The 72089-nt window shown below is 34.8% G+C and overlaps 3 protein-coding genes across 4 annotated transcripts; 2 read left to right on the top strand and 1 right to left on the bottom strand.

Moving 5' to 3' along the window:
• The first annotated feature begins 3157 nt into the window (after window positions 1–3157).
• LOC117322077 (protein DDB_G0287365-like) lies at window positions 3158–23191 on the top strand. The gene is made up of 28 exons (XM_033876819.1): window positions 3158–3400; window positions 3597–3761; window positions 4862–5081; window positions 5579–5751; window positions 6257–6401; window positions 6993–7172; window positions 7534–7758; window positions 8176–8280; window positions 8977–9149; window positions 9357–9429; window positions 9670–9806; window positions 10263–10393; window positions 10719–10788; window positions 11527–11658; window positions 11910–12042; window positions 12764–12824; window positions 13021–13056; window positions 13961–14095; window positions 14478–14661; window positions 16147–16362; window positions 16859–17070; window positions 17560–17730; window positions 18522–18708; window positions 19040–19090; window positions 19334–19436; window positions 21224–21334; window positions 21698–21722; window positions 23001–23191. The coding sequence occupies exons 2-28, from the start codon at window positions 3636–3638 to the stop codon at window positions 23023–23025; spliced, it is 3540 nt and encodes a 1179-aa protein (XP_033732710.1). The 5' UTR covers window positions 3158–3400; window positions 3597–3635; the 3' UTR covers window positions 23026–23191.
• An 8766-nt stretch (window positions 23192–31957) lies between these two features.
• Window positions 31958–52466, bottom strand: LOC117322076 (cell surface hyaluronidase-like). Of its 2 annotated transcripts, XM_033876818.1 has the most exons (28): window positions 52348–52466; window positions 51225–51358; window positions 50708–50927; window positions 50382–50554; window positions 49133–49277; window positions 47579–47758; window positions 46994–47218; window positions 46696–46800; window positions 45862–46034; window positions 45594–45666; window positions 45275–45411; window positions 44521–44651; window positions 44185–44254; window positions 43683–43814; window positions 43267–43399; window positions 41686–41746; window positions 41430–41465; window positions 41003–41134; window positions 39997–40180; window positions 39128–39343; window positions 38543–38748; window positions 37381–37551; window positions 35820–35979; window positions 34771–34836; window positions 34385–34487; window positions 34066–34176; window positions 33870–33913; window positions 31966–32207 (listed from the first exon to the last, which is right to left on the bottom strand). In XM_033876818.1, exons 2-27 carry the CDS (start codon window positions 51354–51356, stop codon window positions 33882–33884), a joined length of 3507 nt encoding a protein of 1168 aa, XP_033732709.1. In that variant the 5' UTR covers window positions 51357–51358; window positions 52348–52466; the 3' UTR covers window positions 31966–32207; window positions 33870–33881. The 2 variants fall into 2 exon arrangements, with proteins under 2 accessions (XP_033732708.1, XP_033732709.1); XM_033876817.1 differs by lacking the exon at window positions 33870–33913 and having other exon boundaries at window positions 31958–32207; window positions 52348–52462.
• Window positions 52467–56723: 4257 nt separating this feature from the next.
• Window positions 56724–67233, top strand: LOC117322075 (perlucin-like protein). The gene is made up of 5 exons (XM_033876816.1): window positions 56724–57098; window positions 58044–58134; window positions 64108–64184; window positions 66324–66411; window positions 66821–67233. Exons 1-5 carry the CDS (start codon window positions 56826–56828, stop codon window positions 67030–67032), a joined length of 741 nt encoding a protein of 246 aa, XP_033732707.1. The 5' UTR covers window positions 56724–56825; the 3' UTR covers window positions 67033–67233.
• Window positions 67234–72089: the final 4856 nt, after the last annotated feature.

The raw sequence follows: 72089 nt of genomic DNA, 5'->3' as shown, positions 1-72089 counted from the left end.
TAAAACATCGAGATAAAGTTAGCAATACAATGTGGTAACATTATAGATGGTGAAATTGTGAAAAAACGAAAAAAAAAAAAAAAAAAAAATGGATGTGATCACGATGCCGCGCAGACACAAATTGATGACATCACCATTCCATCATCAACATTGCCATTTACGAATGCTGAAAACGAATCTTCAACGGAAAGAATGATTAATCAAATAACATTTTTATGCCATAATTGGTCCACTCCTCGCTTCATCATGTATTTGACACAAAATCACTTTGCTTATTGGTGAATGGTAATTCGAAATCGATTATGATCGTATTGAATTTGTAATTAAATTGAATTTAAATTCCGTCCAAATGAGGGAAAGGTTACTACCGAGTGCGGAAGAGTTTGTCCTCCCGAGTAGGAAATAGACAAACCGCGAACAATGGGACCGGCAGTGTCTCCGAGAGACGAGGTTATGTATATAATAAGATTTGACGCTGAATTCAGTGTAAATAGCGCCACGTGTTCCTCCTCGAAATGCTCTAAAACCTCTTCCTCGTCCAGTAAAGGCGATTCCTGGGTAGTTTTAAAGTCATCTCCATGGGGAATTATACCGGTTAAACAGGGTTGGAATAAGTTCACGTTTTCTTTATATATATCCTTCGGCCAAAAAGGCGGTCATTGGACATTTCACAGCCATAGATAAACATACAAGCGAGGTCATTCAGACAGTGTACGTTGTACATTGACCCTTTTGTATCAAATATGAGACGCTTTAAACGGATGATCTTATTGTCTAGGCCCTTTATACTTACAACAAATAAACAAATTATATTTGTTCACATCTAAAACTGAGAACGTCTACACAGAAACGGAATCTCGATTTCAACCCAAATTCGACAATATTTAAACATATACACTGACATTGCGAATCTTGAAAAAAGTATTAGAGCAATACCCGGTGTTTTAAAATCATTTTGCAGTGGACAGTAAACCGTAAGTGACACTTATATTATAATTTTCCAACATTACGCAAAGCACACAGCCTTGATTGTCCATCCGGATTTCTTTTGGCCAGTTTCGCCTTTTAGTCGCCTCCCTATAAGCATCCTTGCCGTGTTCTAGAAGGACAAAACAGCAGCAAGTCACAGTTTAATTCATTTTAGCTCTGCTGTACCTAACTCTAATTAATTTAGAAAGGTACTGATATTTTGTATGTCCTTTGTAAAATCCTCTCAATAACCGCACAAAAACATCGAAACCTTAAAATCGGAAGATATATAGACACTGAAAAAATAAGATTTCTATGTTGCGGGATAAAAAAATCTTTTGTAGGGAAAATGTGCAGAGATAATACATAACTACGATGGAATCTTATGCGGTAAGAACAACCCTCTCTGTATTGTAAGACTGATTTTGATTTCACCCTTTTCTATCCAGCATCACCGGAAAAGGACGAGGAGGTTGTATTATGAGCTCCATATTCATTATCCGCTATGTGTTTTGTAAACCCGTATTGAAAGGTTCTGTTCGTCTGATTTTAAGACAATCTCTATGCACATTAAGACGATTCAACAATTGACGCAATTTAATGATCGCGATCGATGATATTCGTCAGTTTCAGTTTGGTTTACTGATTTAAAGCAGGATCAGCACTTTTTGTCAGTAGGAATAAAAACCGGCACTCTATAACCCATGGACCTGTTGGCCATATACCAACACCCACCATATACCCACCATACACCAACCATATACCAACCATATACCAACCATATACCCACCATATACACACCATATACCAACCATATGCCAACCATATACCCACCATACACCAACCATATACCCACCATATACAAACCATATACAAACCATATACCAACCATATACCAACCATATACCAACCATACAACAAACATATACCAACCATATACCCACCATATACCCACCATACAACAACCATATACACACCATATACCAACCATACAACAAACATATACCAACCATATACCAACCATATACCAACCATACAACAACCATACAACAACCATATACCAACAATATACAAACCATATACCAACCATATACCAACCATACACCAACCATATACCAACCATATACCAACCATATACAAACCATATACCAACCATATACCAACCATACAACAACCATATACACACCATATACCAACCATATGCCAACCATATACCAACCATATACCAACCATATACCAACCATATACCAACCATATACCAACCATATACCAACCATATACCAACCATACAACAACCATACAACAACCATATACCAACAATATACCCACCATATACCCACCATACACCAACCATATACCAACCATATACCAACCATATACCAACCATATACCAACCATATACCAACCATATACCCACCATATACCAACCATATACCAACCATATACCAACCATATACCCACCATATACCCACCATATACCAACCATATACAAACCATATACCAGCCATATACCAACCATATACCCATCATATACCAACCATATAGCTTCTGCAATGTTCCCTGTTTGTTGGACATTAAAGGGACCAAGAGTAAGGTATCTGTATGTTGATAGTGGACGACGAATAAAACTAGGTCCCCTGTAGAAGTTTCAGTGTATTCTGCTAGGTCTGTTGCCCCCTCTCTCCACCCCCTCTTTCCAACCCTCCACCCCCTCTCGCCACCCCCTTTCTCCTCCCCTCTAGGAAACCAACAATCATAACGCAACAATTATATGTAGACAATTCCTTTCTTTTTTCTGATTGCTCTTTGTTTTCTGCTGTTTGAGCCTCTAATGCCGTCGAAAGTCGTTTAACCCGGTACAGACAAAGGTAGTAACACACACTTAAAACAACAAAAAGTGTATTGATATAATTTATGTCTTGTGGAACCAAATGTAAATTATAAAACATGTTTTATGGGCATCGTATAATTTGCAACGTTCAAAAGGTTTATATACAAAACCCCAGCATGTATTCAAAATATATACGAAATGTAAAAATCCATAGGGAAAGGGCTGAAATAGACATTAGCTATTGCCGAATACCCAATCAATTCATTCAATAAAATATTTTGAGATAAAAACAAGATAGAAAATTGTTTACTAGTCTGACACCACGAACTTTTCATATTATCCACCACATCTTTCGCCGCGACAAATTACACGGTCAAATGGCTGTCATTTCGGACACAATACACGGTACTCGTGTCCACAAGAGTAAATTCTGTCTGGTCACTGGTGCGTCTTAATGATTAGAACTAACAGGGAATACAAAGGCAACAATAGATTTTAGCCATGATAGTTAAATCAAGCAAATCGATAACATTTGTACAATATACCTCTTATTTCTAGACATCATTTCGGTTCAGTTTAACACCAGCAGTTGATGGACAGGTAAGTGTAGTATAGATAGCATATAATTGTATTCTTGACTGCATAGAAGGTCCATGAAAAAGGTGCAGATTTGCTGCAATAGTTCGTAACTTCATGAACGTCAAAAGCGTCACCCAATCCTTAAACATCTACCAATATCTCTATTTAATCATAAAAAAGTACTACAATTATGCTAACATAGTGTTTTTTCTTTTAGGATTCAGAGCTTGTTTTATGTACAATTCCCGTAGAAGTTATGACGTCACGTCAGTTGTACCGGGCACTTGTCATTCTATACTTCGTGACGTCAGTGAGCACGTGTCCCCACAATGACGCCACTTTATCCCGATGGAGTGACGTCACTACATGGCCAGATAACAAGGTAATGGACGTTTTTAATATCAAAGATGCTTTGCACTAAACTGCTCAGAATCATTTTTTTAAACGAACAATTTTGGGAGACAATTTACTGCAAAGAAGTTTTCTTTTGCTCAAACGTTCACGGTTTTGCCTTTTACCAAATGTTGGAATCAAACTGATGTATTTCCACTGAAGTCATTAAACGGACTGTGATTCTTCTTCAATGTTGATATTTTTCGAGATTTTATTTTCCTGATTTAACAAAGCATAGGTTTAAACCTCGTGGACATATCAATATTTAAAGTAAGTGTGTCCGTTTGATTAAACCGCCAAAATAAGTGACTGCCTTTATAAACAAATATCATTTATAAACAACATAAACTTAAATATCATTTATAAACAACAGAAACTTAAAGATCATTTATAAACAACAGAAACTCAAATATCATTAAAAACAACAGAAACTTAAATATCATTTAAAAACAACATAAACTTAAATATCATTTATAAACAACATAAACTTAAAGATCATTTATAAACAACAGAAACTCAAATATCATTTAAAAACAACATAAACTTAAATATCATTTATAAACAACATAAACTTAAATATCATTTATAAACAACAGAAATTAAATATCAATATAAACAATAGAAACTCAAATATCATTTAAAAACAACAGAAACTTAAATATCATTTATAAACAACAGAAACTTAAATATCATTAATAAACAACAGAAACTTCAATTTCATTTATAAACAACATAAACTTAAATATATTTTCGTAGGGAATTGCATAAGGGCCATAACTGTATAACCATCTTTCAAAGTATTTAAGTTAAGATAGTCACAAAGTCAAGATTCAAGAAGAATGTTTGATCCCTACCAGGGACGGTTTGAGTTTCTCACGGAAGCATGAGATCACACACCATCTTGTGATGTCGTTTTTTTCTCCTAAGGCAAGACATTGTACACCATTTGCTTAGTAATGCAACGAGTCTCTCATATATTGTTCAGTGATTCAGCCAAGCTACTTCAAGGAAACCCCCACCGTCCTCAAAATGACCGTGGCTGTTCACCGGGCTCTACATCTTACAATAGATATTCATGTTACATTGTAGCTTCCAGAAGCCGGAGCTAACGTCAGCATCGCCGGCAATGTACTCTTGGACATGTCACCTCCGTCATTGTTTGGAGTAACGGTGGAGACAAATAGCAAACTCGTGTGGAGTCCAGAGGGAGATTTTACGTTGATTACAAACTTCATTCATTTGAAAGGAGAGCTCCACATTGGTTCCGAGACCTGTCCATTTGAGGCAAACGCTCGGATTTCTTTGACGGGTATGTATGTTAATATACATTTTTTAGATTAATATCAGTACGGTCAAACGTATTTTACATTGGTGAGATAAGCGGTATGTATTTATTCAGGGAATGACCAAGACATTGTTCTACAAGTTATGTAATATATATGTGCATCTTGCACACAAATATATATAACTATACCTTTGTCAAACTAACATTGTACACTATTGTGTAACCCTTCAAATTATGTAAATTTTGTTATTATGATGGCGAGACATTTATCAGATGTGTTGAGATATTGTGTTTTACCACATTACATGTACTGAACTAACAACAGGACGGGATTATTATTTCGATAGCAATGCATACAGACTTTGAATAACAAAACATCGCTAAAGAAATAGCACAGGCCATTTACATTGATGATATGTTACTATAACACTTATGTGGTTTAAGACAAGCAATGAATGTGATATAATGATAAATTTTAATGATTTATATAAAATTATGATAATAGCATAAGCTATCTTTAGGTGATCGACAAGGATACTCGGTACCAAATTTTGGTCAGAAGTTTGTGGGAGTTGACGATGGAGGAACACTAGAAATCCACGGTAAAAAGAAACAAGCATGGACCAAGCTAACACACACCGTTCCCAGACTACAGAAAACCAATGGCTTGGTCTTTTTCTCTACAGATGATCGTGTAAGTAAATACAGTAAACATTGTATTTGCAGGTGATGCTTTTTGTTTGTCAATACTAGTAATACGTGGAAAGTGAATTGATCTCCGCCCCATCTGTAAACTCTACTGCGAGAATAGTAAGGATATACCTTTGCTTTGAAAAATCTTGTTCAAATCATCTGGGATGCCAGAATGTCTTGTATGTACAGATCTTATAATACCTTTAAGGTTATGGATCGCCATATATTTAAATTGTGCCAGCTTACAGATTTATAGTATGTTCTAAATTAGGATAATGAATTTACCCCAGGTTTGGGACTATGGGCTGTTAAAGTGCTCATTTTGTTTTCCTTGTTTCACAAATAGTTTCAATTATTTATTTCTTGTAACTTTGTGATATACTTTAAATAATAATAAGCAAATAATTGCATGTTTTCATAGTTATTTCAACATGTTGTACCTAAATTGATAACACCATTGTTTTACGCCTTTAGCATGTACCTGTTGACATATGTTTTCGTTAAAGCCACCTCGACAGCAACAAGAGGGACTGGCCATTTACACGTTTAACCCTGATGGCGGACTCTTCAGTAATAAAATGTACTCTACCAGCGGAGTGACGTCTGCTGAGGCGACGGCGACTGTAACCGAGATCGTCTCTCACCTGTCGGGTAAGCCCTGCTACAAAATCATCAAACCATTACAGATTTTAATGGAAACTCGAAGAAATATTTTGTTTAGAACACGTCAGAGGTAATGATACAGAACTTATGTGCTTACTGTGAAAGATAATGCTATGTAACCAATATATTTGATATAACTTAAAGCTATGGAGTATATAAGGTTTAAAGTAATGACAACTCGAGCTATGCGCCTTATACGTATAATACCTTGGTACAATATGATTGGTTAAAATGATAAAAAAATCAGGCCTCGTTGGGACTGCTCTTTCATTTGTACTTATTTATGATAAATACCAGGTATGTTAAATCAAATTAAATATAACACGGCCGATCAAATATATCAAAAGCTTTCGAAATGTAATTTGCCCTTGGCTTAAGTGATCAACATAGCCGTGGACTGTGGTGAAGCTAAACTATGTGTTAGAAGAAACGATCTGTATTGTGATTATGAATATCACGGCCAAATCCGTAAATTTGACATATATATATTGCATGATTTGATTTATTATCAATCACGGAAATATATTTCATAATTCATTTAACACCAAATCATATCACTTGCTATTTTACATATTGCAGGTATTCCCGTTGGCAAAGTTGTCATGATTGGGGTTCAGTACACAATGGTTTCGGACCAAATACAGACTGATTTCTCTCCTGTCTATGATGCCATTGAGACAATAGCTGGTATTCAGCAAGGTCAAGGTCAGATAAGACGTATTGGGAGATTCGACGCTTATGCTCTAGCTACTGTAAAAGGTAAAATGATAATAATAAATAAATGAATGAAAAGTAAAAAAAAAAAAAAAAAAGTTTTTTTGAAATTTAAATTAATCTCGATAATTTACTATAACAACGAGAATAATTGTTTCCCTGGCGATGTTAATTATATTCTTGAATTTAGCATGGATCGTCAGCGTCCAGTTAGCTCAACTGGCTTGATTGACTGTCTGAAGTTTACAGGTCAATGTACAATAACTGTCTGGTTTTGTCATTATCTTATTGATAGTTGAAGTATATTTAATATACATGCATAAACCATCTAAATGAATCTGGTGTTTAACAGCTGAATAACTTTTACTTACAAATTAACAACAATCAATTTATTTTAAAAATTAAGGTGACCCAACGAAAACAATGGAGACACTGACCCCTGTCAATCACTACTATCAAACAGCAGAGGCCAGTGTGGAAATCAATGACCTTAAGATGGTAGCAATAAGTAAAACTACGTCGAAAGACATAACGGTATGGCAAAATCACAGGGTCGAGTTTAAGGTGGTGACTAAGACAGCTAGCATTCTTCTTCTGGATCTTGTTGATGACGTTAGTTCATGGCAAGAAGGTAAGGGTTTTAAACATTATAAATCACTTGGAGTTTTTGAAATAACCGTTCTTTGTTTATTAAGTTCTTTAAAATCGAAGACTCTGTCCCACTTTTTAAAATTTGGTATGTGTTTATATTTTTATCATGTATTCAAGAGGATTTGGCCTGTTTCTAATACTATACATATTTTCTAATCCCCTATATTCAATACTTCGAAGAAAAAATGCTGTAGCAGTTTTTGAAACTGAATAAAATAAATTACACTAAACAAAGCGCGTTTATTCATCGTTGAACACATACAAAGTTATATCACGATCAAATTGATAACAGTGCACATAGTTTCAGTTTGCAATTAGTTTTCGTACCGAGTGGGGTAAGTAAATGTTTCCCCAATGATACTAGAGCAGTACTTTGATAAATATAGCATATTTACAGGTGATCGCCTGTTACTGACCTCGACTGACTACAACATGGAAAAAGCGGAAGTAGCCACAGTTGCTAGCTGTAATGACTGCACCAGTAAACAAGTCAAGGTTGAATGTAAGTTGTTACTATCGATGTAGCCGTACGTCACTGTTATATATTGTATAGGTCATTAAGGGACAGAGCAGGTTTCATCCTTTTTCATTGAACGTGTTTTTATGACAATTACGATTATTAATAAATACGTCAATACAAATAATAGGTTACTGAGTTTCCAATGAAATGTTTTGAATACTGTTTATCATATTAATTGTGTAAAATGCAGTGAGTGCATATCCATTGTATTTATGTGTATCATTTTGATGTCTGTATTAAGGAAACGAAAATGATGTCTGGACAAAAATAAAACGAAAAATAACTGCAAAACACAACTGTTTCGTCCTTCTAGCATTCTTCATTACAGGGGAAAATTAACTTCATAAAAATATGGAGAAAAGGATTGATTTCCATTTGGTTAGTTTTGAAAAAATATAATGTGTGTATATCATAGTGGCTGATAGAAAAACCTGTTCAACCCACCTAAATACATCATAATGGACCATTTCTGAATCGAGGAAATATGTTCAACGAACACTGTCAGGTATAATAAGGTACATATCGACCCCGTTTCGATTGTTTTTCGGACATCATTGATATTTACACCTAATTGTACATTATGTCTTAATCAAATTTTCGTTTTTAGAAAGCTATTTGTTATTTCGTACAATATTTGCAATATGAAACTTCAAATTAAACTTTATTGAAATCCTGCAGTCCTTCCGAAATATATGCACTACGGCGGGGTGGAAAATAACGTCGATATGAGAGGCGAGGTGGCGCTACTGTCGCGAAATATCGTTATAGAGGGCATCATGAATTCATTTTGTCCTACTGTTAACGGTAACTGTGACGACTACGCATACGACACATTCGGTGGGCACGTGAAGGTAGGCTTATTTAACTTTCTGAAAGCGAATCATTGGTATAATTTCCTGCTTAATTGCAAGTTATTTGATGTCTACAAAATGGACCAGTCACATTTCGTTTGATCAACTTTCGTATATACATGGTATTACCGATACCAATATATTGCCATTTAGCGTTATCCGTGACAATTGTAGACTATTTACACAGAATATTACCATAATTTACAGGTTCTTAAAGGATTTACCAACGTACATATCGAGGGAGCCGAATTCTACCATTTAGGCAAACAGACGGACCTAGGTACGTAACGTTAATGTATATTTAGTGTGGCATATTGTACGAATATAAATTAAATATTTCGGATTTGTTCGCACAAAAAATAAAATCCCATAGAACCCCAATATCGAATTAACGGAACTGTCCCTTTTGCAAATATTATTTAAATTTGCATTTACACTACATTAATTTGTATATAACTTGTAAAATATTTGCTTTGAATGAAAAATGTCTCGATGGTTTAAAATGATACGTCCGATTCAGGTCACTACCCGATCCATTTCCACATGTGTGAGGATGTGGATAGTCCGGAGTATCCCAAGCCAACCTATATCCGGGATAACTCTATCCACCACACCTTCGGTAGGTGTGTCACGGTCCATGGCACACACGGTCTTGTGGTAAGATTATATTTTGCTTACGCTCTACTGTAGTAAAATAGGGTATTTAATGTTTCCTTAATCTATTATCATGTGTTTTTCAAAGATAGCGATTACTACAGATGGTATCCTGGACAATATCCTTATTGAATAGAATGTATGACACAAGTAATGACATTTTGTTGTCCTCATGTGACACTGGCCGTTACGAGGACGTGACACTCTCTACATTATGTAATAGTTACGTATGCAAGTACATGCCTCATTGTATCAAATTCGAAGAATTTGAATGTACAATCACACTTTGATATGCATTAATGAAACAAGGTTCATATCTACTAAATATCTTTTTTTTCTTCAAAATATTAAAATCTGCTGTCATATATTACTGATACTTGGCTTTCTTAGATATAGAATTCAACTAACCAACGAGCAAGACTCTGCTTATGAAACAAATTATTACCATTACACCATCAGTTAATGGACAATGTGGGGTACGAGTCTCTTGGTCACTGCTATTTCTTGGAGGACGGCGGGGAAAAGAGAACACTTTTTGATGGAAATCTCGGAGCCAGTACCAGAAAAGGCTTGCTTATATCATCGGATAGGTATGCATGCTATAATAAGTAATTATAATTTCGTTTCCTGTAGAATACCGGAAAAAAAGTCGTATAAAAAATATTCAGTTTTTTAATCAAAGTTGCACAAATATACTTATGTACATGTATTTAAAGTACACGCAATTGATATTTCTTCACGCAGTACACTACATTAACCATATTGACTAAATTCTAAGACGGCTGATTTTTTCAGGACATCTGAAAGCAAATCTATAGAGAGTGATAACTATACTTGGTGGTGAAATGTAATGTAACGTAAAGTGATTCTTTAGTATGAGGATATGTTTTCTAAATTTATTTTCTAACCAAACAGCGAACCAACCACGTACTGGATCACCAACCCCAATACAATATTACGGAACAATGTCGCCGCCGGAAGTGAGGTAATAAACAACAATATATCCATCATTGCTAAAAATAAATGAAGTATACCAATGGTAGTCATACGTATTCTGAAACGCTTCGACAAGTACATTGGATTCATCGGACACGACGTATAATATTTAAAGATAAACATTTCAGTATCGGTCTGTTATGGAATCACCTGTTGTGCTAAATAAGTAATTATCACTATAATTACTCATCTACAGTTCTATTTCAAGTATATTAAATATTTACATGCTTAAGTGTTCCCTCGAGATTGAAATCAGTGAACCTTTACTCAATATATAATCACTGAAAGGAAAGGCTTTAAATATGCTACTTCTCCGACAAAGAGTTATGATTATTGATTGATAGTGAGAGTAGGTTATTGAATATTTCTATACACAATCCTAAATGTTACATACTCTACCCTATTACTATCATTCAAAGAATGGGCTTCTCTTAATTGCAATTCAAATTAATTGCATCTTGATGACATTCAATAACTCTGTCTCAATACTTGGTACCTAACATCTGGTTAATATTCGGTCATATTTAGAACACTGTTATTTTTTTCCCTTGTTGATGTTTCATATATGTATTGATTTTTATACCGTTTGTACTATTTGATATAATTTTGTTACTCCCGGTGTCGGATCTTATCTTTAATGCACTGATACTGTCACAGATGATAATTATACTTCCAATGTAAATATGTCACATTTGTTTATGTTATTAATTAATCTTTACTGCACTAGGATAAGGGGTACTGGTATCTTTATCCCGATGTCCCACTTGGTCTGTCCGCTACCAAAGGTTTCATGCAGAGAGAGGAGGCTCATTATACCGCCATCACGGAGTTTACCAACAATATCGCTCATTCGAACAAGGTATTGTGTATATATACAAATAGAATATATTGGTATGATGTTGTTTAGACGATGCGTTTTTACATCGACCTCTTAACGCAACATGTTAGTGAAAGACGACACGAAACAATGAAAGTCATTTACATCCAAGACTAGGACTGTGCATATGGTCAGACGTCACGGGTTGATGTAGAAAACGATTATTGATACACATTACAATTGTATAACATATTGGATGATCTGATTGTGTACCTGATGTTTCTTATATACAGGATGGCCTTTTCATTGATAACAGCCTGGATGAAAATACCGGTGATATCGTAACAGCTCAATTTTACCTCCCGAAGGAAAATCCTCTTGATAAAACATCTGCTGACAAACACGTCATCCTCGACAGACTTACTGGTAGGTAGACAATGAAATAATCTGTAATATATTCAAGATATTTTAATAAATGCTATTTCTATTAATATTTCAATATAATTGTATTACGCTTTATCTTTCCCAGTTACATCTGAATTCTCCACATTCATGTAACTTACGGATAAATTAAGCTTGTAAAGAACAATTTTGTTCCGACAGGAAATGTGTATCGTAATTGCTTTTGGTCATGAACAATTGTGAGTTAATATCATTAGGTATCCAGTGATATCTCAAAATATGCAAGATTGATTGATTTTATCAAAGGACAGGGACATATAGATTCGAAGGTGATCACTACAGGACTGTTATTTGGGTTTTATGTATCCAATAGCGAAATAATTAATTTGAAGACTGTGTCCAACGTTTACTTTTTCACTCCGTATGTAAATGAGCAATCTAAATGGGATCTGTAGTTTTCATAGATTATTGTGTTTTGGATATAGATATTATATATTGCTTGACAGGGTAGGTTAAAAACTAATCTTTCTCGACACCGATCGAACACCGTGTCAATTTGGATAAATGTGTTAGTCGATTGAAGTGATTGGTGGTATATTCTCGCACGAACTGTCAACATTGCGGATATCATAACATAATTAAAATTAACTTTTTATATTAACGCATCATCACAGGAAAAAAAGTTCAATTAACCGGGTTTTTTTACTGCTTATAATATAAATGCATGTAAACAATACATTTTCAGCTTACCAGAACGGACGGAATGCATGGATCAAGGGAGGCTGGCTCACTCTGCAAAGGGCCTCGTGAGTAGTATCCTATGATTACCAGACAAAATTAGATATGACTAAAAATAACAGATAACGTTTTGTAACTATATATATAGTAATAATTAAAATCAAACTTACAATATCTCCATGCGGTAATAATCTATGTACTTGTAAATTGAAATGTTTTCTCAATTTATTTGATGAATTTGATTATTTATTTTTACATCCCCAGACTAGCCGGGAGCGTCACATCATTAGTTCTTGTCGGGTAAGACCATTATTTAATCTGGAACTTCAGTTTTTCTTTTGGATTCTGACATCAATTTTAGTAATTTTAAACTGAATAACTTAACTTTATAGGGAACAACGAACTAATTGAAAAAAATAGACTTTTTAAACATCCCCTGTGTATAGAAAGATGAACCAGGGATAAAATGTCTGGCAGCCACTGATTGGCCAATATGTTATGAAGTAGCAAAAAAGATGTGTAACCTGATAGGTAACTATCCATAAGAAATGTTGATATGAATTTCGGAAGTCCGATTGAATTTGTTTTCCAAAAGTTCAGGTCATAATAATGAACAGGTAAACATTTAAGATTTTTTAGAATTTTCACTGCGAAATTCACCCAATTTCAAAATAGCTACCCTGGAAAAGTTTGAGCTGAAGGACCAAACATTTTTTTTGATTACGTTTATATGAGACCCTAAACTTTTGTTATAAACCATAATTGCCATTTTGAATTCAAGAATTTTAATGATATACTCCAAAACGTTAAAACTAAAGTCTATCGAAAAACAATTGGTTGGTTTGTTCCTATAATACGCTCTTGTTTGTTGATAATGATTGAAATATGATTAGGAGATAAAAAAAATAATAAATAAATAAATTGTTATAACCATGAACTCGCACTACAGAATATTTTGGTTACCAAAGTTTTGACGTTCAGTTATGGAGTGAATGTTAAATAAAAAGTATTTCAATGAATATATTTCCGAATGCTCCAGAGCGATTTTAATAGTTTTCATAAGTATCCGTACAGTTAGCTGTCCGGTTCCGGAGTATCTTTATCAAATGAAAGGCCATACCACATTACTTGAAGTACACGCGACACTTAAAACAACAAGGGCTGGTTCCACTGTCCATCATGTTAATCCATTGTGGTTTTCCAGGGCGTTTAATCAAAAACAGTTCCTTTCAAAAAGCGTGGTTCTGGGGGAGACTGAGAACGTCGGCGACCCAGAATGGGGGTTTGGTATTGAAGGGAAACGAATGCTACAGCGGTCTGTGCCACGGAGATATGATTAGTAAGTGAAATATATTAACTCATAGCCACTTCAGATATCTTTATTATGCATTTAAACAGTGTCTGTTATACATGTGTTTTTTAATGCTTCGCATCTTCTTCATTTATAATAACCATTTAGAAAATATGGTGACCATACGGATCTAAAAATCAGACCCATATTTACTCTACCACACACACATATATATCGTAATTTCATTTGAGTCCTCTTCTGAAGGGACATTGAAAATTTAAACCAAAGCTTGCTTTTCATTTCGGATGTCTCACCATTTATTCCAATGCTCTTTCACCAACCTCTTGGTGTATTCACCTCTCATTAAATTCTGTTCCGACAGTGATGATAAGTACCTTGTGACCCTTTTTCATTGATTCTTGTTTCCTAGCAACATGCCTATTCAAGGTGTGGCGTTCTATGTTGGACCGTCATATGTGTTCGATACGTTCTTTGGGAATTTTACATCGGATCAGTACAGGAAGGCGGGTGCCCTAGGTTACAAGAGACACAACAAAGTCAGTACCTCACCGATCAGTGGCAGCAAAAACGTCAAATTTGGATTCGCTGACTCGGTAAATACATTCTGTCTTTGGACTGTAAACCAATAATGTATTATGTTCTTGTCGTAGATGCTATGGTGTCATCGACAATAGTAAAATGAATTAAATCAGTTACCGTATAGCGGGAAATTTTAGCGGGGCTTTAATTTGACGATTTGGCGGGTCCGTATATAGATCGCCAAAATTTAAGCCGTCAAATTTTAACACCGCCAATTACAAAGACGCGAAAATTTCAATTTTGCCAATATTTCCGTTCCGACCGCCTTTGATAACTCCCGAGAGCAACGACTAGTGCGTAACGTTGGTTGTTGCCTGGCACCTGTCGGCCAAAATGCCGAATAGGTATAAATAGCTAATGAACAACTACTCACGATACATATATAGCTATACAAGTATGACATATATGAGATATCGCATCATAATTAATTTTTGTGAAAACAAAGCCATCTACCTATAACATCCAATGGACTGGTGTTAACACTTTACCTGTAGACTCATTGTTAAACTTACCTGTATGTAAAAATATCATACAATAGATGACCACGTCGATATCATACGGTTGATTAAATTCTCTTTGTCTGTTGCTTGTACACATACTCATATAAACACTAATTTGACAAATCTACATGTATGTGTTCGTCTGAAATTTTTGGGTAATAGTTTCCGGTTTCGAGACAGAGGATTGATAATACACAACACTCTTAATCAACCCGGATAGGATGTATGGACATAACATAATTATATATACAGTATTTACCGGTAGGTAATATTTATGCTCAACGCCAAATTAAAACCCTAGATTTAAGGAAAATCGCTAATTTTTAACCCGCCAAAATTTAACTTTCACTTTTCATCAACAAATCGCCAAATTTTATGACCGCTAAAATTTCCCGCTATACGGTATATGTTTCACATCAGGTTAACTTAATAGCTTTATCGAGTGTTACTGGCGAAGGATAATACAAAAGTACAATTATTGACATCCGCGCCACTCATCTATTGAGGAGACACTATCTTTATTTTGCAGTATACGAGTTATAATCTTTTTCCAAGTGTGTTTTATGAACTATATGTAACGTCACATCGCGCAACGTATTTCATACTTAATTTCCAAACTGAATAAAAATCAGTTGAGAGTCTTCAAGGATGAACATTGAAATAATAAAAAACTACAGCTAACAACAATGAAGATATACCATCTATACTTACTTTTGTACTGGTTATTTGGTAATATTCGTTACTTAATATAGCGCGAAAAGAAATGCCCAACGAATATTTATACCGCGAGTGGATATTATACATGCGTATATGCAAAATGTATATATAATCGCTTTTAAAGTGCAAAATATTTACAAGGTAGTGTTATGCGATATTTAATACCGCGAAGTTACTCCGACGGTGATAACCGCGAAATAGACCTATGAAATTTAGCAACTATACAGTATTCTTTCACAGAGATTTCTCAACATAATATGTTTTTCCTTTTTCCTTTTTCAGCTCCTCACGGGTAACAGGGTGTATGATGGTAACAGTAGCATACACGGGTTCGACGATCTAGATGGCGACCTTGCCTCCAAGTTTGTAGATATAGACGGATCGGTCACGTCACTCGCCGACAGTACTGTTGTTAGGTCCGACCCGTATATGGTAACACCCCAGTGCATATTCCGTGATTCATGGAACCTGATGATGTGTCCGCACAGGTATATAGAGGTAATCACTTTATCATTGCATAGTCTTATTATGTGTCCCGTTTTTAGAGTAAACATCTATTTGTCAAACTATGGTAAATTTTATATACAGGTGAGTCGGTGGATGACATTTATATCAAACCATTTATAACAAACTGTGTACTAGGGCAGGACCATTCCGACAGATTATAATTAATTGAAATCAAAGATAGGCTGTTTTTCATGTTTTTTTTTTTATTTTCAAACCTATACCCCTTCAAAAGTTGGAATATCTCTTTTAAATAAAACATAAATGATTTTAATTTTATCCCGCAATCTATATACCGTAACCCGCCTCTAAATGTTTGGACACAATTGTCAGTGTGAAATGCAAGCTGTTTTAAAACTGTTTTTGTTTAATTTGTTGGTGCGAATTAGATGCTATTTCAAACGATCAATGCCGTTATATTTAAATATGTGAAAAGCTGACAAATCGTTTTTTTATGAAATAAATTTAAGCGACTAATCTATTCTTATAGATGAAGTTTTCAGTCAGGTCTACGGGGGATAAAGCACTGAGGCCGTTTGCATCACGTGACGATGTACCTGAATACCCCAGACATCTGACGTCATCTGCAAATGAGTTCACAAATAGTTTCTCAATGATTGCGGACGGACAGCACAGTTACTCAATTCACTGGGCTGATAGATCACCCTCAGAATATCAGATAACGATGCGTGGAATGGTAAGGTGAGTAGTGTATAGAATTTTATATTGAGAAAATATGAAACAATGTTTATAAATAGCAATTTCTACTTATTCCGTTGGATGGAAATTTGTACCAACTTCTTGTGTCATTTTCAATCCATATTGACGATTTCTTCAAACATATCTGCGTGAAAAATTTCAAAGCATATCTACATGTAATATATTTTCATGTATGCATTTCAAATCTCAAACAATGACCTTGTTAATGATTTTTACGGAAGTATACTTTCTGCAGCTGAGGTTACAGAAAACATATTGTCACATGCTTTTTCCTATTCTTTATAGATGTAGTAAGATCTGTTCAAAATATATTTTTCTTTTCTTTCAATGCGTTACAAAGATTCAAAACAAACTTGACGTTGAATTTGTCATTAAGAAATGCAAAAGCGAACATGCTATATCAACATGAATGTCATCGATATAAATCTCCCTTTAATTAACACAAGCTTCCGCCATATGTTGAATACGCAGTGATTTCCCGATACGCATTGGTTTCTGTCTGCCACGTGACGCTAATTTCAACATTATGTCATGGTATCCTAAAATCGCCTGGGGTACAGCAGCCTGGACCAAAGTTAACAGCATACAAGATATAGATGATGATACTGTAGGGGCAAAGTACTACTTCAACAGCAACACAGGGTACGTAATGATACAGCTTTAATGTTAGGTATCACGTATGTTAGCATGGAAAGCCGTATGGGACCCCGACTCCGTTCAAGATTTTTCGGCATAGCCGTATTATTTTCTTTTGGCTCCGGATATGACGCGACAAGTGGCGTTACTGGTCAAGATGAAGTATGTGATTGGTCAATGTAGCGGTAAATGCAAAATGCAGAAATGCAGTTAAAGACGAAACAAAATTAAGATTGAATGCAAGCTGAACAAGTGGATGTATCTATTCAAATGACACATTAATGGAATTATATTCTTGATTCAAATGCAGTCTTATTATAACCAAAAATGATTCAAACTGATATAATTTTGTTATCCGTGCTGAAACTGCGCATTCATTAATTAGTTGGTTAATTTATTTCACCAGCAGATTTACATTATAACCACCAGCATTAAAACTATGCCGTTTATCTTTTTTAAAGATATTTCTTGTTTACTCATACGTACGTGTTTTTTGTCACATCAAATAGCAACTTGAACAGTACTGCATTTATAAATATACCATATTTCCCCACATTATCAAACTTAAAAATATATTTGGTATTCGATATTTACTGACATAAAGTTTTGTTTATACTTTCAGTTGCAAATGTAAGTTGCATAGGTACCTATCAACAGTGTTTTTATAAGAGATTGATTAAAACTACAATATATGTAATGTATGGCGTGATTACATTCAACTCACATGTGTATACACCCTGTCTGGTATATAAATACCATCTTTGATATTGAAAACTAACATTAAGAGTGTACTGTAGGATGCTGTATGTGAAGATGATGACCTTGGAGGATCGCGCGACAAGAAACTACTACGATTGTACGAGTAACACGTGCCCTAACTTACGTATACGTATCACACAAGGGAATCTGTCTGACGCAGATTGCAGCCAACGAGATACACCCACCCCACCTGCCCAGGAAACGATCGCTAACCCATCAGATCAGGTAACATTTAAACACTCGGTAAAACCCACTCAAAATTGAAAAGATAAACTATAATCAAAACCAATCTCAATTAAGATCATAAACGCTACTGTTACTTTTGGCAGATATCTTAATATAGCTATACTAGGTGGGTAATATACAACTGAATCTCCATAAATTATCGATATAAGGTAATATCATGGTTTTGGAAATTTTATCAAATACGTCAGCGATATTGAGACAAATCACTTGTGTACGTTGCATACTCCTAAGTTCCATATTCTAATCAGTAGGAAGGAAGTACTTTTACTTTATTAATGATATTTATTTGTTGTTTTTTTGTTTGTTGTAGACGAACAAATTACAAAATCCAATGGACACGTATTACAGCGGACCAGACCAGGTCAGTAAATCATTAGGCTGTAATGCTGCATTTTCTACAACACGTCTTGAGTATTGCAACTGACAAAAAAGATAATAACTAAGAAAATGTAATTTTTATCAAAGTAACTGAAAATTATCCAAAGGATTGGAATGTCATTTGCTCGAAATAAATAGGAACTCATAGTCAACTCGTATTATTTATCATTGGATACTGACGATGATTTCCTTAAGTTCGTTAACTGTGTTTTTTCCCCATACTAAGGACTGGGGAGCAGGACTTACTCATCCCTTCACCTCGCGAGAAGTGGTAGACGGTGGATATAACGAGTGGACTGAATGGTCGGAATGCAGCGCTATGTGTGGAGGTATGCACAATAAGCTTAATCACAGGCACAAGACAAGCTTTTTGATTTGTGTCGGGAGAAAAAATTCTGATCAGCTGATTTTTTCGAAATACAAAGCAATTCATTGTAACTGTAAGGCGACCTCGATATTCATTTCATGTTCATCAAAGTATCGAACTAGTCATACGGTTTTATCCGCAAGATTGCGGTGACAGAATTTTAGATTTTTCCATGAGAGCGAAATCGAACGTAACCCCTGGAGTATCAAGGATAATAAAAACACGTTAAAAATATATATACCAAACCATATTGCATATCACCTCTTTCTTTTGTCATAGTATATAGAGGATATTCCTTGTTTTGTGATGAAAAAATATTATGTCGAATGGGGTGAATAACTGATATTTATCAAGAAACAAGAAATATTATATTATGTTTTTTTATTTACCCATTTCATTTTTAATATGCAGCTCTGTTAATTTACTAACTGTATTATTAAAAACATAGTTCCATCAAGAGCGATATTCACTCCAAATATTGCGCTTTTGTTGGTCAAGAACGAGGGTACATATCACTTATATTTTCACCATAAAACCATATAATTATTTCATTGCTAAAAAATGTAATGAATTGGTATCTATCGTGGCTAATAGGTAAAGCTCACTAATTGTTATGATCACTGATGGGAAAATGTTCTTTAGTTAAAATTCAGTCGACCGTCACCCCGCTCGACTCTGCATGCTTTCAGCAGATTTTTCAAGAAAGCGTATTTCCGGGGTACTTGCGCCATATGTGCTAGTGGTCAACCATTACAAATAAAACATTGGAAAAGTACATATCAGTTACACAGCATTTCTTTTCGAAGCAATTGTATATCGAAATGCCGCGATTGAGTGAAATCGATAGGGGTAGGGTTATTGCTCTGATAATGCCGGGCCACAAGCAGATTTGGTGACCTTTCCAAGAGAGGACGCCCGCGCATTACGCGGCGACGTAAAGATAGAGGCATATTTATCTCGCATCTTCGAAGCCAATTTCTCACTCATAATCGGCAAGTGTGTCCAAGAACAGTTAGGAATCGGTTGCGGGAGTTTCAATTAAGGCAATGACGTCCCTTCGTTGGTCTACCACTAACGCAGATGCGAAACAAACGTCGATGCAGTGGCTGCTTGTACATGCACCCGAGTTTCGTTTGGTCTATTGGAAACGCATGTTGTTCAATGACGAGTCTCGCCTTAAGCTTTACAGGTGAGATGGACGCCAACGTGTCTATCGACGTCGTGGTGTTATCGTCCCGTATAATGTCGTTAAATTCATGCAGGCCCTTATTCAGAAGTATACCTTGTTGATGGATGAAGGTTATGAAGAGAAGGAGCAGCGACTGATGCCTAGGATTGGCACACATGCTACTTATTTGGATCAGGAAACGGCGTAGGGTACCCTTGTTTTAAAAGTAGTCACGCAAGCACCGTCTGTGATAGGACAGCAAAAATCTTCAAAATGTATTCAGTCATAATAAAATAAGCGAGAGACATACACCACGAACACATTTGCAAAGAATCATGTAAAATAATAACTATCGAAAATAAAGTTGCGTTTCTTTTTGCCGTCACTATATAACGTATAAAATGGAACGTAGATGTGGCGCAGTGGTATAAGTTGCGGGTATATCAGTCTGGGCGATTAGGTGCCGTAAATCGTGAGTTAGATACCAGACCAGATCAGAAATTGCCTTCCTTTGTCATTTGTGTTACTATGTTATATTTCGTCTATACATTAGTTTCTGACTATAAACTTCTCATCAATAGGTGGAAAGACTGGTAGGAATCGGGCATGCGACAATCCGAGTCCAAAAAATGCAGGACATGACTGTGTCGGTCCTAACCAAGAGTCAAAAGACTGTAACATGCACCTATGCCGTGAGTATTTTTTTACATGTCGGGAGAAAAAAGGTTCATTTCAAAATATTGTTTAATAGAGAATCATTGTACGTGAATTATATCCTTTGTATTTATAGCCCAAGTTTAAACACGCTTTACTTACAAAAACTTATTGTTGCTGAACCTAATTTCAGCGTTGTTAGTACGATAAGGAACATATTTATATAACGAACATGTTGTTTAGATAAGATATTATACCATTTCCTATTTATTAAGATAACAAAGAAAGGAAATTTTGTGAAAATATGATACTTGTTACTGTTGAAAATGAAACATAAATGAAATCACGGATAGAAACGATGTCACCTTAATTATCTTCCTTTGTTTTTCTTTCTGATGAAGATGAAGAGTCGCCGAGACCGTTTCGGTATGATGAAATTACGCAAACATTCTCTATAGTTTCGCATGGAGTAGTTGATCTTAACGTTTACCTTAACACGTAACATCATCACCTATATTTCATAACAGTTAACAAAGCATATCCATGCGTAATCTCTCATTACATGACCTTTAGTTCAATAACATTAAAACAATACTTCACCCATCATAATCATATCATAACCAAATGTAGCACTCATTGATTTTATAGACATAAACATAATGTAAAAGAACATGTATATACACATACACATAGTCTTCTAAGTTCTTTGCTGAGGAAAGAAGTGATTTCCTACCATGTGTATTGTACTTCAGTTAATATCATGCTTAAAGATAAGAATCGAAATTAAAATGAAATAGAGGTTACACAACGAGTGGTTGTTGGATATGGAATTCATTTCACACGAGTAAGTTATTTTTTTAAAGTTACAAAAACACGACCTTTAGCGAGTGTTTTTTGCAGCTTTTAAAAAATAACTTACTCGTGTGAAATAAATTCCATATCCAACAATTTCGAGTCGTGTGACCTGTTTCTACCACAATAATATCGGCTTGAATCAAAGGGAAACGTGGCCAAGTATAATTTCGCGTATGCAAATAAAGTGTACCGGTGACGTCCGGGACCCGGTGATGTGACGTCATTAGAGTATTGATGACGTCAATAACAATTGCAGCTTGGGTCAAAGTTCACCGTGTTAGCCAATCAAAATGCGTACAGAGTTTATACCACGTGTGGTATAAACAGATTGTTAATCAACAGCTGTAATGATTAACTGATGGTCTGAGAGTTGAATAACACAGGGTATTGTGGTAGAATCATATTTAATTTACGGTATATTTAGTAACCGTTTTCATTATGTTAATTAAACTAATTGTTACTCATTTCTGCTATTTAATCATTCCTAGATATAGTTTTCTGCCTTCATATCAATTAATAATTACATAATTCTGATATCCGGTTTGGTTAATTGACCCTATTAATCATTAACTTGATATTATTCAGGAAGTCATTTAAATGCTACCTTTTATTGTTCACAAAATCAATTGTTACCTGTTATTTTTGGTCATGAGATCAATTAATTATTACCTGTTATTGTTTATAAAATAAGGTAATTGTTACCAGTTTTTGGTCATGAAATCAATTTATTGCTACCGATTATTAGTCATGATAATAAGTAATTGTGACCTGTCTTTATTAATGGAATCAGTTAATTATTACCTGTTATTATTCATGAAATTGATTAATCGTTATACGTTTGTTCAACAGATTTTTCGGGATTTTTGGAAAATAATTAGTGCACTCAGCTGGAAAATTCATCATTTGTAACGGCCATAATGAACGATCACGTCTCCAATCACGGCGTCAACTGGGCGATAGGAAATCACCAGGAACATGAATCAATATGGCGGACACGGCAATATAGTTATCAACCTATCAATAAAAGAAATTGCATACGATGTCATGTCTTTGTTATATGTTATAAATACGATACGTATATACTTAAGATGTTGGTGTATAAATAGAAGCAACCTTTGGTGAACAATGGCAAAAACATACACATACACGGTTATGTTAAAGATACACGGGTTATGTTAGAGTACACGGGTTATGTTAGAGATACACGGGATAAGTACTAATAATTTACCAACGGACTCTTCAAGCAAATCATTTTATATGAAGTGAAAACAAAACAACTCATGAGTAATGCATAATCTGCAAGAATTCATGTTCATGAATACATGTATATAGATGTTCATTAGAGTTGAAAATCTTTGATTCTTTTGGCAGGTACATAGTTAAATTATTACCTTTAGTAATACAGCGCTATGAAACGAAACGGCCCTGCAAGGACATTAAGGGGAAAATCTGGTTAATTTTCGTTGTATACGACCTTTGTATCTCCCATTTTATGATTTATATCATTGATATCTTAAACAATGAAATAAGCAGATGAAACCGACAATAAAGTAACATCTACATTAAATTTACAATATAGTGATTTGGGCACATATTGGTACTTACGTACCTAAGCTTATTGCTGCCATATGAGTTATTATATCAAAATTAGCCTTAGCATCTTAAAATTTCGGAAGGGAAGTCGAAATTTCGATTTAGCATATCAAAATTTCGAGTTATCTCAAAATTTCCACTTACCATTTCAAAATTACCTATTAGTAAGTTTAAATTTCGACTCAATCTCTAGTAAATTCGAGTTATCTCAAAATTTCGACTTACTATAAAAAATTCCAGATAAGTCGAAATTTTGACTTAGTTTCTGAAAATTTCTATTAACTATCGCAGAATTTCGAGTTACAGTAAAATACGGATATTGACTAATCCGGCGATTCGACATAACCGTGTTTCTATATACGGACATTTATAATGATTTACATGTGCGATAGCATGGTGGGGCAAAGCAATATATGAAACCAAACATTTCATTATTACAAGGATAATTTTTTAATGAATTAAGCATCAGATGTATAAAATGTAGACAAGTACAAGGGTCGTGTAATTAGTACAGATAATTTCACACACGTACGAATACACACGCAAAATCGGGTTGACATTCTTGGGATGAATGCATTTCTGCCATGCATGCACATTTCGTCTTATAACATCTAAGTGTTATACACAAATGTAACTGTTATTGGTAATATAAGATGAGTGGGCGTTTCCTCGACAATGGATAACATTTTTAACATGTAAATGGAGGCGACCATCAAACGCCAACCGGATGTAAATATATATTTCATTTATGATTTCATGCCTTATACAATGATGTAGGTTTCTTTCATCAGACGGAAATACGCGTCCGTTGTAGAAAAAAATCCAAATTTCACACGAAAATAAATAAATAAATAAAAATGAAAACTGAATTATAATGAATTGTTCTGCCAAAAAGAAATAAAAAGCAATTGTAAAAATACTTTTCCCAAAAAGTACATACATTGACTTAATTGTCGGAGTCCTATAGATGTTATCGCATCAATAACAAATGCAAGCTGATGCGTATACTCTGAGTAAGCACATTCAAGTCTTGTTAGCTTGATTTGCTTATTTAAAAAATAGTAGCAATACATTTTTTCCCCTAATTTTTAGAAATGAAAATAGCAATGACATTTTCTATGATAAAAATTATCAACGTTTCGAATAATCTGAAGTTTGGATTAAATATTTATCATATAACGGATTTAATTATTTTACATTAAGATGACAATTATTTTAGTATACTTTTTTTCTTTATAACAAAAAACAAACAATGAATTTGGATTTAAATGACCGCAGTCTCATTTAATATGAAACGTATACAACCTCAGAATATGGCGAGCAGACTTATCAATTTATGAATTTAGTATGACAATGGCCGTAGCCAAAACTTATTATTACAAGTGCATGCAAAGGCAAGGACCCATGCTAAATGTCTACCCGCAGGTACCCGGACATAAAGCCCCTTGCCCTCTGACCTAGCAGATTTTGCATGCACTTGTAAAAAACCGAAACCACCTCTCGCAAGAGGAACCAACCTCTCCAGCCTGGAGAAAACCATAATCCTGCCTTTAGCTCCCAGGATACCACGTGGCAAGCATTACAAGATCAGGATTATTACATTTAGACTTGGCACTGGCCTGCCAGAAACTCTTAGGATACCTCCGTAGCAAGATTAAGTCCCCCAGGGTAAACCATAGCAAGACTATTGGCCGACCAGAGCACAGTCTAGTATAATTAATACCACCAGAATTAAATAACATGACGCACAAATGTATAATTATATGCCTGCCCGCCATATCCTGCCCAGAAATAAAGACTGCAGCATAAAAGTATAGCACTCGCGGTCGTATTCCAATACACAATATTCCGAAACCGCTGACCCGCGTTCCAGTCCTTATATGCCTTAATATAATTGCCTCCTTTCACCAAGATTCAAAGTCACTCAAGATACACAGATCCAATATGGTTGATGATTGGAGACAGTTCACAGAAAATGTTGTTACACTCAAAGCTCATGTCCACCTTCTGTTGCGTCCACAATAGTCAAGTACTGAAAGAGATAAACTCGACAGCAGAAAAGTGGTAATAAAACACAAAAGCGTTCAGTTTTCAAATGCATAAAGTAATAATTAAATATCAACTTTGAATATATGCGTATAGCTTTGTATCTGTACATCAGCCACAGATACGTATATACCATCAGCGGTAAACACATTTATTAATACAACATATGAGACCTTATTTTGAATACATGTACTCTTTACTTTAAAATCAAAATACCAAATTATTTGAAACAGGGCGGTGTGAAAGGGGTGGATGGTGGGAAAATTTTAATACTAAAACCGGTTGTTATAAGAGCGCTGCTAGTGAACGTGTCAAGTGCTACGAGATCTACTGAGAACTGATCAGCTTCATGCAGGATACTCCCGATATACCTTTACATGAAAAATGATTAATTAGCAATTATCAGATGCAATAGGCATGAAGCTAATTAGTTGTGCCTCCCTTACCCCGGAGGGGTCATCAGTTAACCTTATCTGACATATACAGACGGCCACCGAGACCGGTGCCCTGACAGCAATAAAATTTATATCCCCCTATACTGACTAATGGCAAGACCATCTGTAATTGAGAGATAACTGAACAGCCATTAAATTAACCTTTGATATACGGGTCATTATTTCACTCTTAACACTCGCCCTTTACTCAAATCTACTGATCGGAAATCCAAAATAAATTTGTTTAATTATATATTATTAATTAAACTGTATTATTTTAGTATACTTTTCTTATTTATAACAAAAAACAAACAATGAATTTGGATTTGAATGACCGCAGTCTCATTTAATATAAAACGTATACAACCTCAGAATATGGCGAGCAGGCTTATCAATTTATGAATTTAGTATGACAATGGCCGCAGCCAAAACTTATTATTACAAGTGCATGCAAAGGCAAGGACCCATGCTAAATGTCTAAAATACCCCTATCTGTGAACAACGTTTTAAAAACTTCTTTTCAAAAGCTATCAAATCAATGTCTTTTATTATTTATTAACACGATGGAAAAACAAATAAATTAATAAGTATAGAGAATTGCTAGTGATAAAATGCTCTTTACTGGCCATTTGCAACGCTGCTATGGAGGACACGTACTTTTAAGTGGATGTCAGCAAGCATCGAGCAATTTTGGCAAAATATGGAAAGTGTCAAAATGACCAAAATGCTTCAAATTTACATATGTTGGTTTAAATGTAATATCATGCAAGAAAATAGGTATCAAGTATCAAAGTTATCACCGTTGCCATGGAAACCGACAAGTCTTTAAAAAACCCAATCAGACTCAGTGGGATATTACAATATTTAAAGAAAGTTTATAATTACTTAGTGCATATCATATAATAATTTTAGACTGAAAAGTATAACATCTATCAAGACTTTTAGCCCGTATAATATAAATTGTCTCATATACTACCTATTTAAATAGGGATATCAGGTGATCACCTGTAAATGGATACTATCATACATAAATATGGACTCAGGAGGTAGAGTCTGGGATTATTTTCTGGGTACTCAGCAGGAATGCTTTTCTGTTTTATACTGTTATATACACTTATAAATTTAGAATGTTCAAAATTCAACCAAAAGTACTTCTACAGCAATTCAAATTAACAATCACTGATTAATATTTTTTTAAGCTTCTATATACTAGTACTTTTATCACCGAATGATAATGTTGACCTTGACTTTAAGGTCAAATGCCAAATTAATGTGAATTTCTGTCCAGTGACCACTGATGGCTAAACAATACTTTAGTTTTTGACACATTTGAGGTATATCTGAGATAAAATCACTTTATGATTCATGTAATATTGGGTTTTACTCTAATTACAGGATAATGAATGTCTTTTCTATCTCTAAACAAAAACCAATACTTCACAACCATGGATGCAGTCATTACAATAAAAACTATCATGCCTGAAATCCATTCCATATATAATTCACAATTTTGGTTGACCTTTGATCATGAAAGCCATATATAATTCACAATTTTGGTTGACCTTTGATCATGAAAGCTTCCTGCCTTTGGCAGTTTTGGAGAAGTGGAAAATGTAGCTTGTTTACTGTTGGAAGACGGACAAGGACAGCAAAAGGTGATTAGAATACATGTAGGTCACTAGAGACTTTGTCTCAGGTGACCTAAAAATAAAGTGTGGTATACCTCATTACCTCATAAAGGCAAGGACAAGAAATTTTGAAGTTGAAAGCCATACTATATAGGTATACTTTGTCAATTCTTATACTGTTTCTGGGAAAAGGGTGGAGAAACAGAGTATGCATGGCCAGAAATCCACTGAGAAGTTGTTCAAAAAGGGGGATAACTCTTATACAATTGTCACAAAGGTGACTTGTGTCTTTAATACCACAGTAGGCCTAATTTGTCAACATTATAAAGTCTGTAGAAGAAATCAACCTTACATATCAATTTAGTTAAGTTACAGTCATTAGGAACAAAAATCTACAGCAACTCTCATAATGACACTTTTGATTTCAGCGTTGTGTTCTTTCATTTTCTTCTATGCTAAGAATTACTATTTTTTGTTAATATCTGCAACTTCAATATTTTTGGTGACCATATCAAAATGTGTCAAAGTAAAAATTGTTGAAGTGTTCAACATTGAATCAGTGAAAGAAGAGTTCATTTCTTTGATTCAAAATTATAACAAAAAAGAATTGTAAGTGTTTTTTTTCTAATTAAATAAGTGGTTGCCATGGCAACCAAAATGCAAATAAACCATTTTTTTTTAATTTCATAATAATTGTATCATTGAAAATGTCCATTCATTACTTCTTTTTTAAGGAGATGAATTAAAATGCGGTTAAAAAGTTCAATTTATATATATATACATTGTTTTGTGAGAAAAAATGTGCTGAAAATGTCAGAAATCATGAAAAAAATGGGAAAGTTCGAATCATTATACCAAAAGCGCCTTTAAGTTGCCAGCCAATTTTATTTTTTAAACTTACCCTGTAGACATCTAATGAAAAGAAAACCATATGCAATACTCCATATATGGTTGTAGATTCCAACTAAGGTCAACCAAACTTTGTCATATTTTGATATTTTTTCAGTAAGAATTCCTTGCTGTATTCAGGTTACCATAGCAACAGTTTGTAAATATTGCCAATTATATTTTTTTAATCAAATGATTAGGGGGGGGGGGGGGGGGGGTCACCGTTATTAAATTTTGGCTGTAAATACTTTAATCTCACTGTTATTAAGGATTCAGAGATACTCTAAATTCTAAAAATTTGATGTAGGCGATGTGTTATTTGAGCCCGTAACTAAGGAAGTCATATTGCTTGGATACGGAGCCACAGACATGATTGAAATTCCATTTTTGTTATTCATATCCACCAATTATAACATAATTTAACATTTAAGGTCACTTTTTCTAAAATCTATTTTTTTCACTTTCCACCTAATGCTCGATGCTTGCTGACATCCACTCTTTAAAACAAACAATAAGGTGCATGTTGTAATTTCGAAGAATCGATTCTTTTCTGTTTGATATCAAGTGCAAAGCAATGATTATTATTTCCTTTACCCAAACGTATACAAAAAAAAGGGAATTTTAGAGATAGTGCGTAGGTGTGTAATGAGTTTTTCATGTATTTAATTAAGCGTTGCATATCGTGAGAAAAAGACATTTGTTAAGTGTTTTGGTTATTGACTTTGTCAAATCGTTGTTAATGTTAATCGTAGATTAATGGAGGTAATTATGATTTCCTAACAGTGAAATATTCATAGTTATTGGCAGTAAAAAATGGAGAGGAACTAATTGTCATGGTTCAGCTATATTTTTGCAATTCATTCTCAATATTCTCCACTTGAAGATGATGTCTGTGCTCTCGAAACGTTGCGGAATATTGAGTAAGTTTTGCCTAAAGCATGGCCTACAACGCTGTTGTTTTATTTTCAAATGTAATCCATACGAATGGTTTGGACTCAAGGCAAGTTAGACGACTACATATTTGTGTTGGCATGTGGACTTGTAGACGAGTGCAACAGCAGCGAGAAACGAGTCTGAGGATGTAGATTCAAATATTCACATGACAGGCTCGCGTGCATCCTTTTGTCATAAACTGAAATACTTATTGTCATTTTAGATATCGTACAATGTGTCCCTACAGTGATCGATTCAGTGCAGTTGGTGTTAATGTATTAAGACCTCGTCAAGACAAAGTATAAAACACACATTGAGATGAAGTTCTACAATAATAGGAGATGATGAATGGCGCAACACTGTCGATAGCATTGATCGTTAGATGTGTATTATGTGACTATTGTTTGTTAAAATGGAGTACCAGTGGTTTATACCACGAAATTATTACTCTTAAATTACCTTGAAACCACTAAAGCAAAAAAGCCAGTGTGTATAATATGGTTCGAGCACGAAAGTATAATGATACATGATAAACAGTGAAAATATATGCAAAGTTATGTAAACCTAATCACATATATGCTGTTTAATAGCATAAAGAATGAATGCATGGTAAAGTTGTTATCCGGTTGGATATTAGCCTATTATTGGTGAAGTACACTCTACCCTAACCGGAGTCTGTCTAGTCCGGATCTTCGAACAATTTGGCCCCGAAATTTCTTTACCTGTAATAGTTTTACTTTGACTAATCCGGTCTATTCTGTAATCCGGCCCAATTTCAAGGTTGCATTCCTTCTTTACACTAGTAAATCTACTTTGAAAACCGGCGTCGAATTCGTTCTGGTCCAGTGGGCAGCGATGGCTTTGTGGGCTCCTGATAATTGATTATAGCCCAACATGATAATTAACAATTGACCAATTAAGGTAGACCGATCCTCTTCATCGTCGTAGAAAAGGGAGTTTCAGCATTGCTATTTCATGGGTGTCTATTCTGGCTTGTTTATGTCAAGCGTTATTTCACAGTTGAGTTTCTTTTCGTATGGCTGCAAGCTTATCAGGGAACACATGTGTTTGTACAATTTAGTTCCAAGCGATTTTTGTTTACAAAAAAGGTTAAATGAAAATCATAATAGGTCTGATATACAGCAAGGTACGGAATACACCTTCACTATATCAATCCTACTAGTTAATATTGTAATTACAACAGGAAAGTCGTTAAACATCACGAAGTCGAGTAATTCAAAAATTAAACAACTCTAGGATATTATCAATATGATTCTAAACAATTCTAGTCTCAGAGCTCTCTAGTTCATACGAGAAATGCAATTCAAATTTCAAACATCGAACCAGTTTTGTATTTCAAGTGTTAAATATATCGGGCTTTTATCATTTGTATACAGGAGTAAAGTGGAAATTTGACCCCACTGAAAATCGTAATCCTGTGAAAATTTCCACATTGGATTCAGAATTGCTAGGTGAAGAATTCAAACCAACAAAACCCCCCCCAAAAAAACCGAAAGACACTAAAGTATGACGTCATATGATAATCTCAATTAACTTGTCGAATGCATCATACAATAAGATGTCTAATTGTCTCACTGGTGCTTTATACACTATGTGATCTAAGTCTCTCCAATGATAGTTTCTACACTAATAGGTCTGTCTCATTAATGGTTCATACACTAAGAAGTATAAGTGTCCCCACTGATGGTTCATACACTAAGAGGTCTAAGTGTCCCACTGATGGTTCATACACTAAGAGGTCTAAGTGTCTCACTGATGGTTCACACACTAAGAAGTCTAAGTGTTTCACTGATGATTCATACACTTAGAGGTATAAGTGTCTCCACTGATGGTTCATACACTAAGAAGTCTAAATGTTCCATTAGTGTTGGTATTATAAAAGTGTCCGCTAGCGACCCCCCCATTGGTGTTAACCGTCTTCGAATGACCAAGCAGACTGTATAATTTATAGTCATTCATTAGGATTACATATCTTAAAGAAGTCTCCAAATTTTCAAGTCTGACGATTGTGAATGTGTTTACGGATATTTCTAACTCTTAGTTTTTTAAAGTTCAAGATTTTAAATTAAATGTTCTTTCTTATCTTAATATTTCAGTAAAATATTGGGGATATCTCTTCTACATAAAACAAGTGATTATTAATATTAATCATGCATACAGCCGATGTATACACAAAAAATACTATTGTAATACTACACAAGTAGTATATACTGTATATTTGCGTGTATGTCTTTCGCAACATAAGAATGAATGATAAGAATAATGAAATGATCTGCTATACATTTTATTTATAAAGAGATAAATCATCGAGAGCGACATGTCTGTTGTACTAGTTCACTCACAGCCAATCTGGGTACACCTTTGTATTTCCTTTGAGTACCCTTCACAGTACTCCCCGCCAAATTCTGGGACAGGAGAGTTACAGTCACGTGATCGTTCCTGATAGCCCTTGCAGCTAATGATTCCTTTACATAATGACCAGGATGACCACTGTCCAAATCCACCATTAATAGCTGCAAAGGAAAAGTATAGTCCAATTCACGAGTATAATGCGATGTGATATCAATTTAGTTGCTTAAGTAAATAAATCCGAAACTGCACAAAATGTACATATGAAAAAAAAATTCTCTGTTTTAATTTCTTCCAATTAATATTGAATTTATCAAACGGAAATGCCTTCATTTTCAAATATGTTTTTACAAGGAGCTGTCTGATTGGTTCATTAAAATAGGTTAACCAATCAGACAGCTCATTGCAAAACCTGATTTGAAAATAAAGACACTTAAGTCTCACAGAACAGACGATATCTGCTTCAGAAATATATGAATTCAAAATGTCTTTTACTGGAAAATACGCATGTATTATGTTTAGGACGTTACTTAAAGGTTAGGTGAAACTGTAAGTGATCAACGTAATATCAAAAAACGACAAAATTGAAAAAGATTTTCTATTTTTACGAGGGTGTTCGACCGGTTTTCCGAGGATCTCGAGCAAAAGCTGAATACCTTTCTCTATATAGTACATATCAAGGATATTGGATTTCAACTCTTGGTGTCAATTACCAGATAAAAGTGCCTAAGGTCGAACCATGACGTAAGATTTTCGCTTCTATTGGGGCCGATGCTGTGTTAGCGCATATACAATTTATTGACATTTGGTGTTAAAGAATGTTAATGTTTTATCTCAACGTCACACAAGATGTAATTTACTTACATTTGCAACATTGTGTCATGTAGCTGAAGCGATAACACATGTCTATGGTGTCTATTTCTGTCTATTTTTATCAACACTCATTGTCTCGTTATCTAACTGATCCGGTCAATAGATATGGTTGATATCTGTTCTGTTTATAATTTAACAATTCTTAGTTATTCTGTCAGCATTGTAAGTGTGAAACGTAACTAGCTGATATCTTTAAAGATTCTGTGACCGCACTTTTTTAAAACAAAAATAATTCAAGTTCTCGAGTGAATTGAAAAGTGTAACAGTGTCATATATGAATGAGATGAGTAACAAAGACTAATGCTATCTTGGTACCGTTGGCGTCTCTATAATATACATTATAGTTTAATTACCATCGAACCATTAACCAGCATGCTTATGTAAACTTATTATTAACTTCAGCTTTCATAATTTCATCAATAAATCTGACATCCATCACAATCAAGCCAAGATTTAATGTCACCATCCAAACCATGCTGTACGTAAACAATTCGAAAGCATGCAAAACTAAATCGTGCAGTATAACATTATAAGGTCATGTTGTGTTATATTATAAAACCGCGAGTCCGTGAGCCCCCTCATTCCGATTAAGAAACGGCTCATAGACCCTCGCACGTCCATAGTAAGGTTTTAAAGAAAAAGTAGCCAAATTGACATGTAAACTGTTTCCAACAATAGTGAAGTAAAGACCCTTGCAACCCAAGATATCTGTCAATTCAATTACAATTTCGTATACTTCATTCCTCAGTGTACATGAAGTTGACTTGAGTGTAGTCCCCGAGACTTCAAGTCTAACCCTAACCCAGATCCAACATTGATCTTGATACTAGACATCTATTCAAATAAACATGCTGTGTTACATTATTTGGCCTAGGAATGGCGGACTAAGTCATGCTTTATTACATTTTAAGACCTAGGAATGGCGGACACCATCATGCAGTATTATATCGTACCTATAGCATTATTCAAAATCGAAACGGTCCTCCAATGTCATCATCTTCATGGAAAGAATAAGAAGAAAGATAAATATATAGTTACTGCGTAAATTGACTATGTTAAACGGAAACTATGATTTCTTAAGCGGTACTTTATTGGGTTATCTAAGAACGTTAAAATAAAAAACAGCAATAGAGTTGAAAGAGCACTTACGACAATGTTGGGCATTACAAGATTTTGTTTCTTGGCTGGGACCTACACAGTCTTTGCCTCCGTGTTTTGGGCTAGGATTGTCGCACGCCCGGATCCTCACAGACTGACCACCTGTTGTTTAGAGGTGTCCATAGTCAGGCAAAAGTAAATACAAATTAACAAAACACTTCAAATCAATGATATAATAGTAAAATACACAGTTCTGTGTCACGTGGTTATATATATTGTTAAAATAACCGGAGTATTGTTAACTGAAAAATATATGAAATTACTTTATATGTAAAATGAGTTTGATACTGTGACTTGTAGTTTAACATACCTCCACACAAGGCGCTACACTCTCCCCATTCCGTCCAGTTACTATATTGACCATCCACCACTTGTCTCGTGGCAAAGGGAACAGTTAGACCAGCTCCCCAATCCTTAAGTGAAAATAACAATTGCATGGATGACCTTATTATGGAATTATAAATATCATAAAAATACGATGATGATTTGTGGATACATATCATAACAATACAATGACGTTTTGTGGATACGTATCATAACCATACAATGACGTTTTGTGGATACGTATCATAACAATACAATGACGTTTAATGGATATGTATCATAACATTACAATGGCGTTTTGTGGATACGTATCATAACATTGCAATGACGTTTTGTAGATACGTATCATAACAATACGAAGAAATACTTTACCTGGTCCGGTGCGCTATAATATGTGCTCAATGAGTTTTGATTGAGGCTTTTTTCCATAACCGGCATCTGCAACACAAGAGATTCGAATAGCAAATTTATTTATTTATTTTTAATCGTTTTTCCTATTATTTCAATTATATCAGATCTAACCAATAAGCAAAGCATATCTAGACACTGGACGTTCTTTAGAAATCCAGTTGATTATAGAACATTTCTACCTATTTCAGTCAATGTCAACGCATTCTAGATATCAATACTTTGACACCTATAACAACTAGCCAGAGTCTTTAAAGCGACTACAACTGTAAAAACCACTGTTGGAAAAATGATATCAGGCGTTACGTTTTAAAGAAATTTATCATATAACGAAGACTTTCCTTTAATAACGAAAATTTAAAGTGTCCCCAACCTTGTTTTGTAAATACCTAATTCAGTGTGAATCAATGAAATTACAATTTGGTAGATCTACGCGAAAGCATACGTTATCGCTTGTAAGCAGAATGCTGCAGACTCGTCACTCGCATCTACGTGATTCCTTTCGGTTTTGTCCGTGTAACATTCTTTACACACATCAAACAAGGTAAAAAGTTTAACATAAATTTACAGAGCAGTTTTACAACACAGACTCGGATATCGCTATTTCGTACATCCATTTCACCATTTATAAGAAGAATTCATCATTAAATGAGTATGAAATCTACAGATATAGTCACTTTTATGAATATAGAATTTACGGATATAATCGCTTTGATTTGTGTGAAATCTTCAAATATAGTCGCTTTAATGAGTGTGAAGGCTACAGATATAGTCGCTTTAATGAATATGAAATTTACAGATATTGTCACTTGAATGAGTATTAAAGTTACAGATATTGTCGCTTTGATGAGTGTGAAATCTACAGATATGGTCGCTTTAAAAAAATAAGACCACAATTATTTTGTGTACGTGTTGTGCAACTTTATAACACACTATACAGTCGACAGCATGTCCAGTAGGTCCAGACATGGCGCCATATGTTATATATTTGTTAATACATGTATATATGTTACCTGAGCTGGAGGTGTGGGTGTATCTCGTTGGCTACAATCTGCGTCGGTCAGATCCCCTTCTGTGATGCGTATACGTATGTTAGGGCAATTTTTGCCTTGACAGTCATAGTAATCAGTCCCAGCGCGATCCTCCGGGGTCATCATCTTCACGTACAGCATTCTACAAAAAATATTTCAATATACATGCATGAAGCCAGTCTTACTGGTTACCTTAAATCTAGATATTCTAGCGGTAACATATTAGAGGATTTCGCACCAATTTCATTTTCTGGATAATGTTCGGAAGGACAAGGTCAATGAAAAGCAATGCGTATTACAAGGCACATGTTCATGCTATCAATGTGTCAAATGACCAATATCTATGAGTAAAGATAAAGAAGAAGACAAAAAAAAAGTGCATTTTTGGAGAAATTTGAATTTTGGCTGCGAAAATGAACTTTTTTTTTCAAAAATCGATTTCTGCGCTATTTTTTATCGTACGATCATAAAACTTGCAAACAGTCGGTCTCAGTGAATCATGTTTCTTCATATGTAGTGAAAAAATATTCATTTTGATCTTTTCAATGTTTGGCCCATATTTGACCTCTTACTTTGACTTTGACCTTGACATATTTTCTGATAACATAGGGCGGAGAAAAGTTAGTTCCGAACATGGACTACAAGATGCACTGATCGTTCAAGAAATAGAACAATCAATTTCCATCCGAACGAATTGAAATCCCTTACTCAGGGAATGGTATGTAACGTGCGCCGGGCGAACAACGGAACGGTCACCCATCCAAGAGCTTACTATGCTCGACGTTTGCTTAACTTCGATACCCAGACACGACACTCAATTGCACAGCTATTTGACTATGCAGCTGCTATGCCCATATCCATGAACCATCACATTAACCCCTTCGCTGATAAGCTTCGTCCCGAAACTTCCATGGGTTGCAAATCGCATCCTCAACAAAAACAACTGTCCCTCTTGTTGTTATAGCGGTGCCGCCTAATGACCAGGCCCCCTAGTGACCAACAAGTCTCTGGGAACATTGCCCCGTGCTGTCCGAGGGCACCCTACAGGCTACCAGGCCCGTACTCTGCCACCAAATGAAACGTGCACCGGTAAAACAACGGAATGGTCACCCATCCAAGAGTTGACCAAGCTCGACATTGCTTAACTTCGGTATCCAGACACTGCACTCAACCGCACAGCCACAAAAAGCTAGTTATTGGACTATGCAGCTGAAATGCCCATGTGGAGGAACCATCACCATATATAAAATAGTTACAACGCTTATGATAGAGTCTTACCTGCATTCCTCTCTATTGAAATGATTTAATATCATTTTACGACATCAACTTGATTGATAGGATCAGTTTACATAATAGAAGTAATGTTGACCGATTTTATTACTGATTGCCAATAGAGTGTCATTCTGAAAGAAGGCTATTCATTATATACGTGAGATAATATTTTATTGCAGTGCACAAAAACTTAGCATTGCGCCGGAAGTTGCCACTTAGAGCGGCACAAACTACCTATGAGGTTAGGTATATACCAATAACCATTACTTACCCCGTATTGCTGTTGAAGTAGTACTTTCCCCCTACAGTGTCATCGTCGATCTCCTGTATACTGTTAACCTCGGTCCAGAACGCTATACCCCAACTAACTGTAGGATACCATGTGAAAAGGTTGAACTTAGCGTTGCGTGGCAGACAAAAGCCAATCCGTATTGGGAATCTCCTGTATGTATAAGATAATTTAAATCAGATCAGATTCAGTGATGATAAAATATAGAGAATATTCAGTAGATGTATTTTTAACAATATACACTTACATCATTTTTATTCAACGTTTGTGTTCAACAATAACAAAGTCAACGTCTTTCAACTTCAATAAAGATTTAGGCGTTGATATAAATTTAGAATATGCAAGGTTTCTCTTCTGTTACCTCACATTTTGAAATGAGACAATATAGAGTTCTTGATGAGATGATAGATTTAGGATTCATTACAGTAGAGGCAAAACTGCGGCGTCCTGCTGCTTCGTCTCGGATTCGTCGAGAAGGCGTCGAAGAAAACTCATAATAGATCAAAAGTAGTGCCGTAATCCGGATTGGGAGGTACATTAGTCTCACGTAAGTGTCGAGTTTGCAATGTTTGTTATGACGTTTGAATGTTTTGAAATGTGTTCTTAAAGACTACTGTACTGTTAACACTTGTTAGCAAATAGTGCAATTGTCTTCTAGGCTTTGCTTCGGTTTTGCAATTAACTATGAAGATATTTACACTGTACGGTAGTCAAATATCAACCTTAAAATTAATAGGTTTGAAATAATGATTATCATTTGTGTGATTAAAATGTTTATTATTGGAATTATTTGCTTTATAAAATAAAGATATTATTTGAAATTAGATAGCCTCAAACACAAACATTAATTTCACTGAAAGAAATAAATGGTCTAGAAATAGGTACTATATTAGCAGAATTTTCCGTTATAGTATAACGAAGCCGTTAATTAGCGTTAGTTAACGCATTTTTGCGTAATCTATATCACATTTGTATTATGTGATGATATTATTGCATTGCATGATGCTAATCTGGACTTGTTAGCTATCATTATAAATTATATATGTTTGTTTTAGTAAGTTTTTATTGCATCAAAAATAATCCAGTGATTTTGGGTTGTTATTTTCAACGTTTGTAAAAAGTAGTCTTTCCAGTGACTACTTACTTGTCCATTCCGCTCATCATGATTTGATATTCAGAAGGAGATTTGTCCGCCCAGTGTACCGAGTAGCTGTGTTTTCCGTCCGCTATCATTGAAAGCCTACCCACGAAGTCACTGGGTGTAAGATGCCTGGGACTTTCAGGTACATCATCACGTGACGCATATGGTTTAAGGTGTGAATCTCCGGCCGACATGACGAAAAAATTCATCTGTACGTGAAAATATCAATCGAACATTGACTTCAAAACGAAACAGTGATTCTAGCTTAAGATAATGAAAACCAAATATAAATAGAAAAAGATAATTAATGATTTATTTCGAAATCTAAACATTTTCCGCATCATTACTGACACCTGCCATGTATATCCGGTTAACGAAGGGTTCTCAAGAACTAGGGTAAGGGTCTGGTTTCATATCTCATGAAAATTAACTTATCTTTCTATGATTTTAATGTATTTGCGATCAAAACCGTTTGAATAACATTCGGCAAATTGTATTTAGATCACACTGTAGATAATGCTCGTCAGAAGAAGATAACAGAGAGATTAGAGATGAAAGTACATAATGTGTCTATACAGCGTTACTCACCTCTATATATCTGTGAGGACAAATCACCAGGTTCCATGAATCACGAAACGTGCACTGGGACGTTATCATATACGGGTCGGACCTAACAACGGAACTTTCGGCGATGGTTGTTACAGTTCCATCCAGGTCTACAAATTTGGCGGCAATGTCGCCATCGAAATCGGCGAATCCGGTTATACTACTGTTACCATCATACACCCTGTTACCTGTGAGGATCTGGGGAGAGGAACAAGACATATTTTACATGCCCGGCCAAATATTTGAAATAATGTACAAGTGGTCGTTGATATTAAGCCTTATGATGTAATTTGATGTTAAATATATATGACATAATTTGAATGTTTTTATTTGAATATTAATCTAACCAGTTTTTCGTACGCTTTGTTGTTTTGGATACTGAACTTTATTTGAAGAGAGGTCGAAATACATTTCGATATTTTTCTTTCTTGGTATTGTCGATGTTGTGTTCTTTAATCTAGCAAGGGAGATCGTTGCTATTCTTAAGATTGCGCGTATATGAAATAGATAGTCTATTGTAACTTTATATTCATGTTTGCAATATATTCCATCCCCCTCCCACAATTTCTTAACCCTTTTCTTGCTTTGCGTTTATTTTGGAAGCATACTATGAAATCTGTAGTTTATCCTTAAGAATGATTATATTTTATCGGCTTGAGATCAACAATTTCAATCTTTTTCTGATATTTATGTCACCATTATATTTACAGCAAGAATGAAAAGTATTAATTGATAATTAAAACAATTACATGTTATTAGATAGAGAAGGACAATTTCAACCTATTTGTGTCACCATACAACTAAAATGAGAACACCAAATATCAATTTTTCGAAGAGGAAATGGTACTCACTCCGTCGGAGAATCCAAATTTGATATTCTTGGTGCCGCTGATTGACGGGGTAGAGAATTTGTTATTCCTCTTAAACCCTAAGGCACCTGCCTTCCTGTTTTGATTTGTTGTAAAATTTCCAAAGAAGGTATCAAATACATATGAAGGTCCATCATAATACGCCACGCCTTGTATGGGCAGATTACTGTTAAACAAGAACCAGTTCCATTTAAACCTTATATATAGCAAAACAATTATTATTAAACAATAACAAGAAATTGGCAACCGTGAATGCGACAAACAATTGTTAAGATTGGGAATAGGAATTTAATATTGCTTGTAGCATTTTCGTTGGCGTAAGGAATGTTATCAGACCAAAATGTAAAAAATGAAGTCTCGATAATGTAACGTCACTTTTGATCGGCTGATACAGCCGTGTAATAATTTCTTAGAGAGTCCATCAATATAACTGGATGTCCACTGAATTGTTTCGTGTAAATTAAATCATAAGGATAAAATTGAATATCTTGTTATGCTACGGAACTTAAACAACGGAATTTGCTAATAATGTGATAGATGCTTCAAATATACGAGAATAAAATAAAGATATACACGTCTCCGAAAAATGCATTACATATGCAAAAGGCAGGAATTTCCTACGCGGGAGTTCATCCGTCCATTGTAAACATAAGGGTTTTTGAGTTATGGTGTGCTATTATATGACATTAAACCTACCAAATAACATTATTTGTCTAGAAGCGGAAACTTCAATAGTTGATCTGATATACATTTCACATTTGAACTTCAAATGAGCGATTGGGACTGAACAAAGCAAATGGTTAAAAAAAAGAACAGCCATGGTCTGTTATTGTGTCAACATTTTATCTCATTCAATTAACTCTTAACACAATTGAATACTTATTAATTTAGGCTCCGACTAATCTTTAAAAACGCATAGAAACAACATTATTAGAAGTTATGGATGCGAATCTACGAACGGTACAGGAATCAACATTACTTCACTTACTAATTCTTTTGCGGCAAAGAATGTGGCAACATTTTCCAGCCATCCACTCCAGTTCCCCAGTCAGGGTCGCCAATGTTATCCGTCTCTCCCAAAACAACGCTTTTTGAAAGGAACTGTTTTAGATTCCACGACCTTGGAAATCAAAATACGGGCAAAACAAGATTGATCAAATTATACACAACACAGGATTGACCAAATATGAATATCACAAGATAGATAGAAATATGCACATCCAAGGAACAATATTGGTCAAAATCTGCATACAAGATTGATCACAATTTGCACAGCACACACTGACAGCCTTCTGAAATGTATCAGTAAGATGTTCTGTGAAGCTCAAACGTTATGGTCACGTTAATTAGTACTAATACTATATCAGAACCAACTGTTAGCACTAATTATTTGTAAAATAAATCGATGGACTTACCCAACAAGTATGAGTGACGTTTGACTGCCGGCTAATCTATGGATGGATTAGAAAAGTTCAATAAATTTATCGATAAATTAAATAATGTCAACAATTTGGAACAAAACTGTCATTAAAAACAACGAAAAATAATGGTAGCGAATGAAACTGTTTAAAAGCATTTTACTTGACTTTTTCAGTAATCTTTTCCTGGAAATAAACAATGAATATTATTACGTTGTCGAGTTTAGAATATGTTATAATGATAATGGCTTACGAGGCTCTTGTCAGCGTAATCCAACCTCCCCTGACCCAGGCATTGCGTGCGTTTTGATAGGCTGCAAAAGACAAAGAACATTTTCCGATTTACATTAAATCATGAATTTTGCTGGTATTTCTAGTATTTCGAAAACGTTTTTGTTAACATCATTTTGAATAAGACTTTAGAACGATACGTATTCATCTAGAAAGAATACGATAGAAATACTTAGAAAGTATTTAACACCCAACTTTCATGTTCTGTTTTGTTATAATAATCATAAGACACATGTGTGATAACACTATTGCGACGCCATACGTAATTGATATGGTGATGACGTCTCTTGTTTTGATAGCGGAAAACTTTACAATGAAGTCGAAGTAATTTAGTCTTGTAGTTTATTACTGGAGATATTTTGCTTATTCTCTCATCATGAACATGACTTTGAGATATCTGCTTATCTTCTCATCATTAACATGATTTATACAGCAATTTGAATCTGACAAATTGTCAGTGCAGTATGCAATTTTATAAACTTTTAAGATAATCTATAATTCGCATAAAGACTCGTAACATATCAATCATTGAATAATAGTTGAATAATACTGTAAATCACTTATATTTCACGAGTACTTAATTTCGCGAACTCATCTTATTTGACTGATTCGCGAATACATAGTTTCGCGAATTCCGATCTCATAATGACTTTAAATTCGCGAATGACGTTAGATTGTCGGCGATTTTCCCATGTTGGTAGGCATTTTGTTTATGGGAGTCCTGTGACAGTACAAGAAAAGTCATATGATTCAATCATGTGATATTGGTGTCTGGCCATACTGAATTGTATTTACCGTACCTGTATGCATGCTAAATGGTTTACAAAGGCGGTGTCAGACATTGAACAAAACCCAGGCTCATTAAGAAGATGACAGACTACAATAGGTTGTGAGTTAACGTACATTGTAATTAACATACGTGCGTATACAGTGATACCGATGAACAATTCTCTATTACGAATGATTTATACCCCAGGGGATTATTTACTCTGAATGTTTGAATTGAATTTAAAAAAAAATTGATTTCAATTTTGTTATGGTAAATATCTTTTCGAGAATTAAGCGATGTGAAGTGATATGCATATATGTAACCTTACATAACGTATTCCGGGTGACCATCCGGGATCCTCGGGACCTTATCTATCATGCTTAAATTAACTACATGTAAAACGTAGTCTAGAAGTTAACTAAGTCCGAGTTCAACCAAAATATCAGTGTTCAGTGTTTTTTTTGTTTTTTTGTTTTTTGTGTGTGAAATTTTGGTGTTTTGTGAAAAAACGCACTCTGATATAAGTATAATCTATCATTTTATCATGATTTTAACGGCGATGTTTGCTCACCAACTAAAAATTACGGTAGATTCAAAATGAACGCCACTTATTATTCTTGTCATTCTCATACAAATATTCGTGAAAGATTTGATTTCGCCTTTGACTCTCCTCGCAAATTAACGCGAAAATAAATCCCACGCGAAATATAAGTGATTTACAGTATGCTACATTGACTCTCGTGTAGTTGTTGAACACATTTGATATATACGTACCAGTAAGCCTATCGATGATAACATGTTTGTTAGCTGAGTTTTCATCGAGTGGGTTTTCCCTTGGATGGTAAAAGTTATTTGATATAATTGCACCGGTGTTTTCATCCAGGCGGTTGTCCAGAAAAAATCCATTCTATAAAATATTCAAATTTATACGACATAAAAGACCATTCGGATTTACATTGCAAATAGCCTGTATGGTTAGAACTAACCATTGGTTTGTTGTTTCGTAAGAAAGAAAAATACGGAAGTAGAAAGTAAACTATGAGTTAAAAACAATGAAAATATTGTTGTAAAATGTATATGACGATCGGACTTATCTGAACGAGATGTTTGTGTCAGGTCGTCCCAAAGATAGTAAATGACAGTGTGTGACTATATCAGTGTAGTCAAGCCAAATAGGGAACGAAATGTACCTTGTTTGAATGCGCGACGTTATTGGTAAACTCCGTGATAGCAGTGTGACGAGCCTCTTCTCTCTGCATATAACCTTTCGTAGCGGATCCAGCAAGTGGAATATCGGGGTATATAAACCAATAGCCCTTTCTCTATGGCAACAAGAAAGAAATCTTGAAATTTGTATATAGCGTATTGTTAAAATCAAAGCGTGGTAAAAAATTATAGCTTAATAAATTTTCTCTTTAATATTCGACATAATCTCTTTGGAAAACACTTCTAACAAGAACCATGGGGACGATGTTGAATTATAGATATACCGTTATTTGTCAAGTAAAACAATATGAGTACAACACGTTGTATACATAAAAACGTTAAATTGTGATAAACATCTTGCTGTGTAAATATGACGTACTGTTTTATGAAATGTTTAAGAAAGAGTACGATCACTTATTTATAGCTAATCATCTACTTTATTTACTGACATATTTTAGTTAAACTGAATCTATTGTGGTTTATTACCTCACTTCCGGCGGCAACATTGTTCCGTAATATTGTATTGGGGTTGGTAATCCAGAACGTGGTTGGTTCCCTGTTTAAAAAGAATACATATTAAAAATTGTACTCAAAATTTCTAAAGTTTATTGAATATGTTGTTGTTTCTATAAGGACAGATAACTTCTTTTAGTTACTGTTTTTAAAATTTTAAAAGTTTTTTATTTTTTTTTAGAGTTTATCTTCAGAAACTCGATATATAGTCGACATCAATGAGGTAAAAAAATTATTTTGCTTCTTTCACAAATTATTAAAAAACGGAAAAGATTAATTATGATTTTTTGAAGTAAAGTCGATATGTACGCATCAGAAGGAATCAGCTTCCCGTATCTGGTACTAGCTCCGAGATTTCCATCAAAAACTGTTCTCTTTTCCCCGCCGTCCTCCAGGAAATAGCAGTGACCAAGAGACTCGTAACCAACGTTGTCCATTACCTACAATCCGAGATTGAAAATCTTCTTTACCTTGTTATTAAAGCAACCATAAAAAACCTTATAATTTATCTTAATTCCATGGAGAAAATTATTTTGGAATAATCTTTTTCCGTGTAAATTTATCGGCAAAATCCAATAATATATATTGTATTTGGAAGTCATATGATAATTCTAGTAGTTTGGACAAGGTAAGGTGTCGGTGCAACCCAGGTCTTTATGAAGAAATAAACACAAGACGTGGACAATAACATTCCATTTAAACAAAACATAAATAGTAAAAATCCATGATAAATTAAAACAGGAATTCCTTCAATTACATGCAATCGAGTGTAGTCCCATACAGGAATATCAGTTAAAATTAAATTCGCACCACATAATAATCGTTCGTAAAGATTCAGTGTGATTTGGGATTTTGTCATAAACGTAACTATTTCTCATCCATATTACCACATTGAGGATTTATTTGAACATATCAAATGCATATTGTTTTCTGCAATACACGTTTAAATATAATTTGCATACAAAAGAAAAAAAAAAGAAAAAAAAAGCATTGCCCATACCAATTCCAAGAAACATTTTTGTGTCAATTGCTATTGTTAAACAGTGCAATAATTAAATCTTACCGTGAGACCGTGAGTTCCATGAACCGTGACACACCTGGCGAAGGTGTGGTGGATTGAGTTATCCCTGATGTAGGGTGGATTAGGATACTCTGGACCATCCACATCCTCACACATGTGGAAGTGGATCGGGTAGTGACCTAAAATTTACTAAATTCTTTTAAAACAAAAACTAGTTTTTTTTTCGAAATAGCATTTTATGCTGTATATAATTCTAATAGGAATTAAATATTATATGTGATAAATCTTGATATCTTGACTGATTTTTTGTTGGAGGTAAGGTTCAAAATGTTACAATGACCAATGAAATCAAATCCAATACCTAGGTCTGTCTGTTTGCCCAAGTGGTAGAACTCGGCCCCTTCAATGTGTACGTTTTTAAACCCTTTAACAGCCTGTGAAAAAAAAAGTATAAATCAGTGTAAAGAGTATGTAGAAAAATCGCTTGTAAATCTTACAGAGCAATTTTATTCACTGAAAGCTATGTATACCAAAATGAGAAGGACTGTTATTGGTCAATTTTACAGGGAATAAACAAGGAGTGATAAAATATAGCAATTCTTCAATAACAGGAAGTGAATTAATTCTACCTTCACGTGACCGCCGAACGTGTCGAAATCGTAGTCATTACAATTTTCGTTAACGGTAGGGCAAAAGGCATTCATAACGCCTTCTATAACGATATTTCGCGACAGCAGCGCCACCTCGCCTCTCATATCAACGTTATTTTCCACTCCACTGTAGTGCATGAATTTCGGAAGGACTGTAGAAAAACAGATTGATTTATGTTTTATTTAGATCATACAATGTATACATGCATATAATTATGTGAATGAGAGATGTTGGGAAAATAGAAAGGAAGATTATACGAGATACATGTACTATTGAAAATCATGCATAAATGTTAAATATTATTATTGATTAATTGTATTTCAATAAGACTGAAGTAGAAAATGATTAAAACGGATGCAAACGGATATTGTGAAAACATATTCCTGGATTTCATTTTTTTTCACAAATGATTTTATTCATTTTTTTCATTTATTCATTCATTTGGTTTTTTTAGTTGTGCTTATTTTATACGTGATTTAGCTTCTGAAGAAATGGCACATCAAAATATCTTAAATTATTTTCATTGTCTGTATAATTACGTCACAATGAATGATAACACCGAAATATGTAAAATTGTAAAATACATAGTTAATCCCTGTATACATCACTACTATACATTACATATTTATCGTCAAAAGTAGATATTTTGTAAAAAGACATATCACCACGAAAAGAATTATGTTACACAACAATAAATTTCAGAATATCTCAATTTACAAACGCATTCCATGAAAACGATCACCCCAACCACGATCGCTTATGACGTGTACATTTAACAGTGACATACGGTTACATCAACAGTAAAAACTTACGTGCAACTTTGACCTGTTTACTACTGCAGTCCGTACATCTAACAATGGTCGCCACCTCAGCTTTTTCCATGCTGTAGTCAGTCGAGGTCAGTAATAGGCGATCACCTGAGGTTAAAGTAAACTTTTGAAAGAATTGTACAAAAGATCATGTTAAGTTGTAGTAGTATATATGACCGGTTACAACAAATAATAAAACAACTTAAATTGGTTGACTTTTTTTAGAAAAATCTTCAATGTTTGTTCTTATTTTGGACTTTTGTGAATTTCTTGTCTGTATTCTCATATTTGAAACTCGCACCTTCTTTCCATGAGCTGACGTCATCAACTAGATCCAAAACAAGAACAGAAGCGTCTTTCCCCACGATCCTGAAATCAAATCTGTGATTTTCCCAGGTTTTCACTTGTTTGGAAGTAGTTTTGCTTATTGCGACCATCTTCAGGCCATTGATTTCCAAGCTGGACTCTGCTATTTGATGATAATGGTGGACAGGGGTCAGTGTCTCCATTGTTTTCGTTGGGTCACCTTTAATTAAATGGAAATGATTGTTCTTTATACAAACTTTAACTATTAATTTTTTTCTGGTTGGTGTTCTATACATCTGAAAATTCCGAGGTTTTCACATCAAAAAAAAAAAAAAAAAAACCAAACAAGAAAACCCAAAAAACCCCACTGGCTTTTGATTACATTTTAATACAGAACTGTACAATTACAAACAAAGTAAAATGAAGTGACAAGGTCGGGATCAAACTATTATCTCTAAATTCTAAACAACCGGGCAACTCCTCTCTGTTACGAAAAAGAGTGTTTCATTTGTATTGGCATATGAATAAGTCATCATTTGAATCCCTATTCATTCATTCACGTACTTATGATATTTCTTACCTTTTACAGCAACCAGAGAGTAAGCATCGAATCTGGTAATACGTCTTATCTGACCTTGACCTTGAGGGATACCAGCTATCGTCTCAATGGCGGCAAACACTGGAGACAGATCGACCTGGAGTTGGTCCGAAACCATTGTGTACTGAACCGCCATCATGACAAGTTTGCCATCGGGAATACCTGTAATGTATTTAGCAGAAGGAGGTATGGTTTTCTTAGTTGAATGAATTACTAACTATTTGATAGGTTTATCGTTAAACCTAGAACTATTGTACCAGATTTGATAATAAAACAAATCCTGCATTTCAGATACTGTAAACGTACATATTTTAGCGGTAATAATATTTAAGCGTTTTCGAAGTAGTGGAAAACATGTAGACATGGCTATGAATATATTCAAAAGACTAGGACATGTTATTCCATCATAATGTCTCGAGGAAACACTGATGTATATTTCGTAATAAATCTAAAATGCTGTCGCTTAAATGTGAATGGGAAACTATTTTTATGATTTTAAATATGTCTTCTCACGAAGGCGGTTACCGTTAATAATCATGATCACGACCCAGTTTCTGACCTGTTATACATCACAATGCGACAGACACAATCCTTTATATCAATAGTTACATGCAATATTTAACTCTAAAGCTCCGGGCAAGTTTCCTTTCCAAAACCCTTAGATAAACTTGTACAAACTTAATCAGCTATATAACACGATGTTTATTGTAGGTACCCCTATGATTGTTTAAGATTAGCTGCCAACTCGGTTCTACAAGGCCAGATTTTTTATCATCCTGACGGAACACTTATTTGGAGCAGAAATAGGATTTGTATGGATTCTTCACACAAAACGGATAGCTTGTGTTAATCTAATGTACCTATCCTTACCATACAATTACCCAAGCATCTGTATATAGTTAATTCAAAACCGAACTTTTCAACAAAACGGACATTAAATTATATTTTAAAAGCTCATCAATGAGTTGTTTAGTAATTCGATTTTTTTCTTTACTAGTTTCTATTAATGCAAATATCCCCGTTGTAATCGATCATCTTGCTGACATGTTGTAGATTTATTAATATATTAACTGATGTTTGCAAAGTTGATCAATTTATCAACGAAGGAATTATACTCCTATTGTATATTAAAAAAAAAAGATACAAGAGCTAGATGTCAACTTGAATTTATTTAAGTGAACTTAAAATTATTTTCGTCGTTTTTTTCACTTTGAATTATTTACAATTTCATCACTTGATAATCTGTTTTTATGTCGCCTCTGACACGTGCAAGAATTTGTGATTCATAATTGAAATAGTATAAAACATACAAAAGATTACCTGTCATAAAATATGTAATTGATCTATCGCAACTAAAGACACACGAAGCCAACAATATAACCTCCGACTAAACGCCAATTCCATATAATTCAGACTAAAGTTAAAACATACAATATTTTACATTAGACTAAAGTGATTGGTATGTATCTGAAGAAAAATCTCAAATAGACAATGTTCACTTCAAAATGTAGTAGTTCGATGATTTCTCCAACTTACCCGAGAGATGAGACACGATACCATTAACGGCTCCAGCAGCCTCATCAGCTGTCACACCACTAGTAGAATATACTTTATGTTTGTAGAGACCGCCATCATCGTTAAATGTGTAAATAGCCAGCCCCTCTGAATGATATCCCATAGGCTTGAAAACAAAATCCCTAATTATTCATCAACTTTATATAACACTCGTACACAGAGATGTACAAAAAACATACAGGTACCAAACGTTATCAATATAAAATTATGCAATTGTTTCACTACGTTAGGACCTGAGCATTACTGATGCATCTATAAGGGACGAAACAGCTGTATGATTGAGTTAAATTCAGCTTGGTTATGATGTATTTAACTATAATTTTGTATTGAAAGTGGTAATAACTTGTGTGTTGTTTGTATAAACATTCGTACTTCAAGTATTCGCAAGGCAGGGTAGAGGCATTATTGGAATAGTGTGTGAAAATAACACGCTACTTTCATGATATGCTTACGTTAGATGATAACGTACAATCACAGTGCAGTTAACGTAAAATTACACTGTATTTTGCACTAATTCTACATGAAAACATACAATACTAATACGCTCTGTAATCGTAGTCGCCTTAACGTACTTTCATGTTATCGCATTATCAAATCTTAACAGATAAGCGAAATGATGAATTAGTCATATATATTACTTATTATATATTTAGTGTATAGACAGTGTTATCATATGAACAATGTTTGAGTCACCTAAAGATAGGGAAATGATAGTTTCGCTTCAAGATGTAAAAACAAAGGTATATCAAAAATAAAATGTTGATTAAAGATGATTTGATTTGTTTTCAGAGATTCAACATCCTCGCAACAAGCACGGTCATACGAGGACCAGTGTCGAAGATACACCTCTAACAGAAAACAAACCACAGGAAGCAGAGCAATGAGGAAAGAAAAGGAGAGATAAAGGGTATATCTATTGTAATTAGGAAAACAGATTTATTTTGGCCTCATCAGTGTTTCCTTAACACAAAGTAATTATAAGTGTGTACATGGTACTAAAACTAAGGTATCTAAATATCTGTGAAATTAGTAATACTTTAGAATATTTAGTCAATGAGTTTCCGGACATGAAAATTGTCTAAAATGTCACTCACAAAACTAACACTTCTAAATAGAAATAGTGTAAACCATTCTCATACAATAGGGAGAATGGACTAATTTAACATTTGACAACAACATTGCGATTGATGATGAGTGATTATATACTTACACGGTCTTCGGTAGAGGAGAAGATCAAACCATTGGTCTTCTCTAGTCGGGGAACAGTTTGGGCTAGTTTGGTCCACGCCAGCTTCTTTTTCCCGTGGATTTCCAAAGTTCCTCCATCGTCCACCCCGACAAACTTCTGACCAAATTTAGGAACGGAGTATTCTTGTCGATCACCTAAACAGATTATTTTATCAAATTGGAATTTATCTTGATATCACATATACTTCGTTGTTTGGGCTATAATTTGTTGTGATGTTTTATTTATATGTTGTGTTACCGCACTGAAGCCACTACACTTCACTGAAATCAAACTATCTATTGACATACCGGTCAAAGAAATCCGAGCGTTTGCCTCAAATGGACAGGTCTCTGAACCAATGTGGAGCTCTCCTTTCAAATGAATGAAGTTTGCAATCATTGTGAAATCTCCCTCTGGACTCCACACGAGCTTGCCATTTGTCTCCACCGTTACTCCGAACAATGGCGGAGGTGACATGTCCAAAAGTACATTGCCGGTGATGCTGACGTTAGTGCCAGCTTCGGGAAGCTACAATGTATCATGAAAATGTGCCAGTGATTTTGTACATGAAAGTTTGAGGTCTACCAGTATATTAGAAATGCCCGCATCCGAAACACACAAAAATAATTAAGACTGGATAAACAGGGATCACAAACTGGTTCTCGTACCAATGTCTGCTGTTTTTAAGAAACTTATGCATGTTATTGTCCTATCACAGAACATTTATAGCTTCAAAACTTCAAAACTAACTATCGGAAAAGTTATTGTACATTATTGTCAATGTTAACATCATACTTGCTTATCCTTAGATATAAAACGACTCACCTTGTTATCAGGCCAGGTATTGCTATCGCTCCATCGAGATAAAGTGACGTCATTGTGGGGACACGCAATTACTGACGTCACAAAGTATAAAATAATAACTGGCCGGAACATCTGTCTTATTGCATCTGCCATGACTTATAAAAAAGCAAAGAAAATAAAGATAACAGAACCAAACATTATGTACTGGGAAAAAAATAAGATAATAATAATAAAGAAATGGAAATAACGAAATTGAAACGTTTTGTTTTGATAGGCAACAGGTAGTTTTTACATTTATATATCATACTATATTTACATTCTGAGTGTTGTTCGTTATATGAAACTACCAAGTGAACACAAACATTTGACCATGCAGACACTATGAATACGGTATGTGTTGATTTTCCACACATTACAACACGGTAAAATATTAATACGCCAGAAGAAAAAGTCCCCAGTTCATTTTCGTAAATTGTGCTGTCTTTGCCTTTATTAACATAGAAAAAATCTAACACGAATTATTCTATTTTACGTTAATTGATATTTTTTTTGTTTTAAAAAGCTGGGAGCGGAAAGAAAGGTAAACGATGGCTTGGTGCATTAGTGGAATCACCGGCATTTCCAATAATTGTGCATCTATTAGCTATCTTTTTTTGTTGAAATGTCCCTGTTCTTTAAATCTTTCTTCCATATCATCCTAATGTAAATATATGAATTAAATGGAAATGTTTCTTTTCATTTTCATCGCGGCTTCGAAAAGCAGTAGGTATCTATATACCCTGTGATGCGCGTTAAACCGCAATAAAAACGAAAGAAATAATAACAATAAAAAACAATCCCAATATATCACCATTGAAGATTTAAACAGATAGACGACCATTAGGTGAAAACAAAGGTAAAATTTAAAAAGAAGTTCGGAAAATGAAAGTTTAATTTTATGATTTTGTAATGAAGATTATGTAACATTTAAAAGATTAAAATTAGAGAATAAAAATAAACAAAAACTTTGATAAATAGAAATATTTCACGGAAATATTTAATGTGAATGAACATATATACAATATTTTATCAAAATGATTGTGAAAAATGGAAATACACGGCAAGAAGAAAAGTAACCGGAACAGATGAAAATTGTAGTACATACCTTTCCATCAACAGCTGTTGCCAAACTGACAGGAAAACATGTTGGTCTAGCAATAAGAGGTATATGGTACATACGTCATCAAATTGCCTGATTTAGCTATCAAAATAGAATATACGGTCTCCGTTCTCCTTTTAAACTTAACCCTTAAAGCAAATCTGTGTTCAGACACGAAATAACACTTATATACATGTATACTGTGTCCGAAATGATAGTCACTTGACCGTGAAATAATATCAGGCGTGCGCGATCTCATGCGGAGGACAGATGGTCACGGGCAAGGTCATATGGGCAATAATCTATTGAAAATCTACATGTCGGTAAATAAATACGAATTACATTTAAGTTTATTTTGAATACAAGTTCTAATTTATTTTTTTTCATTTTTTTTTTTTAGTTTCTTTTTTAAAAGTTGTATTTACCTCATTCTTCAAATGATAACATGTATATCAGGAGAGAACTAGTTACTATTTAATGTAATGTCAGGTGAGAAGTGATTTGTATTTAATGCGATATCAGAAGAGCAATGATTTCTATCTTAAATAATGTCAAGACAGAAAGGATTCCTGTTTAATGTAATGTAAGGAGAGAAATGATTCCTATTTAATGCAATGTCAGGAGAGGTATGATTCATTTTTGACGTAATGTCAGTCGTTGTAAATCGTTGCTGTAGTTTTGATATCATGTCAATTATCAGGAAGCAGACTCATGTTCTTTTTTACTTTTTGTTTGATAGTATTATTTTAATAAACAATAAATGTAATCACCAAACGAAGCGTAATGACAAAATGGTTTCTCCATCTCACCGATACGTTTGGTGAAGTTCGTGATTACAGACGAAAGGAATTCTGATGTGTTGACAGTACTGTGCTAATGTCTCAAAGTGACCTTAGCAGATGAAAACAGTACATGCATTAAAATGAGGTACTAAAAACAAATATTTTGGTTTTACATATTTATAAAGATATATTTTAATACTGACGAGGATTGATTATTGTGAACCTTCTGTTTCGCTGTTCAGCCATGCGTTTGTTACGAGACATAAACAAATGGACAGGACTGACTTATCAGGGTGGTATGTCACGACAAATTTCACGGTACTTGATCACCACTTTGTTTGGATACTATAATTGACTTGTTTGTAGCGATGTTACAGTAATACTCACTGGATCGTGTCCAATGTAAGAACAACACCTTACACTAGTGACTTCCGATTGCGTATTGTGCAGTGGCAACAACTGTGTTTGTTAGTTTACTGGATTTATTGTCAAGTAAACAGCCAGGGTCCTTTTGAGGGGGAACGGGGGTATCCTTTGAGTAGTTCATTAGCTCACTGAACAGCATACTGGAGGCCCATCGCATACCTTTAGGCCAATTAGTCAAGTGTCTTGTTCAATGACAAAACCACGAAATCAGAGATCGGCAGGTTTCTCAACTTCCCGAGAAACGCAAACTGACATGGGTAGGGAGCGTCGAACCTCACACCTCGGATCTTCATCTGAGATTACGTGGCCAAGCTCTAACCTACTGAGCTATCGCGGACCCTATTGTTTTACTGTGAATGCCAATATTATGTAAAATAGAAATGAACAGTTCGATACATTGTATTGATCAATGGAATCTGTCACGAGTCTAACTAGACTAGATATATACCTGTAAGAATGGCAGGAAAAAAATGAAATATCATAATGCAGTTTTACACCAGTAATACATGTTATCATTTGAAGAAGGGGATAAAAAAAATGAAAAAAAAAAAAAAAATGAAAAAAAAATCAGAACTTGCATTCAAAATATACTTAGTCCGTAGTTCGTATTTATTTAACAACATGTAGATTTTCAATAGATTACGGCCTATATGGCCTTGCCCTTGACCATCTGTCCCCCGCATGAAATCACGCACCCCAGATATTATTTCACGGTCGAGTGACCATCATTTCGGACACAGTATACATGTATATAAGTGTTATTTCGTGTCTGATCACCGATATGCTTTAAGGGTTAAGTTTAAAAGTAGAACGGAGGCAGAAGATTATATTTTGATAGCTTAATCAGGCAATCTGATGACATATGTAACATATACTTCTGATTGCTAGACCAACATAATTTAGAGTCAGTTTGACTTTTGATGGGCAGCTTAGTACTACAGTTTACATCAGCTCCGGTTACTTTCTTCTGGCCTTGTATTTCCATTTTTTTCCAATCACTTTGTTTAAAAATTGTATATACATTTATTCAATATTAACATAATTCCATGAAAAATTCCTATTTATCCAAGTTTTTGTTTATTTTTCTTCTCTACTTTTAACCATTTAAATGTTACATAATATTCCATTTTCGTTTTGTTAATCGTCGGTAACAAGAAAACAAAATAAAAAAATCAAACTTTAATTTTCCGAACTTCTCTTTATATTTTAACTTTGTTTTCACTAAATGGTTGTCTATCTGTTTAAATCTTCAAAAAAACAACAACAGGATTATTAGTTCTGTCTGAAAAGGATCTATTACTCAAAGTCAATATCATTTAAAATTCGTTCATGGTTTGAACTCAAATTGATTTTTGAGCGATCCTAAATATTGATACGACTTATTACTCAGTAGATTTTTTAGTGTATGATGTAGTTCGACATTCATTCTTCGGCATTAACTGTATGTATAAGTAAATTGATATTGTAATGTGTTATCATACTTTAGTGGATATCGCGTAATTATTTTGGGGGTTTGAAATTCACCTAGTGGTTCTGAATCCAAGTTTGAAAATTTATCTGGATTACGATTTACACAGGGTCATTTTTCCACTTTACTCCTGTATTCGATGATATTTAATACGTGAAATACAAAACTGGTTCGATTTTTGAAATTTGAATTGCATTTCTCCCATTTATTTGAGAGCTCTGAGACGAGAATGGTTTAGAATCATATTGATATTACCCGAGGTGTTAATTTTTTAAATTATTGGACCTCGCAATGTTTATCGGCATTCCTGTTGTAATTGGAATATTAACTAATAGGATTTAAATCGTGAAGGTGTAATCTGTACCTAGCTGTGTATAAGACGTATTATTATTTTCATTTAACATTTATTTTTCAAACACGAATCTCTTTAAACAAAATTGTACAAAGACGTGTGTTTCTTGATAAGCTTGCATTCAAAAAGTCAACTGTGAAATTAGGCTTTACATAAACATACCAGGTAAGACACCCTTAAAATAACAATGTTGAAACTCTCATTCCGACGACGACGACGATGAAGACGACGATGACGACGACGATGACGATAAAATTAATGTTTTTTGATTGTATAAAGATAAAACGGATTGACTTGTTATGAAAAAAAAACCAAAAAAACAAACAAACAAACAAAAAAAACAACAACAACAAAAACAAAATATCAGCTTATGTTTACTAAGAGTAATTGTGGCGTACAAGATACAGCAATTTGTGAGAGAATTTTCTTTGAAGATATGTCACATAAAAAACGTACAATACTTCTATATCGATTAGGGGTTCGCATTTTGTTCGGTTGTCTGGGGTATCCAGAGCTTAATTGGTATAATACACCATTATAGCTTATTTATAATCATTCTTAAGACAATTATGACGACTTCTCCATCAAATATTCATAATTATTAGATTCGCTACTGAATGAAAAGCCAGCTTTACGCCTGAATAAGCAAACTTTGTATGGGTCTTTCTTCTTAGTAATAAATACACGGGTTTTTCCGCAATGTCCTTTCGACTTCATAGATTCGCTGATACTCTATTCTTAGTGAACCCTAAAGCCTCGTTAAATCACGATGATAAAGTAACGTACCGAAAGTATGTCATACATTTTTGTGAAGGAAATATGTTGTTCGTGAATGATTTCAAAAACTCTTTTATCAAAAGCATGTTGTCAGTAATCTTGCTTATTGTGCTTGATAATATATTAGAATGAAAATGGAAATACTTTGGATAACGATAATGTAAAGATATATCAATCGATCTTAGCATCAAACATTTTAGAGTGTGATCTTTCTGAAGATTATTTAGAGATACAATATCACATATCACATGTCGTGATGTTTAAGGCCAAGGAAGCAAATGAAATCATTACGTTATCTAGACGACGATCATGGAATAGGTGATTGATTTCTGTGGATGATTGATTTTTGTAGACATATTTAATAATGCAATACTTATGTATTATAAATTTGTTGTGACAATAGTATTGTAAACAAATAAATAACGCTTCTTCATTAGCTGATACTGGCATTCTGAATACGCCCAGGTTCTTCAGTTTTCTTTAAATCACAGGCGCCAATGTTGATAAATATATGGGCATTCAATAATCCTTCACGTGCTTCAGGCCGTCTCGGATTGCGCCAACTCGCTGACACAGACCGATTACGATACTTAGATCTCCTCGGGTCGTATTGCGTAATGGTTCGTCTGATAATGTGTGTTTCAATATTCCAATTCCTTTTGTAACAAAAATAACAAAAATGGATTTCAATTTCTTTGGAACATATATAACTGTTTATTTCATATCCATGGTATTTGTGGGTTTGACCCAGTGTGAGTTATCTTCGAAGTTGGAAAAACGTGTTTTTGATGATGGTGAACTATTTAAGGTTGTACAGCCGTGCGGATATATCCAATGTTGGAAAGAGTGTGAACTTTCGACAGACTGCGCGGACATTGCGTTTGACCAAGATTTGTTATATTGTGGACTTGTTAGGAAGTCAACTTCAGTTTCTCCTCCTATAGATTTATCGGTAAGTTCTAGAATTAAGTAATTATCTCTTGGCGAGTATAAACATAATTCAGACTAGAATATATACCATTAAGACATATAGTAGGCCATGTTGCAAAGGTAGAGGAAGAGATCTTAATTTGAATGTGAACTGATTTATTTAGATGGCTTTACTTAGTCCTTATTCCTTTGTCAAAAGTAAACCAGTTGCACCAAAATCAATAACATTTAGTCTATTTTCACAAGGTCGTATAAAATGCATTCTTTACTTTTCATTCAATTGTGTTAAAGCAAACCTTGTGTAATCATCTGCTGAGAAAGACCAGTGAATAAATGAGTATGCTTTTGATCACGGACAAGTGACACCTACCTGATTCCATTAAATGATCAACGAGCAAATCTCCAAGTGTTAGGTTCATTGCAGTTGAAGAAGCTTTATTCCAAATTTTCTTGAAATAAACTAATTGACATCAATCCGTAATCTGCTATCCGTTTGAAAACGTATTTAATATAAGGTAAAAAGAAAAAAATGTTATTTTTGCGATCGTGGTCCGCTGACTTAAAATACAGTTAAAAGGCGTTGTTGGACATGTTAATTTCTTTCTTAATAAATAAATATTTTTTTTATTCGGGTTAAACAACTTTCCTTGAAAACGGTACGAGTATACAGTAAAACAGTATATAGAGCCACTGTTGCAACGGCTTTTTGAATGTTCATGTTTTGCTAGTGCATATTCACTTATAAAGTTTCACACGAACTACATAATTAGGAGATACCATTTTTTTCTTAGTTTTTATGTTCAGGTTGTTTAAATTGAACAGTATAATTGATAGCATAGTACTTTATACAGAAGCGTTGTAAACCACACAAACATACTTTATACAGAAGATTTGTAAACCACACAAAGAATGCTTTATACAGAAGAGTTGTAAACCACACACAATAAGAGAAACGTTTACATTGCAGACACAACTTGGACCTTGCGCCAGTAAGCAATGTGCAGCGAAGGAAAGATGTGTTACATTAACAAGCGGATCAGCTGTTTGTATAAATGCATGTAAGTTATATCCGTCTTTTGTGTTAGTTTTAAGTATGTTTGTTTGTTTTGTTTAGATAAAGAAATTTGAATTCCATTTGAACAAGAAATACTGATCCATATTTCATTTTGATACCTGATAATTCACATTTATCAGATTGATGTTATTAGTTTTTGTTTTGGCTGGACGTTACTCTCAAAAACTAATTGTACTTGTACCTGAAAAAAGATTGGAAATACTAATACAATGTACATATTTTCTTTTTAATATCTGTTTGTTCACACCAATTAGATTGATATTGTTTTTCTTTTAACTAAGAATTACTTAAAAAAAACCTAGGTTAATTTCTAGCTGACAAAGAGTTTGGAATATACATATACTGTTTAGTATTTTTCTTTTAATACCTGATTGTCCGCAACTATTAGATATATATTGCTTTGATTTAAACTGGGCGTCACTCCCAAATACAAATTTTACTGCTTGTAAGCAGAAAGGAAAATGAAATTATATGTTGTCTCATCTCATCTTTGCACGAATCAGATCGATATTGTCTCTGGTATGGTATCCAGGTGTGTGTAAACAAAGATCTGCAGTCAATCATTATGTCATTGTCAGGATAGCAAACCATTAACACTGTATCAATAGTTAATCCAATATACCTGTTCTAGGAGGGGGCCAATCAACCAAGGGTAAAACATTAACTACAATTCAATGATCGAATAATATTTTGGTCCATTTATCGATTGTATCAGCGCTTGGTTGATCAACCGTTAATCAAATAATGCTTTCTAATACTCACATAAGTAATGCACTTACACATATGTTGTGAAACAGCATTGTATTGTAGGTCCGGTTCCGAGGATTCCGGGTAGTTGTCCTCCGGAAGGCCTCGTTCCTTTATATTACCTATGTTTTAGCCCTCAGTTATCGGTTAGACCTCAGAGCAATACAGACGTTTATTCCTGTCGTTGCTGTTCCGTCTGACAACATCGTCATACAGATACGATAACTCAATCCTGCCATGTTACACCACTCGATTTCACAACATTGGTGTCAGAATCGGGATTTTATATGCCTGAACCCTCGGAAATCGAGTGAGGTGTGATAGATTTTGTATATGTTTTCTGTGGGAATCATTGTTTAGTTTTCCCATTATAGCTTTCGCAGTATGAACATTTTTGATGTTTCCCGGCTTTGTACAGTTCTGTTTCCGGTTGAAATGTCCTTCTGTGACCATTGTAATTACTTTGTATGATTTTTCAGTTTTGATTTTTTGAGAATAATGTAGATTGTACAAATTCCTTTGTGTACATATAGGACCTATACCTGATCAGTTTACCTGTGGTTCGGTACGTGAGCTGTTTTCACTGGATAATCGCTCGTTGGTACTAGCTTATGCCTTGCCACTTGTTTGAATTGAATGGTCACTTTACTCTGTGCATTTATTATTCATTTCATTGTACAGTTTACCTGTGTCATTTAGTGTACATATTTTATACATTTTCCAAAAGAACTTCTTGTTTCAGCTAGCTTTATTGTCGACTCGGATGCTTCGAATCGCTAACGCTAGTTGTCTACTGAAGTTGCTTTTTTGTGAATATTAACTTCATTACATTGGATTATTTAATCCATTTTTGTCACACAGGTATTCTAAACATTTTTTCTGTGATTTCTTTTTAATTATTTTGTACGCTTTGCTGTGTCAGCTTACGTTTTGTATGATACATTCGCCTGCATGTTTTTAGGCGGGAGGAGGCTGATACTATGTTGTCCAATTCACATATCAAATACACTTATATTGTGTTCACGGACGGAACGAGGCGCCATATTTGAATTCAATACGCGTTTAGCTTTTGTGTATGTGGTTAGGTGGGGTAATCTCATCAGCCGTTATGCAAAAGTAGTATGATTATATGTGACTTTGTGCCCAGCAATAACTCTTGACATGTTTTCTCTGTACTTAAATTTGTTCATATTAAGACTCATCATCGGATATCATACACTGTCGGATTTTCTTGCGTGTGTAGTTTTCTGATACCTGTACTTGTATTGTAAATTGTTGGTCTTTTTTCATTATTGTAATCGGATACTGTGTAATGTCGGAATATCCAACGTGCATGGCTATCTGAATTTTGCCCACGTGTTGTAAATATTTGTAATCAGGTATTGTGCAATGTCAGATACTCTGATGTGCACGTTTATCTGAGTTCTTATACTGTTCTGTAAATGTTCATTTAGTGTGTGTAGTATAATCTGTAGCTAGGGATACTCAGAACTTAACTTGGTTCTCTGATTATCGTTGTAAATATGCATTCGTTCACTTATGTTGAACTTGTGACTATATGTAGAAAAGAGCTGTACCTTGTTTCAAAAGATTCCAGTGAATCACTTGATGGTTACGCTGATAGGATCACAAATTTAGCTAAAGCTGTATATTGGAAGTGTGGGGAGGATAGCATCAAACGTACAGCTATAGACATGTTCCTCAAAACTGTGATGGAAGAGGAAGACTACTATACAGTTGTGGACAACGAATTGGCCAAATCAGTAGAGGAGGCGATTGCAATCGTTCAAGAGTATAGGTTGTTGAGAGAAAGTGTACCAACTGGGACAGGCAGCGAGAGCGAGAAAGACACCACAGGGGAACACAAAGATGAGATAGTTGAAGCAAAGGTGCGAAGGGAAGATGAATCTATTCAGACACAGAACAACAACATACAAAGTATCGAGAGCGCTTTGGACAATGCCATAAAAGCAAAGAAAAAAAGGAGGAGGAGAAGAAAAGTCTACAGGAAAAAGAAGATCCAGATAAATTTGCCGGCGAACATATCTTTACAAGACCAGAAAAGTAACATGTGTGATGTACGTCAAACTCGGCATGATTATCGTCAAAATCGGCAAAAACATCCAACTCATCAACATCCTTATCAGCATCATTCTCCTGATCAAAGAAGCTGCCTAAAGTCTGATGCTAATGCCAGCTCCTTTCCTCTACCACCACCGCCATATATCCCTCATCAAGGTGTACCGGGCTTTCCACCGCAACCACTTTCATCGCCACCTCCATATGTTCCCTATCAAGTACATGTACCAACCACTCCGCCTCCTCCACCAATGCCAATTCTATATTTTCCAGTAGTACCCGCCATGTACAATAGTTACAATGCAGTACACAACTTTGTACTAGGTTTCAAAAACATGACTGGTGGGAACTTGCTGTACATAGTCCCGGTTTTAGAAAATCTTATATTTTAGTTGATATTGACAAATGTTATCTTTTTAGATACAAGTACTGTGATCAAGTTCAAGTTTTTGAACAAACATATATTTTGTAGGTTTGACAACATTACTTGGACTAGGCCTACTGTTACTAGCTGTTTTTTAAGAGTTTAGCTGTGATGAATCATAGTTTTTTTATATACACTTTAAATACGACACGATGTTATCATCTGCTATGGTCAGCTCTCAGTAGCCTCCTCAGAGTGCAAGTATACTTTACCATGTAGTACTGTAGTTTTATTGTATAGAATTCATGCTAACCTTTTGTCTTTAATAACGTATCGCACTCTTAGTAAACAGGGAGGAATGTTGTGAAACAGCATTGTATTGTAGGTCCGGTTCCGAGGATTCCGGGTAGTTGTCCTCCGGAAGGCCTCGTTCCTTTATATTACCTATGTTTTAGCCCTCAGTTATCGGTTAGACCTCAGAGCAATACAGACGTTTATTCCTGTCGTTGCTGTTCCGTCTGACAACATCGTCATACAGATACGATAACTCAATCCTGCCATGTTACACCACTCGATTTTACAACACATACACTGTATATATTTGTTGTATACACTCACACATATGTATTTATTCAATACTCACATATGTATTTAATTAATACTCTCACATATATACTTATTCAATACTCGCGTTAGTAATTTCGATACACTCATACATATGTATTGATCTAGTTCTCACACATATGTATTTATTCAACGCTCATATATCTATTTATTCAGTACTCATATGTAATTGTTTAATACTTACATATGTATTTTAATAATACAATGCCTTTATCCGGTAAAACAGAGTTATATTACGTATGATTATAAAATATTTTGTCTATAGACCATCGCGACCAAAAAGTTGAGGTCTGTATGCATGTAATTGTTTTCAATAACTTCTTCATGATTGTCTATCTTGCAAATGGTTTAGAAAATTGAAAGATTTAAAAACACACACACAATTGTAGTATTGCCTCGTGTACAAATACACTATATACTATCGAAAAAAGAATAGCATGTTTATTTTCGATGGTTATCATTTTACGTTATTTTGTTTTAATTCATTGTATGTGTTCACGGTGTCGGTTTCTCAATTATTTCATCTTTACTGAATACATTTGATGATTTCTGTTGTCCATCACAAACGGTGTTTAGATAAATACCGTTAAAACAAGGGTACCCTACACCGTTTCCTGGTCAAAATCAGTAGCCTGTGTGCCAACCCCAGACATCAGTCGCTGCTCTTAAGGTGTTTATTGCCCTTTGAGGGATGTTTTTCCATTCCTGAATAAAGAGCTGCGTGAGTTGAGTGGCAGAATATGGGATATTGACGGGCTTCCTAACCCTCCTGTCTATCCCGTCCAATAAATGTTCAATTGGGGGCTTATCTGGACTCGGGATGTCCTGCTGCAACCTAAGGTTACGTTGATAGATCAGAGGAAGAAGGTGTGGTCTCAAGACCTGATCCAGATATCCTACAACTGTAAGATTACTATAGATAACCACGAGAGGCGTTTTCATGCCTTTAGATATCTCTGCCCATACCATTACAGACCCTCCGTCGAAGTTGTCACTTCCTGTTTCGCAAGCGTCAGAATATCTCTCACCACGACGTCCAAAGACACGTTGTTGTCCATCTGCCCTGTTAAGCGTAAAGCGGGACTCGTCAGTGAGCAAGATTTCCAATGGGCCAAAAGCGATTAGGTGTATACGCAAGCAGCCACTGCATTCGACGTTGGTGTCGCCTCTGAGTAAGTGATGGACCAACATAGGGACATTGTGGCCATAAATGAAACTCTCACAACCGATTCCTAACAGTAGGTCTTGGACACAAGGATCCAACCATATGTACCGACAACTTGACATGCCGTCTCCGTCGCTGTCTGAAATCGATTACGGAGGTGCGAGAGACGTATGCCTCTATCTGGACGTCGCGACGCAATGTGCGGGCGTCCTCTCCTGTGACACTCACCTATCTACCTGTGGCTCTGAGACGCCCAACTTAACGGGAAATGGTCGTCTCATGTTCACCATATTGCTCTAAAAGAATGCAGCGACAAACAGTGTTATGGGCGACTGACTTCTAACTTAAGTAGCTCAGTGTGTAATTTAATCAAATCGAATCGTTGCGCAGTATTGATAACTGGCGAGACACTGCTGTACTGCAGCACCTAGTGTACATGTACTTCTTAGCACAGTCTTTTCTCCAAGATATATCGATTATAGGAAACAATAAAAAGGCATACGGACATATGTCTGATGAACAATGAGAGTGGTCAATCTGTAAAACTTTCTCTCGTTTAAAAAATGATTGTGGGATGAAACCTTGCGTCATTTGTAAGCATTTCGTCCCTAGAAAATCTGACACTGACAGGTTTATCTTCATGGCACGATATCTGATCCACGAATCCATTAGATTTTTAAGAAATAGCATACAAATCTTTCTTTCCCTGATCGTTTTGGAATCTCGTTGTTTTTTTATGCACCATTGGTACAAGTAATACGGGGAATTTACTTCCGTTATAATTACCATATTGTTTTGAATTTTTAATACAATTCCATTTTCACAGCTGTACTTTTTATGTTGATTTCTTTCATATCGATTTTACCATACTTCAATTTACTGAAACTGCTGTCCAGTAGAACTGTGGATCGATCTGGAAGTGTACACAAGTTTTAGATAGATAAGTTTAAAAAAACGCATGCTTTATCTTTTTACAGTGAAATGTGAGGGAAAATATTTCCAAAACCGATGCTTCTTCGAAGGTAGTCCCCAGGCCAGTTGGACTGTCGGACGGGTGAGTGATTTATGTATTTGTGTTGTCCACTCTCAGCTTTTTACATTCGATCTGTACACTATAGCTTACCCGGCACAAGACCTGTTCAATTATCTAGCACAATATAACATTGTTGACCACGTCATACCTGTTTATTCTACACCACTCATTTTGCATCTTTTGATATTTGTATTATACATTGTTGTTTTATAAAATATTTTTCTACTTCCCTTACGATAAGATAGAATGTGTACCGTTATATACCGATAATGTAACACGACATATATCGTATGGTAAAATGTCATACAATATCATACACAATACTATACAATGTCAAATACTACGACACAGCAATATTATACAATGTCATAATTATGATACAGCAATATGATCAAATATAATGATACACAATACTATACAATGTCAAATACTACGACACAACAATATCATACAATGTCAAATACTACGACACAACAATATCATACAATGTCAAATACTACGACACAGCAATATCATACAATGTCAAATACTACGGCTAACTGCTATGCATAGCGATATGCAGGTTTTTACAAAATCAGTGTTGATGTGTTACATAGGCCCAACCGTATTGTGAAATTGTGTGCACTTCAATGTTCCATTGCATTACTGATTATGCTTGGCTAGATTCCTACTCACGGACAAAATGAACGTTTTAATCAATAAATGATGGTAATAGCAATATTTACTTTTTTTGTTTAATATATTCAACTAATCCATCCTTTTTGATTTCATTCCAACAACATGAGTCATCATTCATAAATGTTGCGGAGGCGAACTTGATGCCTTATTGCTTTGATTAGAAACGGGGCGTGACTAAGCACGATTGATCATGGTTCAATCGCAGATTAGAACATGGTCCGTAACCAATCAAAACACGCGTTGCAAACGAATCGTGTTAGAATATAATATAACACTATAATTTTACAATGTCCCACATTATAATGCAAAATGTATTATACAATAACATACATTAAGATGCAGTTAAACAGACACAACATTACATGTATGCGGCAATTCAGAGGATAAACATATTTAAACAGTGCATTATATAGAGTAATAAACAATACGAGACAATAATGCTTATTATGATACAGTGACAAATATTAAAATTTATGGCTGTACTGATTTTTTCAATTACACTATGGTAAGGGTAAAATAGCGTTTTCCAGGCTTAACAGAAAGGCCTTATTCACTCGTACAGCTTATACTTCGATAAAAATATTCCGTCATGTTTAGATTATATCATTATATTGTATAAAGCCTTATTACTTCGAGTTAATGGAATTCTCCTCCAGCTAGATCAGCGGACTGTCAAGCCCTGGATGACGGGTTTTATCTCCGATAGAGACACACTGTTTACTTTCCTATTACAGTCATTACCACTGCTAGCATGCTAATTACCCCATTGCTTCACGCCTCATATATTGTTATCGGTATAGTGTTTTATGTATAATCTCCTTTCTAATCTCCTTTTAAAGTCTTTTCATCAGAATCCAATTCTGTCGAACCCATAGTTCTTCGCCCATATCTCATAAATTTTCACATTTTGAAATTGGATGTCACCACTGCGTGTCCCAAATACAGACTTAGGTTTGAAAGCCGTTGAATTATTTCAATAAAACTTTTTTTTGTATAAAAAGTGGGTCCAACTCTCATTGGGGAAGCTATGTGGGCCTGGAACAGGGTAAAATGCTTCTTCTGTAGTGACGAGGACATTTCCGCCAAATTCAGTCTAGTACATCCTTTCCAAACGGGGATAAATTTTGTATAGATGATGGGTCGCCTAGATGGTAGTGCACTTCCTGGGCTAGTAGATTGGTTCCAACAGAAGAAGAATAAAGAGGTAAATACGTAAAATAGAGGATTTTCTATAACGTGTTTCTTCTTTTGCATAGATAAAGAGATTTTGAGCAAAGTTGGCCTGTAGCAGAACAGCTAGACTATTTATATATTATGTATTTGTATTTGTAATTTTTTGTGTTTTGATAAAGGGGCGGATTGCCTCGAAAATTTAACAAGCCTTATTGTTCACACTGTTTGAATTACTTCTTTGCCCATATATATATATATCATTTTCCCTCGAAATTAAAAATACCAATAGTTTTGACTAATCAATTTCAGGATCAGTGCCGACTGTCGGGTGGAAGTTTAGTAACGATTGATACTGATGACGTTAACCGTTTTCTACTTACCGTAACAACGGCAAGTGGTAAGTATATAAAACACCATACACCTTGAATGTAGTATGTTTGTTTTCAAGGAGACACTCAGTTAAGCAATGGTATCCCACATGGTAATATGGGAGAAATTACCCATCCTCTACCTTGAAGATCAAGACAGAAACCTCCAACCCTCGGAGTGATATTCTTTTTTACATAGCCTCTGGTTAGATGACAACTCCTTGGGTAAGAGATTTTTTCTGTCCTACCCTAAAGGTAGAAAAAAATTGTATCAATATATAACGGACAATAGTCATGTGGGGATTAGAAATTTAATTCATTGTATAAAATTTGTCATAACCCGAAAAATAAGTTTTTACATTTAGAAATCGGTGTAAGACTCGATTTTGATAAAAAAGAGGTTAAAGGATGCTTTTATATGATAATTTCTCTTATCAGTGTTTTGGACTGGCGGAAACGACCTGAATGAAGAGGGCACTTGGACTTGGATCGAGAACGATCATATGATTCTTCTAAACTCTTTTTGGTACAGTGGCGCACCCCCGGCAAACTCCGATGAATGTTTGGGCGTGACTAACGAAGGCAAATGGAGAGCTGTTGATTGTTCATTGACGGCTTCATATGTATGTCAAAGATACATTACCCAATAGATATGAATGCTCGTCACAGAATATAATCGAAAAGAAAATGGCGGTGGACATGTAAAGAATGATGAGACAAAAAAACACGGACAAAAATAGGTCTCCATGTTAAATAATATTTATCAACAAAAACCACTTGTGTATATCGTGCTGGGCGGTTTAAGTTTGGGGTGGGGTCGAGGGTTCGGGAATGGCGGAGTTTGGAGGTTCTCAAAATTATTAGTCCCCTGCCGTTTGAAAAACGGGGGGACTATAGGTCCGTCCGTCTGTCTGTCTGTCTGTCACGCAATAGTTGTCCGGACAACTCCTTCTAAAGTACAACTCCGATTTTTACGAAACTTGGTATACATGATCAGTATAACATGTAGTTGTGCATCCCACATTTTTTTTCTCGAAAAACCAATTTTCAAAATGGCCGCCGACTTCTCATTGGTTGAGACTTGTCCGGACAACTCCTCCTAAAGTGCTACTCCGATTTTAATGAAACTTTGTATACATGATCAGTATAACATGTAGTTGTGCATCTTACCTTTTTTTTTTTTTCAAAAGTCCATTTTTCAAAATGGATGCTGGCTTCTCATTGGTTGTGGGTTGTCCGGACAACTCCTCCTAAAGTACTACTCCGATTTTAACGAAACTTGGAATTCATGATCAGTATAACATGTAGTTGTGCATCCTACATTTTTTTTTTCTTTTTTTTTTCGAAAAACCAATTTTCAAAATAGCCGACGACTTCTCATTGGTTGAGGCGTGTCCGGACAATTCTAAAGTACTCCTCCGATTTTAACGAAACTACGTGATCAGCATAACACGTAGCTTAAAAAATGGAAAATAAATAGGCGCACTCCTGGTTCAGGCAGGGGGACTTCGTATTGCTGTTGCAATACTATCCATCCTTGTTTTTTCACAAATGTTTGTTTCGGTATATGATGCATTGCATTCTTTAACAGAAACAGATATGCTCATAAGTTATATAGTGTGTAATTGGCCTTGGGACATTTTCAAAATGAAATTCAAACAGCTTCTAATCGTAAACCATAAATTGTCCATAAACAATACAATAATAGAATTTATAGTAAATGTATTTATCTGAATTTTTAATTTTCATATTGATACAAAATATAGATAATTGAAAAAACTCAATGGAGGACAAAGTTTCATTATTTTTAGAAAATGTACCGATGCAGTTGGTCATCCAAATTATTTTTCCGTTAACGTGGTTCGCCATTTTGAATATTTCCTTTGATCTTTCGGAATTGCCGATAATGCAGACGATTTAAATGTTAAACTTCTCAAGTTCAACCAGTGAGATTTAGCTCAGTCTCGCCTAAAATGATCCTGAGATAGTCCTAACCAATTGTTGTTGTATTACCGGTCGGTCCAAAATCCAAGCTGGTCGCTATCTTGAAAAACACATTTTAAACTTTTTCTCACGTTCCACTGGGGTAATTGAGCTGAACATTGGTAGGAATGTTAAAGAACAATAGCCGACGAAGTGTTGTTATTTCTCAGATTCAAATACTTCAACATCGCAGCTTTCTTCGGCAACAATTTGTAACATGATTGCGCAATCATTGTTTTCCTGAACAACATTTATTTCAAAATTCTTTTCAAATTCCATCCGTGAGAATCAGGCCTGACTTAACAGGTCCTGAGATGGTTCTGAAAAAGTGTTATTTTTTTGGTTCGGTCCGAAATCCAAGATGGCAGCCATCATGAAAAAATCCACTTTTTATTACCCATCCCCTACCTTAATTACAGTCAAGACAAAAACCTCCAACCCTCATCATGAAAAAAACCCACTTTTTAAACTTCTTTAGTTCTACTGGTGCCATTGGGCTTAAATTGTAGGGATATTAAAGAAGAGCCGACAAAGCGTTATATTTTGGACTTGTAAAAAATCTTCAACGTTGTAGCAGGGACTTATATAACTTAATTTATGTCTCTGAATGTAGCCAAGGCAGCCATTTTATAACGTGATATCACAATTATGGTTATACATGTACGAGTTATCTCCCATCTTCCGGCTCCTTTTTTACACGTAAAATCTCCGATGCCGTCTCTAATGGACACTTGAAAGAAAATAGAATTTGGATGAATGCCTATAAAATATTCTACACTTGTTTTCTTGATTTATTTCGAGTAAGTAGGAGTCGGTTAAGATAGATGTAATATAAGTAAGCATGGACGTATACATTATTATTGTAAAGATATCGGTTTAAATTTTACAATTGTCCATTACATCCTTTATGTTTGTTTTCCAAAGATCTAAGATTGGTTCCATCTGAATTTTCACAGACTTAGAACTATCGCGTTTTGTTTTGCTAATGTTGTTTTACACACACACGCGCGCGCAGGCACGCAGGTACGCATGTGGGTTAATGTTGCGTCCCATTTCGTTGCTCATTAGTGTATTCATGTAAAATATACATTGTTGTACATTGTTGCAACTTGTACATTCCGATGACGTCTCATTGTTTACAGATCCCGCGTTGTGTCTTCACTGCCTGACTGGAAAGCTTCATTCTGTGTTTTTTAGTGTTTTTGTTAGTTTTCTTTTATTTCAATTGATCAGGTATGGTAAAACAACCTCAATCCATATGAGTTGTGAATGTAGTTTTAAGAAAAAACGGCATATTGCGCAACAGACTTCAACTTTCACTTTATCAGTGCATTCGTGATCGCGGCTTAGATCGGCTGTCATGGCAACGACGAGGACGATGGTTTTACCACAGTGTCGAATCTACAAACTTGTTCGTACAACCGAAAACTTCTAACTATACATTATGTCTTTGGAAATCATCTGTAAATATATTAATTGAATTAATTACGATGCATTGCATTCGTCTATCAATGTTTGTTCGTTTCTATATGCCGATTTCGATACTTAAAACATTGAAGAGTTCCAATATTGAAGCGTGAACATTAACACTTACTCTATAAATCGTCCTAGAGCACCCTACTACCCAAACTTAATACTTATGAAACAGACAAGAGCGTGAAGGTAATTGTACGAGAACAAAGAAAAGTGCTGTACATTCTTACGAAAATGACAAACATCGTCAAAATTATTAAAAAAGGAGTCAATTAATCGGCAATTCGTCAATTAATGCCAGTTTATAACGCCGTTATGTAACTGTACGTGAATAAATAGAAGAATGTACAGCACTTTTTCTCGGTTTCTTAGTACGACAAACAAGTGTATCACGTTTGTTTGTACGGCAAAATACGTTAGTTGGGTGCTCTGGCCATATTTACCGACCAAGTGTAGTCCTTCGTGCCGGTCACGTGACCACGCGACAACACGAGGACTGACGAAAACATCCCGATAAGGACGTTGGACATCTAACATTAAAATCCAGTCAAGGAAACAAACTGAACTGACGGAGAAATTGTAAAATAATGCATTTATTAAAAAAATTAACGATTTTAGTTCTTTTTAATTATATATGCAACATTAACCCACATGCGTACACACAAGACCTCTCAACCCCCTCCCCAAACATACACATCTTATCATTAATTCAATGTATTAGATGCACTATATGTAACGAAGGTTACATATTTGAATTTTCTGTCGTAGTTGTACTGTGTTTGATATGTTATAAGTGTATAATTCGCATCCATGTATGTAGTTACATTGCGATCCCAGTATTCATATGATCTTATCTTTGTCACTGCAATTTTTATGAACGTAGATTAGTGGTATAAGCTGCTGGAATTTCTAGCTAGGTGATTCGGTGTTGTAAATTGTGAGTTCGAGACCCGGTGAGAGTACGAGTCATAAAAATTGTCTTCCGTTGTCATTTGTGTTACTATGTTATTTGATCTAATTATTAACACAATGTATCATATGCACTATGTGTTGTTGATCCGAAGGTTAAAGATTGCTTAAAAATTTCCTGTCGGAGTTTTACTGTGTTGAATATATATATATATGCATATATATTAGGGATATAATCCTATGTATTGTGAGCTATATAATGGATTTTCAAATCGTTTTTTTTTCTTTTTCAATCAAACATGAACGAGAACGACGGTATTATAGTTCATATAAAAAACATAAAAACTTTTTATCCTCAAAAATTATTCTCACAAAATATCAATAAGTTTAAATTAAAGTTTAAAGTTTAAATGTTTCAAATCAACGCCAACTATAGAAAAGAAGCTCGAAGCTCTAAGTTAGCCTTATGTTGAATACAAAATGTTACTTTTGTCAAACCCATACCGAAAGTCACTGTAGTGAATGACGTAATGCAGTATTTGGAGCAGACTTGTTTTTCGCTTAATTTAATAGCTTATACTGTCCTGGTTCTATGGAAGTGAGAGCGGATTGCGCAATATATATAAATTATTACGATTTACTCGAAAATTGGCTGACTCCAACAACAATTATTGAATAAATAAACCTAACAAGTGTTTCTTTAAATATATAGTTTTTGTTTAATTATTTAAAGAAGTAGTAAAGTACATGAAAGGGGTGAGGCTATTGTATACTTATACCGAAAATAGTCTTTGAATTGTAACGAGAAGAAAATAATCCTTTTCATGGTTTATTTCCGCGTGTATATGAAAAGAAAATAACAAACTATTATATATGTTCAACATCAGAGTATACGTATTAAATATTCACCTATTAGTCGGAAGATGTCAGTTGGATGTTTTTTTTTTGATATTGTTGAAATAAATTACATATTTTAAATCAATGACATATATCGAAAAACATTATTGATACAAATCGAAAAACGTATCGAACTTAAGTCATGTAACAAGAGAAACGTCACCGCGGTTAAGAATCAATGGCACCGCAAAGTTTTATCAAGGGAAGATTAGAGTTTACGTATAAGCTTAAGTGGGACAAAAATTGTCTGGACTTGAAATTAATCACGGCAAAGTCGGAGGATTTCTTGCTATTATTCCGTTTCTTTCTTATTATTCTTATTGCTTTATTCTGCCACCCGACGCTTTTTTCCGCGACTGGATTTTTATCAATTTTTGCACACATGTACATCCTCAGTATGATGTCTATTTGTCGAACATCAAAGATGGCTGCAGACATTGGTCGA

The sequence above is a fragment of the Pecten maximus genome, chromosome 2, assembly GCF_902652985.1.
Source record: "Pecten maximus chromosome 2, xPecMax1.1, whole genome shotgun sequence".
Lineage (NCBI taxonomy): Eukaryota > Metazoa > Mollusca > Bivalvia > Pectinida > Pectinidae > Pecten > Pecten maximus.
The sequence above is the reverse complement of the archived record's forward strand: the minus strand, read 5'-3'. Positions and strand labels throughout refer to the sequence as shown.

What these genes read in the sequence shown, in the direction of transcription:
- LOC117322075 (XM_033876816.1), top strand. Translation starts at nt 56,826, where the DNA reads ATGGATTTCAATTTCTTTGGAACATATATAACTGTTTATTTCATATCC. An exon ending in CCAGTTGGACTGTCGGACGG is followed by an intron (nt 64,185 to 66,323) that starts GTGAGTGATTTA and finishes AATCAATTTCAG; the next exon opens with GATCAGTGCCGACTGTCGGG. An exon ending in TACCGTAACAACGGCAAGTG is followed by an intron (nt 66,412 to 66,820) that starts GTAAGTATATAA and finishes TTCTCTTATCAG; the next exon opens with TGTTTTGGACTGGCGGAAAC.
- LOC117322077 (XM_033876819.1), top strand. Translation starts at nt 3,636, where the DNA reads ATGACGTCACGTCAGTTGTACCGGGCACTTGTCATTCTATACTTCGTG. An exon ending in TTGCTTATATCATCGGATAG is followed by an intron (nt 10,394 to 10,718) that starts GTATGCATGCTA and finishes CTAACCAAACAG; the next exon opens with CGAACCAACCACGTACTGGA. An exon ending in CTGTAACATGCACCTATGCC is followed by an intron (nt 21,335 to 21,697) that starts GTGAGTATTTTT and finishes TTTCTGATGAAG; the next exon opens with ATGAAGAGTCGCCGAGACCG.
- LOC117322076 (XM_033876817.1), bottom strand. Translation starts at nt 51,356, where the DNA reads ATGGCAGATGCAATAAGACAGATGTTCCGGCCAGTTATTATTTTATAC. An exon ending in CTCTCTGGTTGCTGTAAAAG is followed by an intron (nt 47,219 to 47,578) that starts GTAAGAAATATC and finishes ATTTAATTAAAG; the next exon opens with GTGACCCAACGAAAACAATG. An exon ending in GGGCAAACAGACAGACCTAG is followed by an intron (nt 45,412 to 45,593) that starts GTATTGGATTTG and finishes AGTAAATTTTAG; the next exon opens with GTCACTACCCGATCCACTTC.